Source organism: Danio rerio, chromosome 7, assembly GCF_052040795.2.
Source record: "Danio rerio strain M-AB ecotype USA chromosome 7, GRCz13ab, whole genome shotgun sequence".
Classification (NCBI taxonomy): Eukaryota; Metazoa; Chordata; class Actinopteri; order Cypriniformes; family Danionidae; genus Danio; species Danio rerio.
The window spans coordinates 3038966-3111054 of NC_141027.1; the positions used below are offsets into that span (position 1 = coordinate 3038966).

A 72089-nucleotide genomic window follows, 5' to 3' on the forward strand; every position below is an offset into this window, starting at 1 on the left:
CACCCCCCTCTCCAGCCACAGTCCTTCCTTCCCCTTCCCTTATAATGACTCCAGCAGGATTCCCGCCCACCCCATGGCTCTGACCCCCGCAGGGGTCTCCCCGAGTCTCTACTCCCGCAGGAGTATTCACAGCCCACGCCAACTCTGCTCGGGTTCCCGCAGGAACCTGTTTCACCCTTTGCTCCAAAGGAGCCCCTTTACCTTTTCTTTTTCTAATAACTATATCCAGCAGCCGGATATAGCGTTTCAAGCCTTTTGGGGAGTTTCTTCGAATACATGGCTGCTGTCCCGAGCTTCATGCATTTGGGGAGCTCTCGAGAACCACCTGATCTCATACTTCCCTCACATGCTCTATGGACCTGGCGGGAGCCCTGGGCTCAACTATCTCCGAGCTCAGGGTTCTCTCCCGGGACAGCATGCCAAACCTGCTTAGAGTTGTCAAGCAATATCTAAGTGTGAACTCTTGAAGTGAAGTTTTTTAACTAATTTCGAGAGGAGCACGTGATATAATTGATTGCAGCTGGCCACCTATCTACACTCATTAGTTAGCCAATCAGATCTATCCTAACTCACTATAATTAGCCTAGCTAGACATTACTCCCTTATCTTCGTTTTTCGAAGAAACCCCCCATCCACCCCCTTTCTCCTCTTTTTCTCCTTAACAAAAAAAAGGGGAGCTCTCGAGAACCACCTGATCTCGTACTCCCCTTACATGCTCTATGGACCTGGCGGGAGCCCTGGGCTCAACTATCTCCGAGCTCAGGGTTCTCTCCCGGGACAGCATGCCAAACCTGCTTACAGTTGTCAAGCAATATCTAAGTGTGAACTCTTGAAATTGTATTTTATGAACATCCCTTCCCACCCAAAGTCTAAACCCAACCATCACAGTAATGTTAAAACAGTCATTATACTGAGTATTATTTATAAATCACCCATTAATTTTATTTCATTAACGTCTACCCCCACCCCAAACTCTAAACCCAACTTTCACAGTAATGTAAAAGTATTATTGTTGTTCACTGTGAAAAAAAGGATGCTGTACTGATGTATTGATGTGAGTGTGGGAGTTGTGGGCGTAGCTATTATGACATGGGTGTGGCATATGGACTGTTGGCTGGATCGTATGTGGGATAAACGTGTTGCGGGCATGGTTAAGACGGAATGTGGGCGGAGTATACAAACTGTAGGCGTGGCCTGTGTCCGCGTGCAAGTCTCCAAAACCATATGGCATGTTGAGTTTTGTCGCCCGACACATCAACTCGCTCGACACTTCGAGGTGTTTGGAGAAATTGAGGAGGCAGTGGTTATCACTGACAGACAGACCGGCAGAAGATACAGCTTCTTAAGTCTGTCCACATCTGAAAAAAAAAAAAAAAAAATACTATAGTAATTTGCAGTACATACTAAAGTGTTTTGAACTATTCCATAGTAAAGTACCAGAATTAATTTGTTGTGGAAGTTTTATAGTTTCTATGGTGAATACACTACTAGCATATTAGCAGTAAACTAATTAACTAGCCTATAGTCATAAACAGACCGGGGGATATGTTAGTTTTAACCTTTTTTTATACTTTTCTCTCTATATCTTTAAGATATTTTAAGCCAGTGTTTTAAAAATCTGATTTGGACTATTTACTGGTGTCTGGCTGCTATTAATTGACATGAATATTATCTTAAACGTTACAGAAAATGCAGTTAAGATTCAAACAGGAGGAGTGAAATGTCACCCCAATAGTCTGGGTTAGTTGTAACAAACTCTAATATATTGAGGTAAAGTTATTTTTATATTCGCACATTAGTTCAGTGATAACTTGTGACATGCTCCCTATTGTAAGTATGGATCTGGAACTGGTTGTGTGTGTGTGGCATGACTGGGTGTTGTAGTCCATAACATGGCAGATATGTAGTTCAATGAGTGTGAATGTTTGTGTGTGAGTGTTTACCAGCAACATCTGGTGGTTGTTCGCTGGTGAACATGACAGAGCCCCCCCTCTAAGGAGTGGCTTCCAGACATTCCTGATACTGTTCAGGCGGGAGGTGAATCGGAGGCGGAACAGGAGGAGGGATGGAGGGCCAGGACCATGCAGCTGGGGCGTACCTGGGGCGTGGAGCTGCAGAAGACCCGGAGCGTGGAGCTGCGGAGGGCCTGGAGCATGGAGCTGCGGAGGGCCTATATTGTTTACCATGGTACTTTTTGTTTTTTAAATTAGCTTTACTGTCTTTATTGTCTGCTAGTGGAAATTTATCTTTGGCTTTAGCACACAACTACATCAGCGTTCACATCAGTGGTGGTTCTAGACCAGAGTGACTGGGGGGCCAGGCAGGGGCAACTTGTACTTTTAGGGGGCACATTTTAACATACATCACAAACTACTTAGTTATTCAAAGTAATTTTTTTCATGCATCACTCTGCAGTCTTCATAAACGAGCCAAATAAATGACTTGAACTCGAAATTATCTTCTATGCTAATTTACTTGACAAGTAATTTTGTATTGTAGTACGTTAACACATTTTTAACATCCAAGTACATCAAGGCACAGTTTTACACCTGTAAACTTTAACAGATCCAGTCGAAGTTTATTTTTTCCCTGCCATTAATTTAAAACAATGTTTGTAATGTAATGTGATTTGTATTTATATAGCGCATTTATTGTGTATGGCCATACACCCAAAGCGCTTTACAATCTTGAGGGGGGCTCTCTCCACACCACCAACAGTGTGCAGCATCCACTTGGATGATGCGACAGCAGCCACAGGAACACGGCCCCAGTGCGCTCACCACACACCAGCTATTGGTGGAGTGGAGAGACAGTTATAGAGCCAATTTGGTGATGGACGAGGATGATTGGGAGGCCATGATCGTAAAGGCAGATAGAGGGACTTTGGCCAGGAGAAGTGCCATGGCATTTTTAATGACCACAGAGAGTCAGGACCTCAGTGTAACGTCTCATCCGAAAGACGGCGCCCACTGACAATGTAGTGTCCCCTTCACTTTTACTGGGGCATTAGGACTCACACTGACCACAGGTTGAGCGCCCCCTGCTGGCCTCACTAACACCACTTCCAACAGCAACCTAGTGTTCCCTAGTGGTCTCCCATCCAGGTACTGACCAGGCTCAGCCCTGCTTAGCTTCAGTGAGTGACTGGTCTTGGGCTGCAGGGTGATGTGGCTGTGGTTTCCCAAGTCATCTTTAACAAACCAAGGAGATTTTCACAGTATTTCCTATAAAACAAAACTAATTCTTCTCGAGTCATAAGTCTTATTTCTTATAGTTTGTCTTGAATAAAAGCAGTTTTTAATTTTTTTAAAAACAATTTTAAGGTCCGTATGATTATTAGCCTCAAGAAATAGTTATATTTTTGATTGTCTCAAAGCAAACCAGTTATACAATAACTTTAGTTATTCTAACTTTCCTAGTTAACATGACCTAGTTAATTACTCTTTAATCTGAATACTTCATTTAATCTGAACTATCTTGCAAAATAACTAGTAAAATATTATGCACTCACTGTCACCATGAGAAAGACAAAAGTAGTTATTAGAAATTAGTTAAACTATCATGTTTAAGAATGTGTTGTAATAAATCATGTGTTGAAGACTCGTGTTTTATGTCACGACTGAAAACAAAAATGAATAAAGGCAAAACTAAACGAGTTGAATATGACACATGACTGAAAACTACATTTGATCAATATGTTACATCTGTTCTCCAGTACTTGCCGACTGTATATTCAAGACTGTATTTCCTAATGTAAAATGATGTACACTCAAAATCAGATTAATAACAGCCTATGCATAGCCGATGAAGTCTTATATTAAATGTTTTTAAATTGCTATTGGAAACAAAAGTCTAATATCATCAACAGTGGACATTTTGATAGTTTTTCACAACATGAACATGACTGAAGTTAAATTTTTCTATTACCTGTGTCAATTTGGCGTTAATTTCTGACAAATGTGGGTCACTGATGTAAAAAAAAAAAGTTAAGCAAAAGCAGAGACACCGTAAGCATGCGGGAGAGGTCTCAGTCATATCTCCAGTCTGCTACTTGATAGCTGATCTCGCATCCCTGTGACAAAAATATGCATCCAAATTTAGCGTGTGGCCAGAGGGGGGCCATGCTTGTTGACACAGGGGCACCTGCCCCCCACTTGAACCGCCAATGGTTTACATCACATATATCACACACAAAAAACCGGCAACAAAAATGCATTCAATATCATCACATAAATCACCTTTAAAACTCAATGAAACCCTATTCATACTTAAAACCCAGTATTTATTTGTGATTAACAATTTTAATTGGTTCTTAGACAGATTACATAGTAAAATCCAGAATACAACACTGAAAAGAACCAACATTTTACACTGTTAACAAACCCACCCTATGCTGCTCCCTAGTACGCCATTAAGGTCATTAAAATCCTGATTTGGCTAACAGAGATACAATAGACAAGACAATCAAAATGAGGTACAACAACATCAAAAGGGAAAAAAAGAACATATCAATAACATTCATTCATTTTCTTTTCAGCTTAGTCCCTTTATTAATCCGGTGTCGCCACAACGGAATTTAACCACCAACTTATCCAGTATGTTTTACACTGCGGATACCCTTCCAGCTGCAACCCATCACTGGGAAACAACCACACTCTCATTCACACTCATGCACTACGGACAATTTAAGCCAATGGTTCTCAAACTTTTAAGCCAGCGACCCCCAATGTAAGATCATCAACAACTCGTGACCCCCAACTACCAAAGCATATACAAACAATAAAAATAACTTATTTTAAGCTGTTTACAATATTTTAACTATATTTACTATACATTAAAGGACTCAAAATTTAAATTTTTGCATGGTAGCACAGGTGCTCCTAACTTGAAAAAATGTTGGCGCACCAGCCAAAATTTAGTCGCACCCACCAATTATGAGCACCGTTACTACAAGTGTTATACAAACATATTTATTGCATTTGAAATCAACACTAATCAAAACTAACAAGCAAAAAATATATATGCCTGCATGAGGAAAATATGTCTCAACGAAATCCCGTTATCACAAAAAAACATTTTATAACATAACTGAGTGACGAAAAGGTACACGGAGCGCTCACCGGCCCTGCACACACTGCTTGACATGAATAAATCTGTTATTGATATAACTGTGCTGTTCTCACGCGTGGTATCTGATATTGCACAGATGCTTTTGACATCTCATTATTTGCATACATCAGTTTAACAGCAACACCGGTCTTTTCATGAGCTGCAATATTAGTTTAATCTTAGTCAGTTTAAGCCCTTTTGTGATGGTGTACATGGTGTTAAATTGTACATATAGCTGCCACTTGCATGGCTGACAGCATCTGGCGATTAAATAAAGGATTAAACAGAACCTCTCGTGCTTAAAGAGCCCATATTATAGATGAAATAGGGTCATATCTTGGTTGTAAGGGTCTCCAACAACAGTCTAATATGCATGCAAGGTCAAAAAACAATTTCATGGTCTTATAATCTGCATTTATTTTTACCTAATTATCCCAGCGACTCCTGTATGAATCGTCCAGTGATTCATTTGTTCCCAAACCCCTCCTTAGCGCGAAGCTAATCTGCGCTGATTGGACCAATGACAGTCTGTTGCGATTGGTCGACTGCCTTCAGTCAGAGAGTGAAATGCCAAACAGCTAATCAGCAATATAAAAGTAATCACAGTTCATACACGCTCGATAGTGTAGGCGTGGATTTTAGCTGCCAGTGGGCAGTGGGTCAATGTAAATACAGACGATGGACTTGAAAATACAGACGACTGACTATTTTATTGAGCAAAAACTCCAAAAACAGTTGAGGAGATCTCCTAGCTTCTCACTCTGCTCTTTTCACAGACACACACACACATATTGCACACACACACACACACACACACACACACACACACACACACAAACACACACAAACACACACACCTCCGGACGACACCGCGCGCACACGCACACACAGACACACACACTACTCCTCGTCCACGGAGCTCCGTTAACAAAGCAGCACGCGTCACATTTTTAACGTGACTTTGCACGTGATAAGAGAATATAGCGAGTTAACCTGATACAGTACACTCGGTTACAAGTAACAAATCACAACTAAATACATTTGCAAGCTAGAGTAAACGAGGCAACTTTAATCGCACGTACTTACACTTGAGAAATGGAGGAAGAAAAATCCATCCTGATGTCCATCAGTGAGTCACTCTTTACTGATCCTTCCTTTAACAAACGCAGATGAAGTATTCTTTGTAGCATGTAGCTTCCAGAAGTTTCCAGTAGTTTCCAACTGCTTGGCTATAATGCTGAGGTTTCATCTTTGGGTAGAGACTCAATATATCCATCTGCAGTGTGACTTCAGTCGACCGGCATGTTTGTGTGTGTGTGTGTGTGTGTGTGTGTGTGTGTGTGTGTGTGTGTGTCTGGGTTTCTGCGTCAGAGGGCGGGGCTGCAGGTTTGAAATCTCCCGGGTTTGCGCGTGCACGTGAATAACTTGGTTTCGTTCGTACGTCATGGCGAAACACCTAATGAATCGGTATCAAGGCGACTCGTTTGAAGCACTATGAGTCGACTCTTTTATAGATGAATCAACAGTTTTAAACAATGTAAACTAACAGATTTAAGCCTTAGCTGGATACTTCACTTCACTTAGAGCTGTGTTACACACTACATGGAGGGGAGTTTTCAAAAACCCATAATATGGGCTCTTTAAAATGTGTAGATGTGGCAAACAGTTACCTGAAAATTCCGTCCCACAGACTTTACAGTGTATTCTTTAGTTATTTTCATAGCGGACTTGAAGCCAATGGAAGTCTTTTATCCACTCTTTGAAAAGTGTAGATGGTGGATTAACATTCAGCACATGATCTGTAATCAGATGTGCCATTATTTGTAGCTTTAGGTGGTTTTTTTAAAAAAACTGTCAGTGTTGTTTTCGTTCTCTCATCTTCAGCGCGTTACACTTTCACAGTTGTAGCTCAGGTCTCCCTGTCATCTGAATGCAGAAGGCACTGATTGAGTGAGTGACAGTTGATTTTAACCAATCCATTCGCGTTCATTTCTAGAGCAGTGGGCCAATAAGAAGAACGTGAAGGCGGACAAGCGTTGTGGTCTTTGTTTACTGCAGCAAGTTGACATGACAACTGTTTTTAACTGTTCCTGAGCGCTGCGTTTCAAGTGCAAAGATGCATAATGCCTGAATTTGTCCTAAATACTTGATGAATTTAGTCAAAGTAGACAGTTCCGATAACTCAGGCAAACTGTCCACAGTTTCCTTAACATTTTTAGGTTTGCGAATTATTGTAAATTCTATCTCTGCAGTTGCGGTTTTCTCATCCAGATGCATGCTGTATTGATAACTATCAAGTTATTTGCTGCAGTTATGATGTTCCATTCACTTTTTTTAAAAATGCTAACTTTAGTAATATCTTTTTAAAAATCTGAAAATATTAGCTTCACTTGTATTACTGAAAAATATATTATAATCAATGAAAATTACACAATTTTTAAATCACTGAGGCGACAGCACTACCTACTGCGCCACTGTGTTGCCTATCAATAACATATGACTTTTATATTGTCACAATCAGTATATTTCTCGTACATTCATTATTGTTTTATTCTTAAACAAATGAAGTACTTGGACCATTTCTTAAAAAAATAGGTTTAGCTTATCTATTTGCATGCAAGACATTTTTTCGAAAGCAGCTACCTAAAACCCAGTATTTTAAAGTGTAATGGCAGTCAGCACAAAGGACATTTGATAACCTTTCTTTGCTTGAGGTTGCCTTAAACGTCTTTAAATATTCAGTCTGAAATAGCATGTAAGTTTGACTTCAAAACAACATTAGCACTATTTAGTTGACTGTGAACAATGTTGTGCTTTGATAGTCATTGGCTGCTAATATAATTTCATTATTTAGAATGTGCAAAGAATATTTTTTTGAAATAATAATTAAAGAGAAAGTCTAAATATGTGAATATAAAACTAACTTTACCTTAAGTTGGTTTTATATTCACACATTCAGACTTTCTCCTTAACCACTTAAACTCTGCTGCTATTTGGGGATTTTCGCCTGGATTTTGAATACCCAAATTTAAAGCTTCCCAAATCCACATGCAGAGGTGTAAATGCAAAAAATTGGTATCATTTTAAAGAAAACCCTTTGAATTTTCATAAAACACTATTGAAAGGGTTTAAAATATCTGTATCTGTCGTCTGTGTTATAATAAACACCTAAAAAAAGAGGCGCTTTTTATATTTTTTTTATAAACTCAAATTTGAAAGGGTACCTTAATTAATTTTGGTGGTTCCTGCACATGTCTGTAATCATAGGAAAAAAGAAAAATGTCTCCACCATTATCTATGCAAAAGTTATTTCATTTCAACTGATGAGAGGTGCTGTACAAGCCACAGAGACCGATCCTTGTTTACTTTTTTCACTATTCTTTTGTTTGATCAAACATAATTCACTATGTTTGGAGCACATCAGACATATATATAATGTCAGGAAAAAATACTTTGCAACTTATAAATCATGAAATCATATTAGCAGCCAATGACTATCAAAGCACAACATTGTTTACAGTCAATTAAATAGTGCTAATGTTGTTTTGAAGTCAAACTTACATGCTATTTCAGACTGAATATTCAAAATAAACAATATAGGCACCGTGTCACAAGTTGTCACTGTTCAAAAATTAACTAATGTGTGAATATAAAACCAACTTTACCTTAATACTGAGATAAAGTTGGTTATATATTTGCACATTTGTCTAGTAACAGCTTCTGACAAGCTCCCTATATTGTTTACCATGGTACGTTGAATAATCAGTCTGAAATAGCAAGCAAGTATGACTTCAAAACAACATTAGGATAGGATAGAATAGGATATGATAAACTTTATTTGTCCCCAAGAGGAAATTTGTCTTTGGCAAAAGGGTGCTACATTATTGCACTAAGCAGACAATACAATAAATAAAACAAACAAAACAGTTAAGAACAAACAATTAGGAACATACATTGTGTACCGAATAACACTGTATATAAATTTAAAATATATAAAGCACAGAACATAGTCAGGTGCTAATGTAGTAATGTAATGCTATTAGCACTATTTAATTGACTGTGAATAATGCTGTACTATGATAGTCATTGGCTCCTTGTATAACTTCACGGTCTTGAATTTGCAAAGAATATTCTTGAGAAATAATTGTTAAAGAGAAAGTCTAAACGTGTGAATATAAAACTAACTGTACCTCAATGGTTAAAGTTGATGTTATATCTGCACATTCAGACTTTATCCTTAATAATATCCTGTAATTTCAGAAAAGTATACTTTGCAACTTTTCACAGTTTTTAAATAATATCTTCTGGAGAAAGTCTTGTTTTATTTCGGCTAGAATAAAAGCAGTTCATTAGCCCCCTAATAATATTAGCCCCCTTAAGCAATATTAGTTTTGGATTGTCTCCAGAACAAGCCACTGTTATACAATAACTTGCCTAATTACCCTAACTTTACCCTAATTACCCTAGTGAAGCCTTTAAATGTCACTTTAAGCTGAATAGAAGTGTATTGAAGAATATTTAGTCTGATATTATTTACTGTCATCATGACAAAGATAAAATAAATCAGTTATTAGAAATGAGTTATTAACACTATTATGATTAGAAATGTGTTGACAAAAAAAAATCTTCTCTTCGTTAAACAGAAATTGGGGTAAAAATATACGGTAGGGCTAATAATTCTGATGTTAACTGTTTATAAGAGCATGACTAAATCAGTTTGTCTTTATGTTTTTTTCTGGTGTTTAGGTGACGATGGCTGATCGGTCTTCAGCAGAAAGAGCCTGTAAGGATCCGAATCCTATAATAGTTGTCAGAAAAGCCAACGTAAACCTGCCATATTTAGGGGCGAAACCACGGATTCTGCAGCCAGGTAAATAATGCCAAAATAAGACAAATCCTTGAAAGTTTTTTATTGTAAGGGTGGCACAGAGGCTCAGTGGTTAGCACTGTTGCCTCACAGTAAGAAGGTCCCTGATCCGAGTCCTGGCTGTGCCAGTTTGCATGTACTCCCTGTGTTGGCGTGGGTTTCCTCTGGGTGCTCCGGTTTCCCCCACAGTTCCAACACATGCGCTATAGGGGAGTTGATCAACTTAATTGGTCGTAATGCTGATTCATGTTTGGAGTACATTATTCTCAATGTGGATTTTTAAATGGTAAATCCTTGAGAATTTACAGGGTGAATATAGTAGTACATGCAAATGTTTAACACCAGGATTATTTATGATATGCAATAGGGTATGATAGAATACCCTGTCAGTAAAGTCTAGTGTCTGTGAATGAACCGCTTACGGTATCTACTATAATGTTAATGCTGTTTTTGTGTATTTACATGAATATGGTCACTGTGTAAATACACAGTGGAGTTATGATCTTATTGCCACATTATATCATCATGATAACATGATATATGCCTTCAGTGATTTCCTGAAGATAAATACCAAAAAAATAACACAACTGGAATCACTACAGCAGCCGCCATCATCTGATCTCATATGAAGCAAGAGATGGTGATGACATATGATGACGTGTGCAGGTGCTGTAGTGCTGTACCAAATCTTAAGGGTCAATTTTGAAGCACTTCTGCTTCATTCTTGGTTGTAAGGGTACAAAAATAGAATTGGGATTGGGCCTTAGTTATTGTGCCAATTATGGTCATTGCATGGGATTTTCTTTTATAAAATTAAAATGAAATATAATATAAAAGGAGCTTGTCTTTTTTCTTCAGGATTTTCTTTTGGAGTTCCTCAGATACACCCTATGTTTCTTCAGCGGCCTTATGGGTGAATTTGACAGCTACTGATGGCTTCAGTGTTTAGTTTCCTTAATTTTTGTTTGCAATCTCTTATTTAAAATATATTATTTCAAATTTTTGTCATTTAATTTTTACCCTTTTCTTCTTTTAAAGGTGATGATTTTTTCTTTAATGGTTTCATGTGTCAGACTAAATATGTTTTAAGCTGTGTTTGTGTTTTAATATGTTAACAAAAACTAAATAAGTTTTTAAGTATTTTTGACTGGGGAAAAAGCAGAATTTATCTTTATCTTTTAATGGTTGATAGGCAGTTACTTCTGTCCTTCTAGGAAGATTGAGTGAACTCCTAATCCCTCAGTGGACTGAACTAAAAGGACAGCTGCAGTGCTAAAACACAGCGGCATTCAGAGCCTTCAGGAGATGACTGGTGTTTAGAGACACCGGAGATCAGCCCTCAGTTTCTGGAACTTGCAAAGTTGCTTAAATTAGACCTGATCTCTGGCAAGCCCCAAATGTTCAGGACAGGATAAAGGATAATATGTTGCCAACACAGCTTGCAAACTCTGGGGTATTCTTAACAATGACAAGCTCAGGGTTTGACTGCCTTTTAGCCCAAGTTCATATTTATATATGTTGTGTTAAATCTCATCTGGGCTGTGTTTCTGCACTAGTGCACTGAAGTAGGGCTTGGTTGGATCTCTAAAATATGTTTTGACATTCAGTTTTAGTAGTTATGGAAAGTTATTTAGACCACAGAACTTAAAAAAAAAGTTTTTTAATTGGCAGGTTTTTTTTCGCTACATCACCGTGCAGATTAAGAACAAGAGTATGAATTCCACGACAAAGAATTTGAGGAAAAATGTCAGAATTGCAGGTAGTGATGTAACGATTCACCTGACTCATGATTCAATACGATTCATGATATTAATCTCATCATCTAATCACAACAGATGTCACATTATAGTCGAACATCGTTTAACATAGTGAAAGATCATGTGCATTTTAGTTCAGTTGCATTTACATTGATTAAACTCTGATGTGATATGATGGGTTGACCAGTGCCTCAACCTCCACAAACTGATGGGTGTGAACTAAATGATCCTTTTACAATCTCAATGGGTACTAGCAAAACAACAGCTGCAACATCTGATAAGAAGGTCCTGCTGAGCCTCCCCTGCTGAAAAATCCAGCTTAAACCAGCCTAGGCTGGTTGGCTGGTTTTAGCTGGTTCGTCCAGGCTGGTTTTAGGGGGGTTTTGGCCACTTCCAGGCTGGTTTCCAGCCATTTCCAGCCTGGTCTTAGCTGGTCAGGCTGGGAGATGACCAGCTAAAACCAGCTTGACCAGCCTAGCCAAGCTGGGAGTCCAGCCAAAACCAGCTATATCCAGCTTAAACCAGGCTGGTCAAGCTGATTTTAGCTGGATTTGGCTGGTCATTTTCCAGCCTGACCAGCTAAGACCAGGCTGGAAATGGCTGGAAACCAGCCTGGAAATGGCCAAAACCAATCTAAAACCAGGCTGGTCAACCAGCTAAAACCAGCCAACCAGCCTAGGCTGGTTTAAGCTGGATTTTTCAGCAGTGTCGTAAACACAGATTGGTTTGTTTGATGCTAGTATAAAGTACTGTCTCACAGACAGTACTTTTGGTTAAGTTACTTGAAGACCGACGAGTTAACATCACTGCTGAGGAACTGCACTATTGATTGTCTTCAATAAAGTCTTCTCTCCGTAAGAACTTTGGTCAGCTTTCTTATTTTTTGGATTAGAGTAATCTAATACATTGGCGAGCCACCCAAGAACGGTTAAGCCAAATACAGCAAAATCCAACAATTTGGCGAAGCCTGCCAGGAGAGACTGCCCAGATAGCAGGCAATAATCGGGCCGAGCTCGGCTGCCCTCCAGCTCCGACTCAGCATCGGCGAGTGTTATCCGCGCACATGCGGTTGTGATGCACTGGCCCGATTACAGTCAACCATATCCGGCCCGAGTCTGTCTGTAAAGTCCGGCCCGCTTCTGGCAAGGACTCGGCTGATGGCAACCGATCAGGTTCTTATTTTATCTAGTAATCTGTTATCTCCACGTTTAATGATAATTTGAGAAAATATTCATGGTACGACAGCAGCCAAATAATAAGAATATTTAGTGTGGATGGTTGCAATGTTTAGACGCAAACAAAACAATATTATTTATAAATAGATTATACATGTCATCTAGAGAAAAACGATGTAAAATGCGCTTATTTTCGGGATAGCACGCTCCTGTGCTGACTGTTTTTTTTAAAGCAGAAGTTGGTTTCATAATAAACACATGCGTGAGTAAACTCCTGATCCAAACTCCAATCCAGACGGCGGCGGTAATGCTCCAAAAAGCTGGTTGTCAACCACCATGGCACGAAGATCACAAGAAGAAAAAGAAGTTTGGTTTTTCAAAATTTTCATGTGGATTCCGGTCAGAAAGGTAAGCTTTTTACTGCTTGTGTTCTGTATAATTAGCGAATTTAGAGCTTAAAACATTTCCACAGTGTTTTGTTGTAACAGCGTTTAGTAGTTTAAAACAGTTTGATACGAAATGTAACTTGCTTTAAGAAACACGACTGGAGCTAATGTATGCTAACGCTAACAGTTACAAACACGTCTGAAAGTTCCTTTTCCTTTTACACAATGTTAGATTGTAACGTGTGTAGTAACTGAAAACTATTTTAATTATTTTAAAGAAACATGAAACAAATTTCTGTGTATGCTAACTTTGCATTAAAGAAAGTTTCTGTAGATGAATCCATTTACACTAACATGGCAAAACATGTGTTTTTTTCCTGATTTAACATTATGAAGTACCGTGGGTGTTGAAAAAAAAATCATTGTACAGGCGTATACTTATCCAACAGTATTAATTCTGTGATTATGTGTAAATAAAAACTAATCGTTTTGGGTTAAAAAATATTATTGTTTAACTTGACTCAACTTGACTGTTTACTATTCTCTTTAAATTATCCAAGAGAAATATATTAGTATGCGCTTTAATTCATATGTGTTAGCCTATGTGAATCAATTATATCTTATGTTTATACTGTAATGTTCAGTTAATGTAAAACTGAAAACTTAAAGCAGATTTTAATGTTTTTTTTTTTTTTTGTTATTGACAGTGATAAATTCTGATTTAAATGAATGGGTAACAATATTTGTTGGTTAAGTCTCATTGTTCTTGTAACAAAAGGTTAGTGAGATCATTTTGCAGCACATGACGACCAAAGAAGTCAATGGCACACTCTTTTGAACGTGAATAGGCATGTTATAGTTGTGTGCCTAAAGTCAATTATAAGCTGTAAACTGCTGATACATTTTCAACATAGATTGAGCTTTTCAGACATTACATTACTAATTGCTTCACAAACAGCTGAAATGGTTTATTGTTATTGGCTATCATCATCAAACATTTTTCACAATGGTAGGTTAATCTTCATGGGTACAGAATAATGCATGTGCTTGGCCATCTTACAAATCTATGTCTCAGATTCATAAGGCTGTCACTCTGCATGAATCTCCGAATAAATCTTGTGCAACCTTCTGTGTACTGATTATTTACACTATAGGTATTATATGCATTAATTAACTTTGATAGTATTTCAGGATTTGAACTTTTCTTTACGGGAGGTTAACAACAATGTGATATTTCATTATAGATGCATATGAGGAAGCTCGACTCAAACATCCACACGCAACTGTGATTTCTGACTGGTAGACAGATGAGGATGATGATCGCCTGTCATACATCTAAAGACAGAACAGGTTTGTTTGCAATTATTTTAAACACATACTGTCAACATTATGTCATTGATCTATTACAACCTGCGAGTTTTGCCCTGGCACTATACTAAAGTGATGTTTTGTTTTGTAAATGTATCTGATCAAGGGACAGTAAAGACACAACTATACCATGATGAAGAAAAATTACTTGGAACAAAGAGGCTGGATAAAAGGCAGGTATGAAGATTTCAGAAATCAATGCAGCACCACAAGTACCATCAATGACTATGGCAGAAGTCTTAAGACCACCAACAAGATGCACAGATGCTGTACATTCCAGTACACCTATAAACATTTACAGTCCTTGTTCTAGTGCAGTTTGAGATCAAGACAGAACTTATTGCATCTTGTTATGTCTTTGTAAGAATTGAAGACATCACTAAATTTGTTAAGGTTTAATGCAGCTAGAAAGTAAAGATCAACTAGAGAATATCAGCAGTGTCTAACCCACTGCTGTATTTACACAAGTTGTATGAGAATAAGGTTGATTTATACTGATTCCTTATTTTTCTTTTTTAGCACGAGTGACTGAAGTTTTAAAATTATGCAACGTCATAAAGCAGCAACTGGGCCTGATTCTCACAAAACCAAAACAGACGTGATGAAATTCCAGATGTAAACACATTTGACCTTCCTTTGTCCAATTTGATTTGGAAAAGCTTGAAAATCAACTAAAGGAGCAGCCCGAACAAATGAAGAAGCTGGTAAGTTCAAGCTCTTGCTAATTTTAAAGTGTTTTAAGTTTATTTGTCTTATTTATTTGTTTGTTTGTTTGCTTCGTAGGGAACCTACTTTGAAATCATTGGTGTTTTTCATTAAGGAAGCAGTTTGGTGTATCCTGGAAAAAACTTTTGGCTAACTTCTTGGCTGAACATATGAACTGGTGTGGGGCAAACCAAAATGTGGCCTTTCGTGCACTCGTTTTTTTTTTTTGTACTTGTTTGCTACTAATTATTTATCTTTTAATCACAGATGCAGTGAGGACAAATGTCCATACCACACCACTGATAAAGAAGTGGAAAAATGCATTACAAGGTGGCTACAACTTCCTTCCTCTATCCCTGTCAGGAGCAAGGAAGAAGAACTCTATATGCATATATATAATTTAATAAATTAATAAATAATTTAATAAAGTAATCTTACTATAAAACCCTAATTAAGGTTACTAAATAATGACGAGTACGTTAACTAGAATTTTCTATTAAACTTAATTAATATTATTTTCATTACTTGATATATGACTTAATAGTATTAGTTACCACTGATTCTTTTAAGTGTAATTTCTTATATAATAGTTTGTATACTTATGTATTGTGGCTGTTTCCTTTTATAGATTGGTTGGATTTATGTGACTTATTTCACTTATTTAATTTATTTATTTTGTCTTGTGGTTTTGTGTTTCTGTGTTTTGTGTGTTATGGCAGTCATTACGTAAGCAATTTCCTGCGGGATCAATAAAGTTTTCTAAGTGTAAGTCTAAGTTGAATTTTAACAGTTAGTTTACATTATAATTTTTAGTTTTCTTATTTTAAGGCAATAATTATACTTAACTTAAGATTTCCTTGTAAGTTTATATTGCAAAAATAATGCAATCGGTTTCCAAACTTTTTTTTTAAGTAAACTGAACATGTTAGAATTTACAGTGTAGTTACTTTTAGGGAGTAACTTGTAGTATAGCTATCTACAATTATTAGAAGTTTAGTTTGACAGTAGCTGAATTAATTTTCCTGGTGTGTAACTTGTAGTATCAAACTGCTGTTTTAGCCACCCCAACAGCACAAAAGGCAAGCTCTAAGTGTCAAGTTTGTTCTACAAAAAACTGTAAAGGATATAATAATGAAAGACAACGACTTGCAGAGGATTTTAAAACAGCAGGAAGTATTCAGAAAAAAAGAGAGATGTCCTACTCAAACCTCTAAAAGTTACAGAACTAAAAAATTGGGATTAGAAATGAATGTCCACACTCCTTTCCAGCAGGTGGCAGGATATGATTTGTGTCTGTCCTATCTGAAATATTTTAGTTGTTTCAATGAGTCTTTGTAATGTATTCAATCATTTATTTTCCTTTGACTTAGTGCTTTATTTATCAGGTGTCGCCACAGTGGAATGAACCACCAAGTATTCCGGCATATGTTTTAAGCAGCTAAATACTGGGAAACACTAACACACCTTCTCATTCACTACAGCTAATTTAGTTTTATTCAATCCACCTATAGAGCATGTGTTTGGACTTTAAGGGAAACCAGAGTACCTGGAGGAAACCCATTTTTGAAGTTTGGCTGCATAATGGACGAATCACAGCGAATGTGCTTTTTGCATTAAGACGGGCATCTTTTTAATGGTTTACTAATGGCCGCAATTGTTTAGTGTGCTGCTTATGCCCCTGAGCGCCTCACGTTTTTGCTGTTGTGTGCTCTGTGCTTTCAGTTGGAAAGAAATTTAACCCTGATTGGAAAAAGTTGTGTGGCGTCTTTTTCATTCTTCCTGTCTTCAAAAAGGCAGTGAGGTGCACCATACGTTTATGGAACGGAAAAGTGCGCTCGATGTGATCGCCCCCTAAATGTGCAGCATATTTATTAACTCACGAGATGGTAACATGAAAGGGCGAAGCAGTGGCGCAGTAGGTAGTGCTGTCGCCTCACAGCAAGAAGGTTGCTGGGTCGCTGGTTCGAGCCTCGGCTCAGTTGGCGTTTCTGTGTGAAGTTTGCATGTTCTCCCTGAGTTCGCGTTGGTTTCCTCCGGGTGCTCCGGTTTCCCCCACAGTCCAAAGACATGCGGTACAGGTGAATTGGGTAGGCTAAATTGTTTGTAATGTATAAGTGTGTGTGGATGTTTTTCAGAGATGGGTTGCAGCTGGAAGGGCATCCGCTGCGTAAAAACTTGCTGGATAAGTTGGCGGTTCATTCTGCTGTGGCGACCCCGGATTAATAAAGGCACTAAGCCCACAAGATTGAATGAATGGTAACACGTGCAACCACACGTGCCTAAAGACATACTTTGCTAAAAAAGCTTATTGAAAGAAGAATATTGCTGGTCACAGTTTGACACAGAAGAGTTGATTCCAAACCAGTGCTGATCGCGTCAAACTTAACAAATAGGCTATTGATGATTTAGCGTAGGCTACAACCAAATAACCAATCTTTTTTTCCAATTGGAAAATTACAGTTTTTAATAGTTCCTATACATTCTATATTTTTAAATAGCCTAACCTACCAATCAAACAAACCCAAACATTTTCTTGATTTTTGCATAATGATATCTTTGCACCAAATTGAGGCTTTCACTTTATAGCTTAAAAAACATGTATGCAAATTATTGCAATTCCATATGTAAACAACAAATTTGTTATATGCTATTGTAGCCTATACTTTAATAAAAGTAAACATATGCACTTGTGCACATGACCCGCGAGTGAGACGGAGAGACGGAGAGCTCTAAGGTCAAACCAGATGCTCAAGACATACTTTAACCTTTAATGACTTTTAAAATGTTGACAGAAACTTGTGATTTAAGAATTAGAGCATTAATTAAATGCATATTGTTTGTGGACAATGAATTTGAGGTAGCCTGATATTTTTATTTGATGGAAAAACAAAAAACAAACATGACTAGACAAACAACATATGCCGGTTCTTGAAAGGATTCAGTCAGTGTTTTCGTTTGTAATCTAAATTTTGACATTTAAGTGAAAATATCTAGGGCAGGCCTATTTATTTTATTATTTTTATTTAGTTTATTCTGTTTTTCTATGCTGTTGGAAACACTGCAGGTGCGTGAAGATGTTCTGGTCTTATGTATGCTTTTGTTTGCATGTTAAAATATTTTTAAATACAATATTTAGTGTGTCAGACACAAAATAGACATGTCAACTATTATTTGTTTAATTAAATAATAATTTATTATCAATCTGACCAGTTAACCGGTGATATTTGGTTAACGAGCTGCGGTTGTCGGTTGGCAAAATTGACTGAAATGAGCATCCTTAGTAAGAGGTGCAGTTATAACTTAAGCTAATTAAAATATTTGAGATCAAAATTATGTCAGATTAGTGTCATTGTAATTAAAGAGCATGGCATTAAAGTAATATTTCGTTTTAGTGTCTGTTAATTTGATTTAACATGCAGGTTCTCAGATGTCGTTCAGCATGTATCACACTCTTGCAAACAGTGGGCCAGCGCTGTTTTTTAAACAAATGGCAATTGTGGATATGTGAGAAGCAACATATCACAACTCCCATATCAGCTGGACTGTACTGACTAAAAATAAAATAAACTTTTTTTTTTTTTAAATAAAGCATTCAAAACCCACAATGTTACTAATTCAAATCATCTTTAGTTGTTGCAGTACATCAAAGATTAGAGATAGGCTGTTTCTCAATTCTTGTGGAGACCAGTCTTGCCAAGTTATCTCGGATAAATGAAATCGGAAGACCGTGAGAACACTGAATGCATGCTCTGAGAAATGAGATGCAGCTTTCTTCCTGACGGTCATGTCATCTTCATGTATTTTTAATTTAAACATTACAGCATTCATACAGCAACTTCTCTCCATTTCAACATATATAACATGCACAAAAACTTTACGGATATACGTTGCACAATACAAATACTGTAACACAGCTTTTAATACTATTTTGAGCAACTAAACACCCTTAGTATGTTTATGTCTCTATTAAATTTTTCATTGTAAATGTTTACTTTCATTGTCTCATTTAGAGAAACTCCTGAGAAAAATAAGTTATATCTCTGAACTTTAATAATACATTGTAAGGGTCCATCTATTAGTTCTATGACGGAACAGCATGGGTGAAGGTTAAAATGTGTGAGCCTTTTTAGCACATGTAAAAAAAATATTTTTGTTAATTTATTTTCATCTGTTTCCAGCTCCAAATTTTAATCTGACTCTGATTTATAATAATTTAAATTTAGATTCATCAAATTCGAGCTGATTACCTTATAGGTTGTGATTTGATCTAATTTAGATCTATTAACCAAATAAATCTCTATTCCCAATTAAGGGTTCATCGTTCAGAGTCGATTAGAGTCAGTATACTGGCCAGTTTCATCTGCTCACGGACACATCCTTGCCAGTTTTGATTCTTAGAAGATAAGCTAATTTCCTTTAAGTAACTTAAGTATTTTTTTATTTTTTTTTTGCTGTTTGGAACAACTTAACACTCATTTGGGGGATGGTGGGTATCTAGCACGACAAAGTCAGTTGGTGGGGTCACCAGCGGCACCGTTTACGAATCTAGGGGAATCTAAGTGCGCTCAACGGGGGCGTTGATTAGACCCAGGGGAGAGCCCACCAAGCCATGCCCGAAGAGAGACCACCTTTCTCGGCGTGTCCCACGCCTGGAGGTGCGTGCGTGACGCTGGGTTTCGCTGACCTGCCGTCGTGGTTTCGGAGAATGCTTGAAAAAGGGGACTTTGCAAATTTGGCTTTAGTGATTGAACGAACCAGGGCTCTAAGGGGGGGCCTGTTGCCCCAGGAGGTGCGCTCGAACCCAGGCAAGCCAGGTGCGCGCTATGGCCCTAGTCCAGCCAAAGACCCAGGCCCCAAAGGCATCAAACGCAGCCCCAGGAGGTGCGCTCGAACCCGGGCAAGCCAGGTGCGCGCTACTGCCCTGGTCCAGCCAAAGACCCAGGCCCCAAAGGCATCCAACGCAGCCCCAGGAGGTGCGCTCGAACCCAGGCAAGCCAGGTGCGCGCTATGGCCCTGGTCCAGCCAAAGACCCAGGCCCCAAAGGCATCAAACGCATCCCCAGGAGGTACGCTCGAACCCGGGCAAGCCAGGTGCGCGCTACTGCCCTGGTCCAGCCAAAGACCCAGGCCCCATAGGCATCCAACGAAGCCCCAGGAGGTGCGCTCGAACCCAGGCAAGCCAGGTGCATGCTACTGCCCTGGTCCAGCCAAAGACCCAGGGCCCAAAGGCATCAAACGCCGCCCCAGGAGGTGCGCTCAAACCCGGGCAAGCCAGGTGCGCGCTATGGCCCTGGTCCAGCCAAAGACCCAGGGCCCAAAGGCATCAAACGCCGCCCCAGGAGGTGCGCTCAAACCCGGGCAAGCCAGGTGCGCGCTATGGCCCTAGTCCAGCCAAAGACCCAGGCCCCAAAGGCATCAAACACAGCCCCAGGAGGTGCGCTCGAACCCGGGCAAGCCAGGTGCGCGCTACTGCCCTGGTCCAGCCAAAGATCCAGGCCCCCAAGGCATCCAACGCAGCCCCAGGAGGTGCGCTCGAACCCAGGCAAGCCAGGTGCGCGATATGGCCCTGGTCCAGCCAAAGACCCAGGCCCCAAAGGCATCAAACGCATCCCCAGGAGGTACGCTCGAACCCGGGCAAGCCAGGTGCGCGCTACTGCCCTGGTCCAGCCAAAGATCAGGCCCCATAGGTATCCAACGAAGCCCCAGGAGGTGCGCTCGAACCCAGGCAAGCCAGGTGCATGCTACTGCCCTGGTCCAGCCAAAGACCCAGGGCCCAAAGGCATCAAACGCCGCCCCAGGAGGTGCGCTCAAACCCGGGCAAGCCAGGTGCGCGCTATGGCCCTGGTCCAGCCAAAGACCCAGGCCCCAAAGGCATCACCAGTGGCACGGCACAGTTCAATGCAAATGCATGGATGAGCTCACCGGGGGCATTGATTAGACCCAGGGGAGAGCCCACCAAGCCATGCCCGAAGAGAGACCACCTTTCTCGGCATGTCCCGTGCCTGGAGGTGCGAGCGTGACTTAGGGTTTCGCTGACCTGCTGTCGGGGTTTTGGTGAAGGCGAAGAAAAAGGGACTTAGTGCAATTTTGGGTTTAGCGGTTGAAGGAACCAGTGGTATAAGAGCAGGCCTGTTGCCCCAGGAGGTGCGACCAACCCGGGCAAGGCCGGTGGGCTGAACCCCATGGGAGTCAGGGCCCCATGGCTGAGCTGTCAAGCTGCGAGAGCGCGTCCGTTTCCCCGGAAGTTGCCGTGCGCGCGCCCCGGAAAGGCAGGAGGACGCAGCTGAGCTGTCAACCCGCCAAGGCGTCCGTTTCCCCGCAGGCCACCGCGCACACATCCCAGAGAGGCAGGGGCCCCATGGCTGAGCTGTCAAGTCGTGAGAGGGCGTCAGTTTCCCCGCAGGTCATGGGCAGGGGGCAGGGTCCGTCTCCCCACGGTGAACACGGGATTTCATTATCCCCTGAGGCTAGAACTACGTGCGGCTGGTGCCCCATATGGGTGAGGACCCAGATGGCCTGTCTGGCTTTAAGCTTGTCTGCCGCTCAGAACGCCAGCCCGCCCCCCTGGACTCCGTTTCCCCCCCGCCAATACTCGGCCCACGCCCCTCGTCCTGCGAGGGCTGGGGGATGCTCGGTGGGTTCGTTCAAGTCACCTGGCGTGGTGAATCGAGTCCTCAGGGGCAGCGTAGAGCCACCCCCAAACCACCCCCCCCCCCCCACCGAGTGTGCGCGTTTGCATCCCGTCCGTCCGTCCGCAACGCCGCCCACCCCCCGGGTTTATCCTCGCTTGCTCCCGGCTGACCCCCACCCCACCTACCCTGCTCCCATTCGCGGGGGAGAGGAGCAGACGGACGTGGCTGGCTGAACCAAGAGCTGTTGGTGACCCAGAGAGGAAATAAAACCGTTGGTGGTCTAATTTGTCTAACCTCACTGCCTTCATTAGATAGCCTGTAGTCCAGCACAAACAATAGGCAACAGTGGCGCTTTTATGGCTTTCTGACTGGTTACCTAACCTCCATCTCGGAGCACCGCTGTGGAGTCTTCCAGAATCTGACAATCCAGGAGGTTGAAGAGGCCCCCAGAAGCCCGGATGAGTCTGCTTATGTCATTAACGTGAGTATGGCGCAAATAAGGTGGGGGTCACTAGTAGCATGCTCTCACTCACTTCTTCTCTCTGCTTGTTCTCTGATGCCAGATCACCACGCATAAGACAAACAGAGCCTTTGGGGCAGCGCAGTTGTCTCTAAACAGGGAGGAATACAGCTGGTTCCACAGGTTCTTGACGCTGCGGGCTGGTCTCCCCGGAGGGAGCCAGGCTACCTATTTCTTTTTCACTTCCAGAGCCAATCCTTGTCGGACCCTGAACAAATACTTTCAGTCTGCATGGATCAGTATGGGCCTTCCAGGCAAACTGACCTTTACTGACGTACGGACTGCCATCGCGACCCATGTGAGTATGCATGAGACGCCCCTGTAACTACCACCGGCGGCTTCGATCCTAAACAAGCTTCTGCCTGTCTGTCTCTCTCCAACGCAGGCAAAGAATGCACACTCTTCAGAGGATCGCCGCAAGTTGGCGCAATTCATGTGCCATGATACTTCAACCTCAGATAAGTTCTACGCACTTCACCTCGGACCTCTCCAAGCACGTGAGCGCCGCAGACTATTTGAAAGGGCCCTGGTCGAGGAGGAGGAGGATAAGGAGGCAGCGGGCACAGAAAGCCCTGTCTCTTTTCCAGGAGGGAACCAGCAGAAGGACGCTGCCATGGCAGCCTGCCAAGGGGAAAAACCAGGGGGCTTGCCCACTCGAACCAACAGAAGACTCTGAATCGTCCTGAATAAATATTGTACAACTTAACGGTCATATGGTGTTCAGTGTCTTTATTATTCCTCTATCTGTGTGGTAAAAGTAGCTTCAGTAGGGACAAATGAGCCCTGTCTTCTTAGTTCAAAGCTGGATGCCTGCTGCGTCCAGGTTCTGCCTTGGCTACGTTCCAATTGGGACAAATTATCCCTGTCTTGTGTGTTAAAAGTGTCACGCGGGATGCCCTCGTCTAGGTTCAGCCTTGGCTACGGGCCAGTTGGGACAAATTATCCCTGTCTTGTGTGTTTAATGTGTCTCGCGGGACGCCCGCGTCCAGTTTCAGCCTTGGTTGATAGCTCATAGGGAGAAATCCTCCCTTTTGCAGCACAAGGAGGTGCTGGGCTGGATGACTCTGTCCAGGTCTGCAACTGCTTTGAATGGCCAGATGGCCTATGGTCCAATTCTGGGTATTAGCAAGCTTCTCCCGGGACAGCTCGGTCCTTTGAGCTGCATGAAGAGGTCAGGACAGGGCTGCTGGGGAGTGGAGGTTTATGGAGAAAGTTTCATTTAGTCACTAGATTATATCATACTAAGCCAGTGATAGTCAGAAATCAAAAGTTCTCTAATGCTGTGCCTATGCTCCATCTATTGAGCCTGAATGTATGACTAATCCTGGTCAAACGTCAGCCTAAACAATCTAAAAGATTTAAATGATTTCAGGAGATATTAGAGTTAAACAAGACTTTTACATTTATTTGTCAGGCAAAGATTTTCCATTTCAATTCACATAATTAAACAAAATAAGCCATTCAAGATTGTACAACATCAATTATTCAAACATACATTTAAGAGTTAGAGATTAATACCTGACTGTGTAGAAGTACATTGCAGTATATAAATCCTGATGCAGAGCTCAGAGACTCACAAACTGCAATGGGGTATCCTGACTACAGAATCCCACAGACACTTCTGCACGCTTTGCCTAAATACTCAAATTATCATAAATTCAAGACAATAAAAGCTTCACCAAAACTCTTGCCTGGTCATGAGTTGATGTGAAGACCATTTTCCCTGGAGTGGAGCATCTGGCAAAGATCTTATCAAAGTCAAAATCCAAATTAACTGAAATAAGGGAAATTGTAAAATTACAGTGAAATAAAGACCGTTTTACCAATCACACAGAGACATTTAAAATGACACCAAACATGAATATAAAGCCACAAGATACACCATATATTACAAACTTGCTCTGGTGGAGAAGGTAAAGTCCAGGGCAAAGAGGGGGGCTCAGCATGCATAAGCGAGACAACCTGAACAACTGGTTTGGTAAATTGAACCATTTTTTTCTTTGATCTGATTTATTCCCCACTAAAGAACATTTTTTCAAGTCCAGCTTTCAGGTAACTCAGAGCGTCTTTATTGGCTTCTTCAGCTGCTGCGATTCTCCTCATCTCCTCCAGCTCTTGAACCCATTCTTCTTTCCCAGCCTCCCTCACTCTGGGAACAAAGAAGTCCAGATGCTGGAGGGTGAAGGCAGAGTCTGGTTTTAGAGCAATCTCAGACAGATGCTTGATGGTCTGGTATGCATGAGACAGAAGATTTGACTTTTGGTCCTCAATGTCCTTCAAATCTTGATCAAGATCATCCATTATAACTGAAAACTTATCAAAATCTTCTTGGGCTTTTTCCTTTTCCTCTTTAAAACTGTCAAAATCTATTATCATGCTTGAGTTTCTGATTATGTATTTCTTATTTTCTTTGACATGTTTGCTGTGGTGGCATTTTCTTGTGCACACTGTGCAGAAACCATTTTTCATGACTTCACATTGGCTGGGATTAGAAACCCACCAGCATTCAAACTCATGACAGTTTTCCTCACAGACGGTGCAAGTTGTCGCCTTTCTGTTCTTCCAAGACTTGCTTTCAATGGGCACCTTCAATTTGACTGTCCTTTTGACTTTAATGCTGAAATTTGTGCGCATTTCAATCTTTTTCTTGTTCTGTTTTATTGCCTCCTGAATTTGAATTTTTTCAGACCTCTTAGACTCTTTCTCTTGGACTCTCAGTTGTAAGTTGCTGATGGATGCTTCAAAATAAATGCGGTTGATCAGGACATCTAAAGTCAACTCTAAACTACATCTGTTCTTGTCTTTCAAAGAATCAAGGAATTCTTTCATCTCATCCATGCTGTTTTCCCAGGCCTCTTTTTGAGTACGAATGTAGCGTTTCTCATTATGTCGAGCTTCAGCCTGACGATTGTTGAACAAGAAATGAACAGGCTGACCACTATTGTCTCTTCTGCAGGGGATTTTAGCTTTATTAATGGCACCGAGGACATTTTTGGGAGGAAGACCATCAGAGTGTGTGATTAAAAACACGATGTTGTTCACAATGTCTTTCCCAAACAGAGACAGAATTGAGCTGATAATGTAGTGTTGTCTGTCTGAGAGACGATTCTTGGCCGCTTGAATCACAAAACACACAGCATCGACTTCTCGAACTCCATCGTTGTTCTGAAACAGAGCAGATAAATTCTCCGCAACTTCCAGATCTTTCTCCAGTCCTCTAGTGTCTCCGTAACCTGGAGTATCAATGATGGTGAGAGAAATGGCACTCTCTACAGGAAAGACCTCATACATGGTGATTTCAGAGGTTTGGGATTCTGACTGATCTCTGACTTCTTCTTCAGTGATTTCATACCACGTTTCTTCCTCAAATGTCACTCCCAGCAAGTAGTTGACCATGGTGTTGATGATGGTGGTCTTACCAGCGCCAGTCTCTCCCACCAGCAGGATGATCTTGCTTTGCCTAGTGACATCTTTTTTTTCAAAAGTCCATTTTCGGACTTTCCCATTTTCATCAAGTATTTTTCTTTCTGTGTGTAGACGGAAGAGCTTTGGAGGACCTTGCTGAATCAATGTTAGTCTGCGTGGTGAAGGGCGGGGCTCTCTGTAAAATAAGGAGAAACATTTTTCAGAATATTATTTATAGCAATAATTATTACATTTATCATAAAAAATACAGCCGCTTTATGTTGCATTTTAACATAAAAAATAATTATCAACAGACACTTAGGCAGCATCCGAAAACGACGTCTTACTTTCAAGTAAAACACAACAAAAAGTAACACTCCTAAAAGAGTAATGAAAAAAAATTATCAGGATAACCAGATTAATCTTTTTGCAATATTCTGAAGTGTGGGTAGGGTAGAAATGTCTACTAAATAGCATTCTAATCATTTCTGTCTAAATAATATTATTAAATTCATAGTGGCCACATGCAGCAATAAAACAAGTTTTACAAACAAATTTTTTGGCCTCTCATCCACAATCAGCAATAGTCCAATCAGATTAATTCAAGCTTAGAATAAATAGATGTATTTCGCCTTCTGACTTATGTTAATTTTGGAAGACCGTATACTAGGAAGATACCGAGCCATTAAAAGCAATATCTACTCATCACCAGAATGCCAACCAATGGAGACTACACAACACCACCAGCATGAGCTCTGCTCTTCCAGACATGGCAACAGTGCCACTGCCAGGAATTGGACAAGTAGCTGAGGCTCCAGTGAGAGGCTGCAGGCCCATGTGCATTACCACAGCTCAACGCCGTCAGAATTCAACATCTCCAACAACCTCAAGCCATCGACTACCTTCACCTGCATAACGCCCAGCCCCCCTCCACACTTCTATCACCCATAATCCCATTAACCCCCTCATACATCAACACAGTTTCTTCAGCCTACTACCAGCTCCAACTCTAATGTTTATCCCGTACCCGCCCACTTTTCTCCCTCTAGCATCACCTCTTTTTTCCCTCTTCCTCCCTTTACCAAGCACTCACTTCCAGCACTGATCCAGCCCAACATTCCACTGTTTCTACACAAATTTCTACCGCACGCCCCCCTTTCACCCTTTCACCCTGTCCACTGCCACACCCCACCCCTCCCGTTTCTCTGGAACCACCCCCAGTCTCAAATGCAATCAAAAACCTCATATTATCAGGTGCTGACATTGACCTCACCACACTCCTTTCACCAATCACACCCCCTACGGCAGAACGACAGGTCGATTTCGGAGAATTCACTCCCACCCTTTAAATCATCCACCACCATTCAAACTCAAACTCTCTCACTAGCAGAATTGTATGTAGCTTTTTCTAGAAAAAAATACCAAATGGGTAACTCATCTAGCAGAGCAAAGGAAAGTGCTTGCATCTCCGTGTTAGGGTGAAAGGTGCAGCAAGCGTATTTCCACTCCTAGCCAGGTTTATTAATTTTTCCACCTAGAGATTATACAATCTTGCAAATGTATTAGGTGTCTCACAGCCCATGGCTCTACAGATGTCTGCTAGAGAGGCACTAGCCCCTTTCACACATACAGACCTTTCCGGAAAATTGCCGGCAATTTTGCGGAAAGGTTGTATGTGTGAACAGGTCCTTTTTGAAAATACCGGTAAATTCGTTCTGGCTATTTTCCGGAAAGAGAAGTTGTAACATTACCGGCAATTTGCCGGAATGCTGCGCTGTGTGAATGCAGAAGGAAGATTGCCGTAATAAGCGCGTGCACGTCTAGAACGTGCTGACGTGAGACGTCTGCTTCAGCCAATCACAACAGTCAGACGCATTTACGTCCGCGCGGTTTGTAAAGATAAAAGCCTTTGAATATTTTTCCAGACACATTTAGCTGCTAGAAGTTAGTCAGATCACGTTTATATGTTCTTCTTAATGCCAACTGTGTAAATAATCATCGATGAGATGCTTATGATAAGCCGTTGTTTGTTTACCTTCAAGCTTTGCGTGTGCCTGTGATACAGCCTGTGAGCGCCAGCACACGCACATATTATGAACATCTCGACATGAGAAAGTGATCCTGCGAAAGTTGTTCACAATATTGATCATCCACAGAGTTTGTAATTTAGTCAAATGTTTACAAATACAAGCGCAGCCGTTTAAAGCTCATTTGTGGTCAGAATTTACCGGTATTTTGGAATGGATGTGTGAATGCTCTTTTCCGGAATATTTCCGTAACGTCCTCGCCTGTGTGAACAGCGCTTTTTTCAATTCAATTCAATTCAATTCAATTCAGCTTTATTTGTATAGCGCTTTTACAATGTAGATTGTGTCAAAGCAGCTTCACATAAATGGTCATAGTAACTGGAACCGTGCGGTTCAGTAACTGGAACAGTGTGGTTCAGGTTTTAGTGTTTAAGTTCAGTTCAGTTCAGTTTAGCTCAGTTCAGTGTGATTTAATCATTACCGATAATGTCGTTCCGGAAATTTTCCAGATATTTACCGGTATCACTGTGTGAAAGGGGCTACTGTGTGCTAACACCCAAGAGGAGGCGAAACTCCTTGTACAGTGTGCTTTTACTCTTGGGGGGCACAGCTCACCCTGGCATTGATAAGCGAGGGTGATGGCATCTACTATGCCCAGCATGCCACCATCTATCGCGTTATGATGAGTGGAGATGGCAGTAACTTAAACTTTTAGTGTGAAGGGGACAGCCTTCACTCCAGTTCATCATAAAGAAAGGAAAGCACAACCCTGATCTGGCAAGTCCGAGGGTCTTCTCTGTGAGATGTACACCATTCGTCAAACAGACTCCACTTTAGAGTGTAGGAATGCCTCATAGAGGGTGTTTAAGCCTGAGTGATGGTGTTAACCATCGTTAAGTGCTCCGCCCCCCCGTCTAAGGACCACACGTAGAGGCTCTGGGTGTGGGTGCCAGATGGTGCCCTGTCCCTAAGAAATGAGCTATTTTAGGGTAAATTTACTCTTTATTGAAACTGCTGTTTTATGACAACCCAGTGAAATGCCCAGCAATGGGAGAATAGACCTAGCTCAACTGCCACCGCTCGCATTGTCCGTAGTGTATGTGTGTGAATGAGTGTGTATGGATGTTTCACAGTGATGGGTTGTGTCTGAAAGGGCATCCGCTGTGTAAAACATTTGCTGGACAAGTTGGCTTTTCATTCCGCTGTGGCGACCCCTGATTGATAAATGGACTAAGCCAAAAAGAAAATGAATGAATGTATACTGCATATTGGGTTCATGCTTGTGTTTGATTAGTTCACCCAGAATGCAGTGTTTCATTGATGTCAAACTTTAGATCAATTTTTTTTTTTTTTTGCTGAAAAATGCCTCTCTAGATTATTTTACTCTATTATTCACATACACTGTTGAATCGGATGATGAATAATGTGAAATAAACCTGAGATTAAATACTGGATGAGATGGGTGAATAAATGCCATAGTCAAAACACTGTCAACATCACAATCACTTTTTTCTCTGATTGATTTGTTACTAGTGAGTTTTTTTTTTACAACAGCCACAGAAACAAAAGTATATTATAAAGGCAAGGGTCAGGAGTCCAACAAACACTGATATCTACAATAGTGACTAGACCAAACATTAATGCTTAAATCGGCTAATGTTTTTTTTTTGTAGATCAGTTTAATCATCCTCTGCTGAGACCTTTAATGAGAGATTTGATGTACTTTTCAGTTGTTTTGTGGCTGCATGTTGTAGCTGCTGTGTTTTATTGTTGCCTGTGTGCCAGTAGGAACTGCAGTAAATCACAATTAGATTGACAGTTACTATGGACAGATGAACTTAAAGTTATAAAGATTTCAAAAAGCTAATTATAAGATAAATCATACATTTTCAAAAAGCAAATATTACAAATGAAGTACATCAACTTACGTTACACTCATGCTCATCGCTGGAATGAATGTCCTCACAACAAATCTTTAGTCTCTCTCTCCAGCCTGCTTACAGCAAAACAGTGAAATCATGATACATGGGAAATAACTGTATCTTGCCTTTTATTATAAATGCCTTTAAGCATTATTAAAGATGCATTTTTGGGATGTTTGCACATGATCACAAACAGTTGCACATTAGTTTTTTTTAATTTTATTTTTTATAATAGCCATGTTAATAAAGGCTTTTACATTTTTTTCACTTATTTTATAAGTGCCTTAGATTGATTATTGTTTTGCATGCTGAAAGACAACTCATACATTAATGTAAACGTATAAATAAATAATAAAAGTCCCCCATCCACCAGTGTTTTAAATAATCAGTTGTTGAAAATGTTCATAAATTGTACTGCTTTGCAGGAAATGTGTTTTGTCTGCGCTGAAACTAAAACATTGACCGATCACAAATTATTGTTCAGCATGTTTTTTTTTTTTTGTTTTTTTGTTTTTTGTGCTTTTTATTTGTTTGTTTGGTCAAATTGACAAACTGGAAAAGAGTAATAGTGTTTATGATTTATTTAAGGATTCATTCACAGCTAAATCAGTAACAATATTTTAACCTCTTCCTAAATGTCAAATTAAACACATGAGTTTCCTACAGACTTTTCTGAAAAGCATGAATTCAAATGTTAAATTTAATGTACTATTAGATCACTACTTTACTACTGCAAGTTATAAAATGTGTCAAAGCAAATAAAATTCGTAGTCTTGTAGAATTTTAAAACCTACAATGAGTACATATTGTAAGTTTTAAAATGCATGATTAATTTAATATATAATGCATATTTGAGCATGTCAGAGTGCTTAAAAGAGCAAAGTCATAACAAAAAGGCTCTTCGAAGCCAAACTATTTTATAAAATCAGTGCCAAACTTTTTAAGAGTAAATAGTTTTCACCTGCTCATAACATAAAGAGAAGAAAATGCAGATGTTTTTCTTACCTTCACAGAGAAAACAGGACTGTGAATAATCCAGAAGTGCAGAGGTACTGATTGTGTTTACTAATAGTAAATCTGCTTAAATTTGTCAAATAATAACTGCACTTGAAGATGCTTCTACAAGTATGAAACCATGTTCATGCTTAGTGATTTTAACCCCGGAAATGTTGAGGAATTTTATTAGTATTTTATGAACTCAACCTTTGCTCTCAGTGTATGAATTCTGAGAATTGTTTGATAGATAAGATTAAACAAATTTGCTCGGTCTTTACTGGTTCTGATATAACTTTTATTCAGTTTATTTAGAAAACTTGTTCTAAAATAATTTCAGTGTTCTTCATATTTAATAATTGGCAACAGGACAATCTTTCCCTGATCTGCAGGTACAGCTGCAAACACCTTTTTCTAAGCCTAAGCTCTACCCAAGCTAATTGAACTACAGGATCATAAACAGAATCATAAAGGAAAAATAGAAATGTGCAAAGAACCAAAGGTTCATTCTGGAAGATATTCAACAGATTTATAAGAGCTTTGAATCATTTCACTTTTATAGAGAGTCCAAAGTTAACCTAGCAACAATCCAGATGTACAGTAAGAGAAAGGGGTTATGAAATCTGAAACATAAAACATACTGACAGTCATACAAATGAGTAAAGTGAAAAGAGTAAATAAGGCTAAATACAGCTGCCAAAGAAGATAGTAGATGTACTGTATCATTTTACAGTACAATCATGGGAAGTTTAGATAATCTTCTGGAAGAGACAGACAAAGTTGGTTATGGGCATAATGAGGGGGAAACCGGAGCACCCGGAAAAAATCCACGCTAACACGAGAAAAACATGCAAACTCCACACCAACTAATCCAGCCGGGACTTTAACCAGTGACCTTCTTGCGCTGAGGTGATTGTGCTACCCACTGTGCCACTGTGCTGCCTTTTTTATTATAGGAGTATGTTCTGTTTTATGTAAACTTTATGACTTTTGGCAATACGTTTATAACATTTGTCATGCCAATAAAGCAATTATTGAATTGAATTGAATTAAGAGAGAGAGGGTTATGGAAATGGAACTTTTCACTTGTGGACTTACTTTTGATTCTACTGTCATTACCTTTATTCTTTTTTATATATTACCATTAATCTATTTTTATTTTTATTAATCTATATTTATTTAATTTAAATATGTGTTTTCTCTGTGTATTATATTTCATATTCATATTTGTTTGCAATACTGCCCTTTTTGTCTTGTTTGTAGACAGCAACTCTGCACTGCTTCGGCAATTCAAATGTACCGTTATTTGTCATGTCAATAAAGCACCTAAAATGTCAAATGTGAAATGAGGGCGTACTCACACTGTGCTATCCGAACCGTGCCCAGGCCCGTTTCCTGGATCACTTGAGAAGTGTGAGCGCTCTGAAATGGGCTCAGGCACGGTTCACTTGGCTGGTCCTGGCCCGGTTGGAAGAGTTGTGCCAAAGCGTGAAGTGTGAAACTAAGCGCACCTGAGCCCGAAACTAAAGATGAGACGAGACTTTTGCTGGGCTATTTCATATGGATTTATTAATCATTCTTACTGTTCACTGAACGCAAGCTGTCGTGGATTATTAAAGACGCAAACCCCTCACTGCACAACAGCTGCACCTTCAGCAAACCTCCTAACTCCTGACTACTACAAGCTGAGAAAACGTCAGATGAATATGCCACTGCAATTAACGTTATTGCTGAATAGATCTAATATTTACACATTTGCTTGAGGAAGTATTGATGGGGGTAGTTACATTACTATTACTATTTTCCATAACATCTATGCCCTTCCATAACATCAGCTTACGTTAAAGCTAACAGATAGCACTATAGCTATTTATTGATTAGCAATGTTATGCCATATCTTTCAACATTCAATGTTAAAAATATGGGACAACAAATAGCTTTAAATAATAGAATACATGGCAAACATTAGAAAATATTGACAATAAAATAAAAGGTTTAACCTATTAAAATAAATGGCCTATACAGAATTTAAATAAAGCTATAAAATCTACTTCACTTTTTATTGTATTTGCTTATTGATTAAAGTTACTATAGTTATTTAGTGAAGAGCAGCTAGTTAATCTTTTTACCTTTTTGGTCGATATCAGAGGTGTTAAAGTAAGAATGCAAAGATCTATAATGAAGCATTTGACTACTTTAGTAACTGTTTGTGCACATTTAAGAGAAAATTTGTTGTGTTTAAAGTAAAAAACGCAGGACGAAGCAAAAAAAAAAAAGAAGCACTCTTCCGATGGTTCCTTAGAAAGAGCTCTGTTCTACACGAGCTCTCCTGGCTAAACGCTTATTGCGAGGGCTTAAACAGAGCAGTTGTCGTAATGTCGAGCAAAAAAAAAAAAAAGACAGCTGTGAAACACAACCAGCTTTGTCTTTGTGTAGGAAACACACTTTAGATCTTTTTAGGGTAAGAGGTTTTTGAGTTATTGCCATCTATCACTGAATGTGTCCGGTCTAGGGATGGGAAGATTAACCGATATGTATCGATACGCGGTCATGCGCGTGCACGATGCGAGTGCATCGGTTGAGCAGCAGAGGATGAATGAAATTTTGGAAGCAAATCGAGATGCATCGGTTTTTGCGAGATGCATCGATTTTTCCGAGATACAGCTTATATTTTTAATATAGAATGTATTTTTTATTTATTAACAAGTGTTGTCAACCTGTTTTTGGCGCATAATTTAATCGACCTACATAAAGTAAGCCTTAGCAACGGATTTGCGGATGTGCACACTTACACTACAACTATCAGGTGTGCGGATGAAGCTAGTGGAGCGCCCTCAGAAAGCGCGAGAAGCAAAACAAACATTTTATTCCCCACTGAGTTTTAAATCTAAAGTATGGCAAGCAACATTATGGATTTAAGAATGGACGACATGACAGGACAGATGCAATTTTATTTTTATTCAAAATGTGCCGCGCGTCTGTAAAATACGCGGGCAGTACGACTAATCTGATATCTCACTTGAAGCGGCGCCACGGTGATGTTGTGAAAGCATCTTCCAGTGTTTCTGCATCCCCGGCTTTCGCACTGCTTCAACCAGCTCCAAAAGTGGTGAGAAAAGCATTGCAAGTTTTTTTTTCCATGCGCAACAGTTCTGCTCGCTCTACGCCAATAACGAATGCTATTGCATTGTTCATCTGCAAAGATATTCAGCCTAGTGTCACGGAGAACGTTCGAGGTTACAGAAGTAACCCTTCGTTCCCCGAGGAGGGGAACGGAAGTGCCATGAATGGGAGGATTCGGATCAGAAGCCGCTTATCTGGAGAGTATTGAACGGGCCAATGAATGAAATTAATTGGCAGCGTAAGCTTGCGCAGGTGTGCGACATCTGCAATTATCTCAGCATATAAGCACACCTGAAGCCAGCAGACGCCATCCTTTTAAGCTGAAGAGACTTTCAAACAGCTAAGGGACAGTCATTATGGCGACGGAATATGGCACTTCCGTTCCCCTCCTCGGGGAACGAAGGGTTACTTCTGTAACCTCGAACGTTCCCCTTCGGTTGGGGAACTTCAGTGCCATGAATGGGAGAATATGGAAAGCGCCATAATGACTGCACCTTACCAACACCCCCGATGAGAAGATAGTCAAGCAAGCGTGACGCACCCACATCATGGGGGGCGCGGTCCTCCAACGTGTCCCTGGCCCTAATTTATCCTACTTCAACAGAAGTTTTACGGATTTAGATATATTTTTTGGGAAGTCGTGAGCATCTAGATAATTCTAGGAAATACGACAGTACGTTGGGAAGCGTGCAATCCCGATAGGGAGGACGCTGCGGAGGCCATCCGTTACCCAAGGGGGGGATAGATGGCAGAATTTACCTATGGACTAGCCCTAAAAAAGGGGGAGTACGCATAGCAAAAGAGTGGTTAGCGGAGAGGGAAGACACGGGTCCGCCCAGGGGGGGGACTTAACCGTGGCGGAATAAGCATATGGGATCGCCTAGTGGGGATCACGCATAGCAGGCACCTATACCCAAAACGCGGGCTGACCAGCGGGCAGACCTACAACGTAGTGGGCCAGCAAGTGACTCCTCCGCTGAGTCAGTGCTGGGGGCCACGGAGGAATCTGCAGGGCTCACCTGACGGGGAACTTTACTGACAGATAAAAAAGGCGCACGTACCTCCGTGTTTAGGGAGAATGGCGCCGCAAGCGTGTTTCAACACCCTACCGAGTTGTCTCCTCAATCACCAAAGGGTTACCTAATACCCTTGAGGAAACCGGCTCCACTCGCAGATTGTAAAACCTTGCAAATGTGTTGGGTGTCGCCCAGCCCGCAGCTCTACAGATGTCTGTTAGAGAGGCGCCGCGTGCACGCGCCCAAGAGGATGCAACGCTCCGAGTGGAGTGTGCACGTACTCCCGGGGGACACGGCTGACCTCGACTCGAATAAGCGAGTGAAATGGCATCCACAATCCAGTGGGATAATCTTTGTTTCGATACGGCACTTCCCTGCTGCCGACCGCCATAACAGACAAAGAGCTGCTCAGATGATCTAAAATTCTGAGTACGGTCCACATAAATGCGCAGAGCGCGAACTGGACAAAGTAAAGAAAGGGCTGGGTCTGCCTCCTCCGGGGGCAGCGCTTGCAGGTTCACTACCTGATCTCTAAAGGGGGTGGTAGGAACCTTGGGCACATAACCGGGGCGGGGTCTCAGGATAACGTGAGAGTAATCCGGCCCGAATTCCAGGCACGAGTCACTGACCGAAAATGCCTCCAGGTCCCCGACCCTCTTGATGGAGGCCAACGCAACCAGCAGAGCTGTCTTCAGGGACAGAAATCTTAGAGATACTGATTCGAGTGGCTCAAAGGGATCGGATCGCAGACTCGTGAGAACGAGGGCGAGATCCCAAGAGGGCATGAGAGGGGGGCGAGATGGATTAATTCGCCTAGCACCCCTAAGGAACTGGATGACCAGGTTATGCTTTCCCACGGTGCCGCCAGCTACCGCGCTATGATAAGCGGAGATGGCGGCCACGTAAACCTTGAGAGTGGAGGGCGACAGCCTGCTGTCCAACTTCTCTTGAAGGAAAGAGAGCACAACACTAATCTGGCAATTTCGGGGGTCTTCTCTGCGAGAGACGCACCATTCAGTGAATAGACTCCACTTCAGGGCGTAGGCGCGCCTCGTGGAGGGGGCTCTAGCCTGAGTGATGGTATTAACCACCGCAGTCGGTAGGTTACCTAAGTCTTCCTCGCGTCTAGGGACCACACGTGGAGGTTCCAAAGATAGGGGCGAGGGTGCCAGATGGTGCCCTGTCCCTGAGAGAGTAGGTCCTCTCTCAAAGGGATCCGCCAGGGGAGGGCCGTCGCGAGGAGTGAGAGCTCTGATATCCAGGTCCGGTTGGGCCAAAGGGGCGCAACTAGCAGAACCTGTTCCTCGTCCTCCCTGACCTTGCACAGAAACTGCGCGAGCAGGCTCACTGGGGGAAACGCATACTTGCGCATGCCCCGAGGCCAGCTGTGGGCCAGTGCATCCGTGCCGAGAGAGCCCTCGGTCAGGGAAAAAAACAACTGGCAGTGAGCGTTCTCGGGGGAAGCAAACAGATCGATCTGGGCCTCCCCGAATCGCGCCCATATCAGCTGAACAGACTCGGGGTGGAGTCTCCATTCTCCAGGGCGTAACAGCTGTCGTGAGAGCGCATCGGCTGCACGATTGAGCGTGCCTGGGACGTGAATGGCGCGCAGCGATTTCAGCCGCGGGTGACTCCAGAGGAGCAGACGGCGGGCGAGCTGAGACATGCGGCGAGAGCGCATACCCCCCATGCGGTTGATATACGCCGCCGCCGCCGTACTGTCCGTCCTGACCAGCACGTGTTGCCGCTCCAGCACCGGTAAAAAGCGGTGGAGAGCGAGGAACACTGCCAACAGCTCTAGGCGACTGATATGCCAATGCAGCTGGGCACCCTTTCAGAGGCCCGCAGCCGCATGCCCGCGACACACGGCCCCCCAACCCGTGTTGGAAACGTTTGTTGAAACAACAACATGGCTGGACGCCTGTCCTAGAGGCACACCGGCCTGTAGGAACGAGGGGTCGTTCCAAGGGCTGAGGGCGCGGCGACACAGCGCAGTAACCGAGACCCGGTGTGTGCCCGCGTGCCATGCGCGTCTGGGGACCCGATCGTGAAGCCAGTGCTGAAGTGGTCTCATATGGAGCAACCCGAGCGGCGTGACGGCGGCTGCGGATGCCATATGCCCCAGGAGCCTCTGAAAGAACTTCAGTGGGACCACTAGTTTGCTGTCGAGCTCCCTCAGACAGTTCAGCAACAGGCGAGCGCGTTCCTCGGAGAGGTGCGCTACCATGGTGATCGAGTCCAGCTCCATCCCGAGAAAAGAAATCCTCTGCACGGGGGCGAGTTTGCTCTTTTCTCGGTTGACCTGAAGCCCCAGTAGGCGGAGATGCCGAAGCACCTTGTCCCTGTGCATAATCAATTGCTCCCGCGAGTGGGCTAAAATCAGCCAGTCGTCGAGATAACTGAGTATGCGAATGCCCGCGAGCCGAAGGGGCGCTAGGGCACCCTCCGCGAGTTTGGTGAAGACCCGCGGAGACAGAGAGAGCCCGAAGGGGAGGACCTTGTACTGCCACGCTCGACCCTCGAACGCAAACCGCAGAAATTGGCGGTGGCGTGGAAGAATGGAGACATGGAAATACGCGTCCTTCAGGTCTATGGCTGCAAACCAATCCCGAGGACGAACGCATTGGAGAATGCGCCTCTGCGTAAGCATTCTGAACGGCAGCTTGTGCAGACAGCGGTTCAAAACGCGCAGATCTAGGATTGGCCGTGACCCACCGCTCTTTTTGGGTACGATGAAGTATGGGCTGTAAAACCCACTCTCCATCTCGGCTGGAGGAACCGGCTCGATTGCACCCTTCGCCAGGAGGGCAGCAATCTCCTCTCGCAAGACAGGGGCGGACAGGGGGTTGACCCTGGAGAAATACACGCCCGTAAACTTGGGGGGCCGTTTCGCGAACTGAATCGCGTAACCGAGTCTGATTGTGCGTATGAGCCACCGCGAGGGGCTGGCCCGCGCTAACCAGGCAGGCAGAGCCCTCGCTAATGGAGTCATCGCTACAATCGCTGACGTACCAGCGGTGGGGCAGCGCGGAGTGGGTGTGCTGATCCGGGAAGCACGAGGGTCCCGCGGAAGAGCTGGAGGAGAGCGATTCGCTCTGGCTCCGCACCCTGACTCCGGAGAGGGGGCTGGAGGGCTGAGGGAAGGGAGACCGTCCCCCCAGCGCTCGTGAGCCACTGGCGAAGCACGTAGAGTCTGCGAGCCGGAAGGCAGCGCGTCCCGGACTGGCAGAACTCTTGCAGTCACATCCGGGGAAGGGAAAAGTGCTCTTTTACTGATGTTTTGGTGGCACTGAAAAGTACCGTTGTTATCGGGGCCCCGCCCTCCAGCGGGGAAAGAGCAAGTTTCCTCTTCTCCGGATGGCCTGTCTCAGGGACGCTTCGCGGTCCGTTTACCGGACTTAACGGCGCCCTGGGCAGGAGGGGCTGCCTGCTTTCGAGGTGAACGCCGCGCCCGCTTGGCCGGAGGCGCAGGCGGGGGCGGGGTAGCACTCGTTGGCGGGCGCCCTCGGCGAGGAACAGCGGAGGTGGATGGCTCGGCGGGCGGAGCGGGCTTACGGCCACGCCGATAGATGACATTGCCCATCGCATCCGACTGCTCTTTCACCGCCTTGAATTCCTGGGTGAATTCACCGACGGTGTCGCCGAACAGGCCAGCCTGGGATATGGGCGAGTCAAGAAAGCGAACTTTGTCAACGTCGCGCATATCGGCCAGGTTTAGCCAGAGGTGGCGTTCCTGAACCACAAGTGTGGACATCGTCCTCCCCAGCGCACACGCGGCGGACTTAGTAGTCCGAAGAGCATAGTCGGTCGCGGTGCGCAGCTCATGTAATAAGCTTGGGTTGGACCCGCCCTCGTGCAGCTCGGCCAGCGCCTGCGCTTGGTAGCGCTGGTAGGTGGCCATCGCGTGCAAAGCAGAAGCAGCCTGGCCCGCAGCCTTATAAGCTCTGGCTCCGAGGGAGGCAGACAACCTACAGGCTTTGGACGGGAGGCGGGGCAAACCCCGCCACGTAGAGGCGCCGCGCGGACAAAGATTGACCGCGATAGCGCGCTCCACTGACGGGATCGCCTCATACCCCCTGGCAGCTCCGCCGTCAAGGGCGGTGAGGGCGGAGGCACTCGCAGCACGGGCAGAGAAAGGTGCCCTCCAGGACTGCGTGAGCCTACTGTGCACTTCCGGGAAGAAGGGGACGAGAGGCTTCGAAGGCTTCGCCTTCTGGTCCTCTACGTAGCACCCATCTAGTCGGTCCGGCCGCGGAGCTGGGGGATAAACCATCTCCAACCCCACGGCCGAAGCAGCCCGGGAAAGCACGGCTAACATGTCCGCTTCAGGATCCGATTTGACAGCGCTCACCTGCCCGGAGGGGGCGAGCGGGTCCGGATCTTCGTCGGACAGTGAAAGCCCACCCTCCGATGCCGCGGAGGACATCTGATCTCCGGTGTCAGCGAGTGTGAGAGCTACCATCTGGTTAGACGGATCACTCTCACCACCCGAAGCTTGGATGGAGCGCCGTGAGGAGCGAGTGGTCCGCGAGCCCGTGGGCGGCGGATTAGCCCCCGCTGAAACCCTCAGATCTGCCCGACCGCCCGCTGCTTTTTTAGAACAGGAGGCAACTGGGGTGGCTCGCTCTCTTGCGAAAGTTAGCCGCGATCTTAGCTGTGCAACGGTCATGGCATCGCAATGACGACATGAACCGCCCGCGAGCACCGCATTAACATGCTGGACCCCCAAACATGCAATGCAGTGATCGTGTCCATCATCCGGAGACAGGAAACCCCCGCATCCAGAAACGCACAGTCGGAGCGCCATCCTGAAAAGGACGTGCTGCACGACTGTGTTGCTCTTTTAGGAAAGTTGCAACTATACGCACCGCTCTGGAGGACCGGACCCAAAGAACCGCAGGCAAGGGAGTAACCCAGCTCGACCGTCTGCCACCGCGAAGACCCACTCTGGACCGGGAGACACACTCGTTCGCTCTGAAGTGCTGATTAGCAAGAGGAACCCTCATCGACTCACTCAGAAAGGATCTGAAGCGAAAAGGATGGCGTCTGCTGGCTTCAGGTGTGCTTATATGCTGAGATAATTGCAGATGTCGCACACCTGCGCAAGCTTACGCTGCCAATTAATTTCATTCATTGGCCCGTTCAATACTCTCCAGATAAGCGGCTTCTGATCCGAATCCTCCCATTCATGGCACTGAAGTTCCCCAACCGAAGGGGAACGAAGGTTTTAAACACCTCCTCCTGTTAATTTTTATTTAATTATAATAATAATAATATTAACAATAATAATGATAAAAATAATTGGGTGTCACGGTGGCACAGTGGGTAGTTTGACAACCTCACAGCAAGAAGATTGCTGGTTTGTTATATTTTTATTAGCCTGTTGTTTACAGTGACAGTGATGTTTCAAAGCAGCATAACACTGCTAGTTCACCACCTTAAGTTTTGAATAATCAGTGGCAAAATATATCTTTGTAAAACTTGTTTTCATAGTTGAAAAGTTAAATCACAATTCTTGTTGTGCAATGCTAAATTTATTTATGTTGAAAGAGTGCAAATATATACATATTTTTTTTATATATATTGCACTTATACATTCTGTTTATCTTGAAAATACTTAAATAATATGTGCTATAGGTTGTAAAATGGCCCTCTACTGTAAACTGACACTCTGGCTCTGAGAGAAAAGCCAGTTTGTAAAAAAAAAGTCTTGGTTTTGCTTGGTTTATAAATAATCAAACTCATTCAATGGCACAGCATCCTCTTTCACATCATCTCATAAACTTGATCTAATTAGTTAGTGCTGAAATATCGCATCGTATCGTGATATGGGTGTGAATCGTATCGTGTTGCATCGCAATATGTCACAAATGTATCGCGAATATATCGGATCGTATTCTTTGTATCGAGATGCGTATCGGATCGGCATTATAGCTTAGATGCCCAACCCTAGTCCGGTCTATCAAAAACAAAACCAACTTAACCGCGCTCATTTCTGGTGCCCCCCTGGATATACAGCGCCCTTAGCATTTGCCTATATTGCCTATGCCACGGGCCGGCACTGCTAGGAACTAATGTAGTTTTGTTGGATTATAAGTAAAACAAAATGAGTATTGCAATAAATCGTTTTTATTTTTTTCTCCTTAACCTCTTACTGTTCCTATTCCCTATAGAATAAAAAAAATAAGTCAAGCCCTGAGAACTGAACCAACCCGAAAACCGTGTTAAAAAACCGAGGTATGTACTGAACTGTGGGCTAACTGTATTGTTGCATCCCTAGTACATAGTGTGAGTACACGCTGAAAGAGAGACATTTTCATGTTTTATGGGGATTTCTCACAGACATAATGCTGTTTATACTGTACACAGTACATTGACTGTATTCTGTATGCTCCTTCGAACAACCCAAACCCTCACATTCATTTTCCAAATGGGTCTCAAACAAATGTCGCAATGGGGTTAAAAATGACTTTTGTTGCTGTGCATGTGGAGGTGACGATGCCAATGCACTCTTTTCTATACACACTAGGGGCCCTATCATACACCCGGCGCAGTGTGGCGCAAGGCGTGACGCAATAGTCTTTTGGTAGTTTCAGCTTGGCGCAAGAGTGGTTTTGAGGCGTTGCGCTATGCTGTTTAAATAGCAAATGCATTAGCGCTTATTTGTGCACACATAGGCGTTCTGCTCTAAAAAGGAAGGTGTTTTGAGGCGGACCGCTGGCGCGTTGCTATTTTGAGAAACTATAATAGATTTTTTATTAGACAAAAATTAACCCGGTCTAAACTCCGGCGCAGAGTTGCGCCTCGCTTACACACTGCTTAATACACACAAGAGAGCAATAGGCAAATATCTTTACATATGAAAAAAAAATGTAAATATTAAGGATATATGTAGGATATAATAAGAATAGATATAGGATATAAATATAAAGGATTAAAATATTACAAAACATATTATTTTCTAGCCTACATAAATATGAAAAATCACTGCTTTTATGCCTTCTTCATCTCGGGAGGCTTTTTCAGTTTGTTCATTACTATTTGCTTTTGTATAATGTTATTATTATTAGCAGTATTATTTATTATATCCATATTTATATTTGTTTTATTAAAAACAAGCTTAGATTTGCCCACCTGTCAGGTTTTAGACCATATGGGGCACAGCATGTGTTTTAGGATATAACTCAGGTTTTTGCAAGTGGTGCTCGCTGCAGAGCCATTTGAGGAGAGCTGAGCTCCAGCGAGGGGGAGCTTAAGCTTCAGCTCCACCTTTTTTGCACTTCTTCTACGAGTGATGTCACTGGGGGTAGGGTTAGGGGTGGGGTTGGTGTACGCATTAAAACAGCTTACAGGAGGCAGAACGAGAGCCCATGCTCCCCCTCTCGGTTTTTGAGCTCATTTTGTTATTATTGTTCATTTATTGGTTTGCTGGAAATTAGAACTGAATTTAGAAACAGTTTTGAAATGAATATTTGCGCTTAACAAACGCAATTAATTATTTATAGGCTAATTGATGATGTCTGTGCGTAAAGGTTTCCCTATCCAAGAGCGAAAGTGAAAGTAGATCCATTATCTCTCATTCTCACGCAGTAGATGCTCTGTTTAACTGTTTTCTGTTAAAAAACTGTCAACTGTTAACTGTTTGCTTGAGAAATGCTCATTTTTTCCACTTAGACTTACTTTACGTCTTGTAAATAGCGAATGTGCTCTTGGCTCTTGACTCTTAAAGGTAATGGGAGATGAGACTCTGATTGGTTTATTCTCAAAACACACCTATAACTCATTAAGAAAATAAACTCAAAACTTTAAGACCATGCGCCTTGGCGCAAAGCAGATTTCCCGTCCTTAAATGAGCAAAAACGCGTCCTGACACGCCCTGAAAGTGTTTGCGCCCTGCGTTTTGCGCTCTGCGCATGGACCGTCAAAATAGAGCCCTAGGTCTTAATGAATAACCTGATTACATGAAACATAATTTAACTTAACATAAATCCAAATTAGTTTAGCAATTAACACTGTATAAACAATACGGGGCGTCGCGGTGGCTCAGTGGGTAGCACTATCACCTCACAGCAAGAAGGTCGCTGGTTAGAGCCCCAGCTGGGTCAGTTGGTGTTTCTGTGTAGAGTTTGCATGTTCTCTCCGTGTTGGCGTGGGTTTCCTCCAGGTGCACCATTTTCCCCCACAGTCCAAACACGTGGTGTAGGTGAATTAATTAAGCTAAATTGGCCTGAGTGTATGTGTGTGAATGCAAGTGTAGTGGTGTTTCCCAGTGTTGGGTTGCAGCTGGAAGGGCATCCGTTTTGTAAAACATATGCTGGATAGGTTGGTTCATTGCACTGTGGTGACCCCAGATCAATACAGAGAGTAAGCCGAAGATAAAATGACTGAATAAACACTACATAAACATTAATTGTTTATACATTTATTAATTTAGCAGATTTTAATCTAAAGTAAAAACAGTTAAATAAAAAATAAAATAACATAACTTCAATGTGTTCCCTTTAATTGTGTCTATAAATGTGTGACAAACTCCTAAACTCCACTGAAGAGCAAAATACACTGTCATGGAAGTAAGCCAGAGACAAAAATAAATAAATAAATAAATAGCAAAATGTTCAGAAACATTTTTGTTAATGTCCAGATTTGAGAGAAAAACTGGTAACTCTTTACAATAACAGTACATGAATAATGATGTACTGTTTTGTAAACTTATTATGAATTATTGATGAGTTAAGGCGCGCACTAATCATTAACTAACTTTAACTTCAACATGATTCACATGAGTTCATGTGTGAATTAAGGTAGCCGCCATTCACACATGAACTCATGTGAATTACGTTGTAGTTAAAGGCAATTCATAATTAGTGCGTACCTTAACTCATCATTACTTCATAATAAACTAATTTTTAGTTTACATATTAATACATCATAATTGTAAGAATCAGCTCTTTGGTTTAAATCATGTTTAAACTTTGGGGATTCGAATCAAAGATTCGAACATGATTCACATAGAATTATTTAAAGCTTACACTTAACTTAAGTATTTGTCCAGCAAATAGAACGTTTAGGTGTAAAGCAATTCTGTATTATATTATTACGTGGCCAACAATAACAATATAAAAACAGTATCTAATTATTTAATGAGCAAGGTAGCAGTATCTGAAGCTGAGGCATTAACTTATAAAGCACACAACACACCAACACTGATCTTAAAACGAAACAAAAGTTTATTACTACTCTATAACACAAAGTACTAATCTACATAAAACAAACAAATGTCCATACATACACACACGCACAAGCAGTTTGAGGAGAGTTTTGACTGAGTGGATTTAACTTCTAGCCTTTGCTAAGTTCTTAGCATTGTAACCTGAGAGAAACCATAAAAGCAGAGAATTTTGCTATTCTTTACTACTTAAACATAATTCACACCAGTGTCAGCAATGGATAGAAACCTTGTTTGTGCTACTTGCGTTCTGATGTAATTTTTGGTTTCATCGACTGGTCCAAAGGGAAATCCCGGCGAAGCTGATTGGTCAGCGTAGCAACTTCAGTGACGTGATGGAATTCCCTTGTTGGTGAAGAGGGGTTTCCTTAGTCGGTTACTAGGGATACAGATGTTGGACGAGGCGGCGTTCGAAGTCCTTCCTGGGTTCCTGTAGTTATGATGAGTTTCAGAGTTTGGATGTTTTGACCCGATGGCTCGTTGTTGCACAAGCAGATCGGGGGTCGAGCCGGCAGCAAGTGAAGGTCGCGGTCTGCTCCGTGATGTAACGAGGCTTCCGGCGAGGCGATGTAACGGCCACAGCACGAGAAGAGCGACGTCCGGGCAGCGACGGCGGTGACGACTGGCAAAGATGACCGGCAAAAGACGACGATGAAATTCCTTTGTTCAAAGTTTTATAGGCTTTGGTAGAGGCTGGGTCTACACAATGCTTGTCCAATCAGATAAGGTGCGGGGTGGAGTCACACCCCAATTCTGCCCTCTAGGAGGCCGGGTTGACACCTGGTGTGGGTGCTGCTTTGATAGCATAGTGGTTAAAATAAAGTCTTATAACATCAACACTTTTCATAGTATGGTTTCTTCATATAAACCAATGCATTTGAAATGTTCCTAGCTTTCAATCAATACCAAACATGAAATATTACACAAACATTCTGTAGATTTCATTTGTCACTGAGGGCTATTACTCAATAACTATCCATTAACAGTTTTGTTAAACACATGGAACATGTACACACAAAAACCTACAGAAACATAAAGCAAACATACATTACTCAAATAAACACAGTTTTACTGTATGTCCATTAAACTTTGGAAGTGTTTCTGATCGCTTCTGTGTCTGCCTGAGAATGTGTATTCCTTGCAGACGCCAAAGGGCACGCGAACCAAAAGGTACTTCTCAAAAACCGGTTTGGTGGGTTTTTGATTGTAGAGCCTCTTATTGTTTTAGGGTGTAGAGTTAATTAACACGCAACTGTGATGTTGACTGGATAGTCGTCCTGTGGATTGCCTTTTGCTGGGTGCCTGTGGATTGCTTTGAAAATGAAACCAAAGCTCAGACATGTAGGCACCAACCAATCTTTTAAGGATAACATGGTCTGTGGCTTGTTCGGTTCTATAACGATCCGTTGACTCCCCACATAATTCATGTACTGTTATTGTAAAGTGTTACCGAAAAACTGAACATACACAAAGACAGGAACGAGAAACAACAATATACTGATAACTAGCAGTGAACCACTGACTGAATATATACCCAGCAAAACAGGCAGCAGCAGGAGCACACCAAATAAGTCAGCTGCTCTGTGCGTACACTGCCAGAGCTAAAGGCAGACACACCCACCCTCACACACACGACATGACTCACATCATACAGAAAAAATACACAGACCCACAACTGACGGATCTCCCGAGAAGAGTTTTAAATGTTTAAAGCGTGTAATCTGCTTGTAGTTTTGCAGACTTGATCTAAAATTTAGGTATATGCGTGGATGGTTAAGTGTGTGTCATGTACACGTCTTTTTCACAGCAATTCCTGTCTAACCCGCTCTGGAGAAGGACAAAGGGATGGAATGAGGAGGAGGAATATATCGAGTTACTGAAAGTGAGTTGTCAGCTTGTTTTAAATAGGTTGGAGCTCGTTGTCTTTCATTTGGAGATCCGCAAATGCTTAAAAACTGAAACAAATCGTCTGTTTCTGTTCATGCTAAGTTTGATGTAATGTCTGCTGATTTGCTGTAAAACTCATAGTTTCTCTATTTCAGTGCATGCATTGTATGGTTTGTAGGACTTCAAGTTTCATCACATCGTTCATTAAGACTTAAAACTATCAAGACGCTCGATCGAGACTAAAAGGTGGGTTCATGTACTAATGAAACTTACATCTGAACAGTTTGCAGTAAGTGAAACAGTACTAATGTACTAATGAAACTTACATATGTACAGTTTGCAGTAAGTGAAACAGTACTAATGTACTAATGAAACTTACATCTGAACAGTTTGCAGTAAGTGAAACAGTACTAATGTACTAATGAAACTTACATATGTACAGTTTGCAGTAAGTGAAACAGTACTAATGTACTAATGAAACTTACATCTGAACAGTTTGCAGTAAGTGAAACAGTACTAATGTACTAATGAAACTTACATCTGAACAGTTTGCAGTAAGTGAAACTGTGCTAATGTACTAATGAAACTTACATATGTACAGTTTGCAGTAAGTGAAACTGTACTAATGTACTAATGAAACTTACATATGTACAGTTTGCAGTAAGTGAAACTGTACTAATGTACTAATGAAACTTACATATGTACAGTTTGCAGTAAGTGAAACTGTGCTAATGTACTAATGAAACTTACATATGTACAGTTTGCAGTAAGTGAAACAGTACTAATGTACTAATGAAACTTACATCTGTACAGTTTGCAGTAAGTGAAGTTGTACTAAAGTACTAATGAAACTTATATCTGAACAGTTTGCAGTAAGTGAAACTGAAACCAGACTCAATAAATAAACACATTTACTACATTTCAAATTTACATTGTTTTAGTCTGCACTGTAAAATGCTGGGCTCTACACAACCCCTTCATCTCATCTCAACACAAATTAAAGTTAACTTAAAGGTGTTTACAATTTTAAGTTGATTGAATAAAAAAACAATTAAGCTGTCCGTTAAATATCTCAAGAACTGTTTTTCAGCTCATTTAAAATAATTAGCTTGAATAAGCAGCAACAATATATTGATTGTAATGTGTTTGTTGTTTTGATGTGATTTATTATAGTGTGTCGTATCACTGTATCTGCTTAATACTGAACACTGATCGGTTTATAAGATTTTGCCAAAAGCTAAACCCTTACCAATCCTACAAACAAAATTAAACATGACAATTTATGCACAAAATTAATGGAAGTAAAAAAAAAGTATTTGAAGTAGAAAAATGCAGATTATTAGAATTTCATTTGACGCTCACAGTTGCTGATGGCCAATTAATGTTAGAATCTGGTATTGTCTCAGCTATTATTGACACGTCTCCACTGAGCTGTTTGACTGGTCTGCTGAGGCAGAAACCTATCAATAATAGCATTTCTTTTTATCTTAGTATGTCAGAGCATTATTACATTGTGTGTTGATCAATCGGTTTATTGGGCAGCATTCAATTATTAAGAAGGAAAGAATTTACAAAGAAAATATAAATAAATAAATAAATAAATATAGCAGAAAATGTACAGTATTTTCAAAATTAATCTTGACTAACAAACTCTTTATTTAATAATTGATTTTATAATTTTAATTAATTTTTATAATATGAAAGGGAAATATCAAAGCTGTTTGTGGTCATAAACACTGTTCGTTAAGACCATTTATCATTCAATATTACTTTTTTAACATTAATATATATATATATATATATATATAAATATCTTCCATTCATACGCACGCGAATGCGTCAGACCGGAAACGTGGGGTCGTGCATCAAATTTCGCAGGTTGCTGCGGTGCAAAGTTCAAGCTTGGTGAACTCTGACCTGCAAAATTGCATCACTTGACTGCGTAAGAACAATTAAGGATCAAAACACATCCTCTCCGGACAGAAATTTAAAACATGGAGCAATCGCTCGCTTTTTTGAATGTCTAATAAGCTTTTTAATTAAAGTTTAATCCCGCCCCTTTTCGCAGTGCGGCACAACAGAATATCACATGCTCAAACTCTAATGTGACCGCAGCTTTACTATTGTTTTTTTTTCTTTTGGCTTTTCATGCTATACAAATATTGTGATTAACACAATCACTTATAGCAGCCAAAATAAAAACTGCATGATTAAGTTGCGGTCACACTGGACTTTTCTCCCTATAGACTTCCATTCATATGCACACGAATGCATCAGAGCGGAAATGCAAGCTTGTGCCACAAGTTTTGCCGTTCACTATGTTGCAAGTTTTAAGCTTGGTGAACTCTCACCTGCGAAATCGCATCACTTGACTGAGTGAGATTAATCGAGGATCAAAACATGACCTCCTTGGACAGGAATTTAAAATATAGACTAATCACTCACTTTTTAAAATGTCTAATCATTTTGTTTAATCCCATCTCTTTTCACAGCTCTGTACGACAGAAGTTCACAAAAACTAACTCTAGTGTGACTGCGGCAGTAATCGATTTTAAATCGAAATTGCAATTTGAAGAGTTGCAAAAGCTGCGATTATTTCAATTACTATTATGGTGAGGGAGATGAGAGTGAGTAATTAAAACGATCCAATTAACATTATTTAAAAAGCAGACAACTGTCCCAGCAGAATCAACAAGCCCCTATTTCACTGCGATGGAGACGAAATAGTGTAAACTCCAAAAAAAAACTGTAAACTCCATCTCTACTCCTCTCTCTCTCACTATGTGTGTGTGTGTGTGGACCTTTGAACTGCTTGTCTCTTGGCTTTTACAGCGATACTTGTGGACACACACACACACACACAAGCGTGTAACTCTGCAACACATTTTTCTCCACTGCATATATCATGGCTCAGCTGTGATAACCGCACATTATTATGCCAATATACTATAACAGCGGCCGTTTATCTGTATCTGTGACACTCATCTGTAAATAATACCAAAGCAATGCTGACCGTTGGAGCCAATCACAGACCTTTCTGTTGAGTGCGGGAACACAATGACATCTAATGTGTTTAAAAGCTTGCTTGACAATGCTAAGAAAGCAAGTGGGATAACATTTATTATATCATATTAATATTGTATACTACTAACCCAAAAAACACACCTACTTTACAGACAAGTACACCAATAAGTGTACAAATTGAGCGCATCGGTGGTTCAGTCAGGCAACAATGTGAGAGTTCAGGTGTGGGAAAACTGAGGGCTCAAATGCATGAATAAAGATGGGTTTATTATTATTAAAAATAAAAGAAAAAGAAAACAAAAACTACCCTGAAGGGGAAAACATTAACTAAACAAACTTAAACGGGCTGGCAGAAAAGGACAGGAGAAAGCAAGACCAGGGGCCTCATGTATCAACGCTGCGTACGCACAAAAACTTTGCGTTCGCCAGGTTTCACGCTCAGAATCGCTCACGTTTGGATTTACTAACAATGAACTGAACGTGGGAATGTGCGCAGGTTCACGGCAGCTTTCTGGCAGGCGTACGCACATTTTTTGTGCGTGTCTGTTTTATTTCCATTGGCGACTCCTAGAGGCAGTTGTGTTAAATTCTTCTCTACAAAGTGTCTGAGCCTTGCAATGGCAGCTGTATGAGACGGGTTAATCTAGCAGGTATATAAGGTTCCCCTTCGGTTGGGGAACTTCAGTGCCATGAATGGGAGGATTCGGATCAGAAGCCGCTTATCTGGAGAGTATTGAACGGGCCAATGAATGAAATTAATTGGCAGCGTAAGCTTGCGCAGGTGTGCGACATCTGCAATTATCTCAGCATATAAGCACACCTGAAGCCAGCAGACGCCATCCTTTTCGCTTCAGATCCTTTCTGAGTGAGTCGATGAGGGTTCCTCTTGCTGATCAGCACTTCAGAGCGAACGAGTGTGTCTCCCGGTCCAGAGTGGGTCTTCGCGGTGGCAGACGGTCGAGCTGGGTTACTCCCTTGCCTGCGGTTCTTTGGGTCCGGTCCTCCAGAGCGGTGCGTATAGTTGCAACTTTCCTAAAAGAGCAACACAGTCGTGCAGCACGTCCTTTTCAGGATGGCGCTCCGACTGTGCGTTTCTGGATGCGGGGGTTTCCTGTCTCCGGATGATGGACACGATCACTGCATTGCATGTTTGGGGGTCCAGCATGTTAATGCGGTGCTCGCGGGCGGTTCATGTCGTCATTGCGATGCCATGACCGTTGCACAGCTAAGATCGCGGCTAACTTTCGCAAGAGAGCGAGCCACCCCAGTTGCCTCCTGCTCTAAAAAAGCAGCGGGCGCTCGGGCAGATCTGAGGGTTTCAGCGGGAGCTAATCCGCCGCCCACGGGCTCGCGGACCTCTCGCTCCTCACGGCGCTCCATCCAAGCTTCGGGTGGTGAGAGTGATCCGTCTAACCAGATGGTAGCTCTCACACTCGCTGACACCGGAGATCAGATGTCCTCCGCGGCATCGGAGGGTGGGCTTTCACTGTCCGACGAAGATCCGGACCCGCTCGCCCCCTCCGGGCAGGTGAGCGCTGTCAAATCGGATCCTGAAGCGGACATGTTAGCCGTGCTTTCCCGGGCTGCTTCGGCCGTGGGGTTGGAGATGGTTTATCCCCCAGCTCCGCGGCCGGACCGACTAGATGGGTGCTACGTAGAGGACCAGAAGGCGAAGCCTTCGAAGCCTCTCGTCCCCTTCTTCCCGGAAGTGCACAGTAGGCTCACGCAGTCCTGGAGGGCACCTTTCTCTGCCCGTGCTGCGAGTGCCTCCGCCCTCACCGCCCTTGACGGCGGAGCTGCCAGGGGGTATGAGGCGATCCCGTCAGTGGAGCGCGCTATCGCGGTCAATCTTTGTCCGCGCGGCGCCTCTACGTGGCGGGGTTTGCCCCGCCTCCCGTCCAAAGCCTGTAGGTTGTCTGCCTCCCTCGGAGCCAGAGCTTATAAGGCTGCGGGCCAGGCTGCTTCTGCTTTGCATGCGATGGCCACCTACCAGCGCTACCAAGCGCAGGCGCTGGCCGAGCTGCACGAGGGCGGGTCCAACCCAAGCTTATTACATGAGCTGCGCACCGCGACCGACTATGCTCTTCGGACTACTAAGTCCGCCGCGTGTGCGCTGGGGAGGACGATGTCCACACTTGTGGTTCAGGAACGCCACCTCTGGCTAAACCTGGCCGATATGCGCGACGTTGACAAAGTTCGCTTTCTTGACTCGCCCATATCCCAGGCTGGCCTGTTCGGCGACACCGTCGGTGAATTCACCCAGGAATTCAAGGCGGTGAAAGAGCAGTCGGATGCGATGGGCAATGTCATCTATCGGCGTGGCCGTAAGCCCGCTCCGCCCGCCGAGCCATCCACCTCCGCTGTTCCTCGCCGAGGGCGCCCGCCAACGAGTGCTGCCCCGCCCCCGCCTGCGCCTCCGGCCAAGCGGGCGCGGCGTTCACCTCGAAAGCAGGCAGCCCCTCCTGCCCAGGGCGCCGTTAAGTCCGGTAAACGGACCGCGAAGCGTCCCTGAGACAGGCCATCCGGAGAAGAGGAAACTTGCTCTTTCCCCGCTGGAGGGCGGGGCCCCGATAACAACGGTACTTTTCAGTGCCACCAAAACATCAGTAAAAGAGCACTTTTTCCCTTCCCCGGATGTGACTGCACGAGTTCTGCCAGTCCGGGACGCGCTGCCTTCCGGCTCGCAGACTCTACGTGCTTCGCCAGTGGCTCACGAGCGCTGGGGGGACGGTCTCCCTTTCCTCAGCCCTCCAGCCCCCTCTCCGGAGTCAGGGTGCGGAGCCAGAGCGAATCGCTCTCCTCCAGCTCTTCCGCGGGACCCTCGTGCTTCCCGGATCAGCACACCCACTCCGCGCTGCCCCACCGCTGGTACGTCAGCGATTGTAGCGATGACTCCATTAGCGAGGGCTCTGCCTGCCTGGTTAGCGCGGGCCAGCCCCTCGCGGTGGCTCATACGCACAATCAGACTCGGTTACGCGATTCAGTTCGCGAAACGGCCCCCCAAGTTTACGGGCGTGTATTTCTCCAGGGTCAACCCCCTGTCCGCCCCTGTCTTGCGAGAGGAGATTGCTGCCCTCCTGGCGAAGGGTGCAATCGAGCCGGTTCCTCCAGCCGAGATGGAGAGTGGGTTTTACAGCCCATACTTCATCGTACCCAAAAAGAGCGGTGGGTCACGGCCAATCCTAGATCTGCGCGTTTTGAACCGCTGTCTGCACAAGCTGCCGTTCAGAATGCTCACGCAGAGGCGCATTCTCCAATGCGTTCGTCCTCGGGATTGGTTTGCAGCCATAGACCTGAAGGACGCGTATTTCCATGTCTCCATTCTTCCACGCCACCGCCAATTTCTGCGGTTTGCGTTCGAGGGTCGAGCGTGGCAGTACAAGGTCCTCCCCTTCGGGCTCTCTCTGTCTCCGCGGGTCTTCACCAAACTCGCGGAGGGTGCCCTAGCGCCCCTTCGGCTCGCGGGCATTCGCATACTCAATTATCTCGACGACTGGCTGATTTTAGCCCACTCGCGGGAGCAATTGATTATGCACAGGGACAAGGTGCTTCGGCATCTCCGCCTACTGGGGCTTCAGGTCAACCGAGAAAAGAGCAAACTCGCCCCCGTGCAGAGGATTTCTTTTCTCGGGATGGAGCTGGACTCGATCACCATGGTAGCGCACCTCTCCGAGGAACGCGCTCGCCTGTTGCTGAACTGTCTGAGGGAGCTCGACAGCAAACTAGTGGTCCCACTGAAGTTCTTTCAGAGGCTCCTGGGGCATATGGCATCCGCAGCCGCCGTCACGCCGCTCGGGTTGCTCCATATGAGACCACTTCAGCACTGGCTTCACGATCGGGTCCCCAGACGCGCATGGCACGCGGGCACACACCGGGTCTCGGTTACTGCGCTGTGTCGCCGCGCCCTCAGCCCTTGGAACGACCCCTCGTTCCTACAGGCCGGTGTGCCTCTAGGACAGGCGTCCAGCCATGTTGTTGTTTCAACAGACGCTTCCAACACGGGTTGGGGGGCCGTGTGTCGCGGGCATGCGGCTGCGGGCCTTTGGAAGGGTGCCCAGCTGCATTGGCATATCAATCGCCTAGAGCTGTTGGCAGTGTTCCTCGCTCTCCACCGCTTTTTACCGGTGCTGGAGCGGCAACACGTGCTGGTCAGGACGGACAGTATGGCGGCGGCGGCGTATATCAACCGCATGGGGGGTATGCGCTCTCGCCGCATGTCTCAGCTCGCCCGCCGTCTGCTCCTCTGGAGTCACCCGCGGCTGAAATCGCTGCGCGCCATTCACGTCCCAGGCACGCTCAATCGTGCAGCCGATGCGCTCTCACGACAGCTGTTACGCCCTGGAGAATGGAGACTCCACCCCGAGTCTGTTCAGCTGATATGGGCGCGATTCGGGGAGGCCCAGATCGATCTGTTTGCTTCCCCCGAGAACGCTCACTGCCAGTTGTTTTTTTCCCTGACCGAGGGCTCTCTCGGCACGGATGCACTGGCCCACAGCTGGCCTCGGGGCATGCGCAAGTATGCGTTTCCCCCAGTGAGCCTGCTCGCGCAGTTTCTGTGCAAGGTCAGGGAGGACGAGGAACAGGTTCTGCTAGTTGCGCCCCTTTGGCCCAACCGGACCTGGATATCAGAGCTCTCACTCCTCGCGACGGCCCTCCCCTGGCGGATCCCTTTGAGAGAGGACCTACTCTCTCAGGGACAGGGCACCATCTGGCACCCTCGCCCCGATCTTTGGAACCTCCACGTGTGGTCCCTAGACGCGAGGAAGACTTAGGTAACCTACCGACTGCGGTGGTTAATACCATCACTCAGGCTAGAGCCCCCTCCACGAGGCGCGCCTACGCCCTGAAGTGGAGTCTATTCACTGAATGGTGCGTCTCTCGCAGAGAAGACCCCCGAAATTGCCAGATTAGTGTTGTGCTCTCTTTCCTTCAAGAGAAGTTGGACAGCAGGCTGTCGCCCTCCACTCTCAAGGTTTACGTGGCCGCCATCTCCGCTTATCATAGCGCGGTAGCTGGCGGCACCGTGGGAAAGCATAACCTGGTCATCCAGTTCCTTAGGGGTGCTAGGCGAATTAATCCATCTCGCCCCCCTCTCATGCCCTCTTGGGATCTCGCCCTCGTTCTCACGAGTCTGCGATCCGATCCCGTTGAGCCACTCGAATCAGTATCTCTAAGATTTCTGTCCCTGAAGACAGCTCTGCTGGTTGCGTTGGCCTCCATCAAGAGGGTCGGGGACCTGGAGGCATTTTCGGTCAGTGACTCGTGCCTGGAATTCGGGCCGGATTACTCTCACGTCATCCTGAGACCCCGCCCCGGTTATGTGCCCAAGGTTCCTACCACCCCCTTTAGAGATCAGGTAGTGAACCTGCAAGCGCTGCCCCCGGAGGAGGCAGACCCAGCCCTTTCTTTAATTTGTCCAGTTCGCGCTCTGCGCATTTATGTGGACCGTACTCAGAATTTTAGATCATCTGAGCAGCTCTTTGTCTGTTATGGCGGTCGGCAGCAGGGAAGTGTCGTATCAAAACAAAGATTATCCCACTGGATTGTGGATGCCATTTCACTCGCTTATTCGAGTCGAGGTCAGCCGTGTCCCCCGGGAGTTCGTGCACACTCCACTCGGAGCGTTGCATCCTCTCGAGCGCGCGCACGCGGCGCCTCTCTAACAGACATCTGTAGAGCTGCGGGCTGGGCGACACCCAACACATTTGCAAGGTTTTACAATCTGCGAGTGCAGCCGGTTTCCTCAAGGGTATTAGGTAACCCTTTGGTGATTGAGGAGACAACTCGGTAGGGTGTTGAAACACGCTTGCGGCGCCATTCTCCCTAACACGGAGGTACGTGCGCCTTTTTTATCTGTCAGTAAAGTTCCCCGTCAGGTGAGCCCTGCAGATTCCTCCGTGGCCCCCAGCACTGACTCAGCGGAGGAGTCACTTGCTGGCCCACTACGTTGTAGGTCTGCCCGCTGGTCAGCCCGCGTTTTGGGTATAGGTGCCTGCTATGCGTGATCCCCACTAGGCGATCCCATATGCTTATTCCGCCACGGTTAAGTCCCCCCCCTGGGTGGACCCGTGTCTTCCCTCTCCGCTAACCACTCTTTTGCTATGCGTACTCCCCCTTTTTAGGGCTAGTCCATAGGTAAATTCTGCCATCTATCCCCCCCTTGGGTAACGGATGGCCTCCGCAGCGTCCTCCCTATCGGGATTGCACGCTTCCCAACGTACTGTCGTATTCCTAGAATTATCTAGATGCTCACGACTTCCCAAAAAATATATCTAAATCCGTAAAACTTCTGTTGAAGTAGGATAAATTAGGGCCAGGGACACGTTGGAGGACCGCGCCCCCCATGATGTGGGTGCGTCACGCTTGCTTGACTATCTCCTCATCGGGGGTGTTGGTAAGGTGCAGTCATTATGGCGCTTTCCATATTCTCCCATTCATGGCACTGAAGTTCCCCAACCGAAGGGGAACGTTCGAGGTTACAGAAGTAACCCTTCGTTCCCCGAGGAGGGGAACGGAAGTGCCATATTCCGTCGCCATAATGACTGTCCCTTAGCTGTTTGAAAGTCTCTTCAGCTTAAAAGGATGGCGTCTGCTGGCTTCAGGTGTGCTTATATGCTGAGATAATTGCAGATGTCGCACACCTGCGCAAGCTTACGCTGCCAATTAATTTCATTCATTGGCCCGTTCAATACTCTCCAGATAAGCGGCTTCTGATCCGAATCCTCCCATTCATGGCACTTCCGTTCCCCTCCTCGGGGAACGAAGGGTTACTTCTGTAACCTCGAACGTTTCCATACCATACAGTTGACCAGCTAAACATTAAAGCGCAATTTGCAGCGGTCGCCTGTTTTCCCAATGTAATCTGAGCTATCTACTGCACGCACATTGCTATATAGACACTATCTGAAGATGAATTTGCATGCGTGAATCAGAAACATTTCCATTCAATAAATGTGCAAATAAAATATGATGCACAAACTTATTAATGATTCCTACTTGTCTTTCTCGTGATAAATAGTGGGCAAAATCTGATATGTAGCGGGGAAAAAAAGAAGAAAGAATTCATCAGACGCTGGATTTGAGCCGAGTTTATGCTAGAACGTGTCAATACATGATCACATGCTTCTTATGAGGTGCGCCACTGAGACTGCTAAGAGTACTGCAACACTTTACAGATATAAACCACACTATTTCTTTTTTAAATGCACTCAGTGCGATGTTCAGACCCAACTGTGTTAACCGTACCAGCTAAACTCTCCCGCTCTATTTTTTTCTTTTGTTGTTAATTCCGGAGAACAAACTTGCAAATAACACCGCTTTTCTCCGGTCTACCTCCGAAAGCAGCACCTCCAATTCACATTCTGTTCAAAGTTTCTCTTTTTGTTTGATTTTGCCATTGCTTTTTCGTTGGGTTTTTCCATTAGCATAGTCATTAGCATATTCATACGGGGGAGGAGGCAGGGAGGGGTTTTGCGCTCGTGCATGTTGCGCTCAGTTTCACGTTCATTCGGATGTACAAAAGAATATGCGTGAGATTCGGTGTACGCAGTGTTTCATACATCTGAATTTTTTTCTGCGTACGCACATTTACAGCTTTGTGCGTACGCAATGTTTTAGTAAGATTTCCACGCAAGTCTTCGTACATGAGGCCCCTGATCATCAGGACAGGATAACGATGAACTGGCACATTACAACAGATATGAGGAAGCTATAAACAAGAACAAATCAAGAGACAAACTGGTGAACAGAACAAACTAATAATGGGAAAACAAGATGGATGAAACAAGACAATAGACAGGAGAAAGAGGCAAACACAAAACCATGAACATGCCCACGTGCTACACACAATGGTGACATACTGTATTTAATGGATGAGTTAAAATGTCCTCCTATAAATTATATAATTCATTTCTTAAGTTACATTATTAAATATTCAAGTTAAACAAATAATTAATTTCTCTAATATATCCAGCCAGGTTTTAGTGAACTTGCAAGATGGTCAAAAACACTTCTGCATCTTCCTCTCTTTTTAAACTCATAAACAATCAGTTCAGGAGATCAGCCACTTTAACGAGTACCGAGTCATAATATGAAATTTATTTATTGGCCATATTAGTATTTTTCTTAGTTGGATGACAACATAATTGTTTTAAATAAATATCACTGATAAATTCTAAATACATTAGGAAAATGCACCAGAAGTCAGTGGTTACAGGTTTCAAACATTGTTCAAAATAAATATTTTCTTAAGTGTTTAACAGAATTTAAAAAAAAATGGTTTGGAACAAGCCCAGGGCAAGTAAATGATAGCAGAACTTTAATTTTTTTGCACTTTCTGCATTAAAAAACATCAAATCATCACAAATTTTGTTTACATTAAGTAAATAATCATTGTTCATGTACATCAGTTCAGGTTAATTTAACAATTGTCACAGATTGCAATAATGTATGTTGTGTGAAATATAAAAACAGATAATATATCCATTAGTGTTTTTTTTCTTAATCACAGCAACAAGTTCATCATTCAATTTCCATCTGAGCAAAAGCAAAAGAGTCTCCAGCAGCAATGGAGTAAGTTGATGTTCATATGCATTTACTCTCTGTATATGTACTTTTTTTATTAACAAAGTGACAAAACATTGTTATTATTTGTTGATCATATCATTTTACCACAACATTCAGGTTCCAGTTCACTAAATAAATCAACATGAACTAAACTAGATAAAATGACTTTCAAATGTTTTTTACTGCATTTAATCATCTTAGTTGCTAATTTCAACCTTTACTATTATGCAATCAAAATTTGAGTTCACTTGTTTTCTTTGTATCCCCACTCCCATATCTATTTATTCATATATATATATATATATATATATTTTTTACTTCTAAATTGGCATTTATCTACTTATTAGTAAATTACTTTCATATATTTGTTATCATTTTTTATGATCCACTTTTGTAGTCGATATGGACTACTACCCATGTCACAATTTCTTTAAAGTAGATTTTAAATGATTGCATTTTTAAAAGCACATCCTGGTAATTGTGAATAAACATGCCACAAAAATTCAGTCGAATCAGATTAACTCATTTCAACTTACATTAAACTCACTTAAACCATCTCAAGATGTATTTAGTTTCATAAAGTATGTTTAACTAAGTAACAAATATATTTATACACTATTAATTATTTTTAATGTTATTATTATTACTTTTACACTATTGTTATTATTTGTTTTCTTCTAGATCTGAATTTATTCATCTCAAGGAGAAATTTCTTTCTCTTTATAATCGTGATTTTGCTGAACTGGAGCGGTCCACAAAGAAACTGCGCAGAATCATGAGTACGTTTGAAGAAGACTTCAGAAGTGCTACTGAAGGCCTTAGACTTGAAGCAATGGCATTAATAGCTGTAGGAGCCACTGTGATTGCTGGAATTGCTTTAGCTCCATTTACTCTGGGGGCATCTGTTGCTCTCTCAGTAGCAGCACTAGCTGTGGCTGCAGCTGGTGCAGTCAGAGGTGCAGTGTTCAATGTGAAAAAAATACTGCAGCAAAAAAATATAAGAAAAAATATGGATGCAGAATTGAAGAAATTTGAGCTAACCATAACTCCAATAACTGATGTGCTAGAGAACCTTAATCATTGTACTGTGGAAATATCGAGGAAGTTTGCTAAATCAGAGAATGACTTTGGCTTATTGGGTAAATTGTGTTTCTCTGGCATTGAAGTAGTTCGCATTGCACCGGCAAGGGACATTAGTAAAGTGGCTGCGAAAGTGTCGAAGACTGTGCGACTGACTACAGCTCTTACAGGAATTTTTGAAGGGACTGGACTTCTATTTGACCTCCTTACATTTCTTGAATATGACAAGGCATTCGATGACATGAACAGACCTACCTTTATTCGTGGCCTAATAGATGAGACTGAAATGAAGTCAAAAGCTGGAGAATTCATTGTTAAAATGAGGAGAGTCATTACTGATTTAGAAACCATCATTGAAGAAATCAGAAAGACAAAAGAGAAACTGTCAAAACTAAAAATCCATCGACTGCAAATTTCTTGGCCGATTCTGATAATACTGCTACTGCTGCTGCAGTTGTTACAAATAATAATATAATGATAAAAAATAAATCATGATTAAAAAGAAACAGGAGTTTCCTCCAAATTGGATTAACATGTGATTTTCCATTGAATTATCTCATTTCACAAATGTCCAAAGATAAACATATTTGCTTATCATATTTTATTATATTCTAAATTTCTGTCTGGTTCTCGAATCTGATTGGCTGATAGCCATGCTATATTCCCCTAATAACAGCACTTGTAGAGCCTCCTCACCCTTGTGTATTACTCCGCCCACATGGAGTCACAGCAAATCAATAAACTCACTAGAGCAGGGGTCACCAACCCTGTTCCTGGAGAGCTACCTTCCTGCACATTTCAGTTGCAACCCTGATCAAACACACCTGTTTGTAATTATCAAGTGCTGCTTTAGGTACTATTAATTGTTTCAGGTGTGTTTGATCAGGGTTGGGACTGAATTCTGCAAGAAGGTACAGATGTTATTACTTCAATGTGTTCCTTTTGCCGCCATTCATACCGTGGCGACGGCGGTAATTGGTGCACTAGCAGCTTTTGACCGCTGGGTGGCACTTTAACCACAGATATTCAGCTTTGCCTTTTCACAATACTAAACAGATGGTTCTGTATGAGTACCTTATGTGAGGTGATGTGTTCAATTAAATTATCATTTTGATTTAGTTTTCTTAGTAATAAACATGATCTTACACTTTACTGTATGTTTTAGAAAAGATACATGGTGAGAATAGTATAGCCCTAGGCTGCAAAAAGCAAATATAAGAATTAAGTTCTTTAGCCTTTATTCAATTCAATTCAGCTTTATTTGTATTGCGCTTTTACAATGTAGATTGTGTCAAAGCAGCTTCACATAAAAGTTCAGTTCAGTTTAGCTCAGTTCAGTGTGGTTTAAATCATTACTGAGAGTCCAAACACTGAAGAGCAAATTCATCAATGCGTATCTCTATAGATCCTGAACCATGCAAGCCAGTGGCGACAGCGGAGAGGGGAAAAAAAACTTCACTGATAGGAATGTGAAGAAAAAAAAAGTGCCCTTTAGTACCCTATTAAATTGTGTTGGGGTGAAAATAATGTTTCGATTTCTTTGACCATCATGGCGATGTTATTAAAATCTTAATGTGCGCATATGAAAAACAGCAAAATAATATTAAGAATATCGTGCCGGTGGAGCACATCACCTGATTGTGAACTTGTGATCACCTGAACTTACTTTATCAGTAGGCTATTTATTATTTATTACAGGCTATGTTACAAATATTTGACCAACTGCCACCTAATGTAAACACTCTCATGTTTGAATAAAGTAATTAAATAAATGGGCATATCTGCACGCAAAGTGAGCCGCATAATATTTATCGACTGTTTATTTTCACACACAAGTAGAAAAAGAAATAAATTTGCTTGTTTTAAAAAAGCATTCAAGAGTTCACAGTTAGCTGATGATTGATAATAAAGCTAGTTTGGCGTGCTGTCCCGGGAGAGAGCCCTGAGCTTAAAAGATCCTCGAGCCCTGGGCTCCCTCCCGTTGCAAGGCGAGAGGGGAGTTTGAGCTCAGGTAGATCTCGATGACTCCCCAAAGAAGCCTTTTGCGCATGAGACAGCAGCCGCGTATCGAAGAAAACCCCCCAAGAGGCATAAGACAATGCTATATCCGGCTGCTGGATATAACTTTGTGGAAGGAGATAGAGGAGAGATGCTCTTGCTAGAGCAGAGTTTTGAAAGCGACTTCGGGGGAGTCTAGGCAGTGGCGTAGGAGGGGCTGGGAGTGACTCCTGGGGGAGTCGAGATTCTGGGGGGCTCTTGCGGGAGAATGGGGGGGGTGAAGACTTTAGCAAGAGGTGGCCGTGGCATGATTCCTGCGGGAATCGAAGCTCGTTTTAGTCACTCCTGCGGGAGTTAGAGCTGGGGAATGATGGCCTATGGAAAAGAGAGAGAAAGTAGCAGAGGAACTCAATGCTAGAAGAAAGATAGTATTGCGACTGAACTGGTCGCTAAAGAGAAAAGAAGCGGAGGAACTCGTGCTGAAAAGATAAGCAGGGGTGGGAGGGGGAGAGATGGGAAACGGAAAAGGGGATCAGAAAAAGGGGGGACGGAGAGCGGAATTACTCAACGCTGAAAGTAGAAAAAGAAGAGGCTATTAAATGCCGGAAGGGAGATAGAAAGAGGGGCTGAAGATCTTGAGGCCGGAAAAGGTAAAGGGGGGAGGGGGGGAACTAGTGGGCGGAGGGGGCACTGAGACCCCTGCGGGGGTCGAAGCTCGGGGCGATCCCTGTGGGGATCAGAGCCGTGGGGAAGGGGGGGGGGGCAGGGTCTAGCAAGAGATGGGAGGAAGGAGGGGGCGGTAAGGGCTCTTGCTACCGAGTGGCTGCTAAGGGTTGGGCTGGGTATGGGCTTGGCAGGACCCCTGCGGGGGTAGAGGTTGAGAGTAACTCCAGAGAGTTGGAGCAGAGGATGGTAGGGAATGAGGGGGAAGCGGAGTATAGCTCGAGAGAGGAGAATATGAAAGGTAGCTAAGAGGCTACTCAGAGGGAAAATAGGAGGAAATGGCAGAGTCGTGCTCGTGCCCTTGAGCTCCGGTGGTTGGGTGTCAGCTGGAGAAGATCAGATTGAGATGGTAGTGGTTGAGGCGGATGTATGATTTGAAGGCTTTGAAAGACCAGCATCGGGGGATCTGAATCTGTCGTTGGGAGAACCCATGGTGGGCTGCTGTGGTAGCTGCCCCAGTTCTGAATGAGTTGCTGGAGAATGGTTCTGGGGGGAATCCTGAGGCGGAGTACTTCTTTTAGGTGTTTTTGAAACCAAAAAACGTGTTACTGGACGGTTAGCGTCATCAGTAAAGAGGGGGGCGAGAAAGTTGGGCTCTTGGGTTCTCCTAAATGTAAAGGCTAAAAAGGGGTTGGAAAACGCAATGAGTCAAAATGTAAATGTAGTGCCCCCTCCGGATCTGGTCTGTTTTGCTTTGCTTGACAAAGAATGAAAGAGTTTCTTTGTTCGTCAAAGTCAGATCAGATATGGTGGGATGGATGGAGGGGTTAAAGTTGGATGTTATGGTTAGTTCAGAACATCTTAGGAGGCCAAAAAGCCAGGGTGTACATAGCGTTGAGGGTGCGGGCTGTGTGTGTGGAAAGGTATCAGTAGCGTAGTGTGATAAAGCCGGTGGCTTTGGGCAATATCATTTCTGGATATTGTGGGACTGGTGTTGGATGGGAATCGGCCTCTGGAGCCAGTCGCCAAAATTTCTGGAAAAAGAAAAGAGACAGAGTCAGCCATTGAATTTTTTTTTTTTTTTTTGAGATACATGATACATGACCTGATACATGTTCAGCAACTATACAAAACTGTTTATTGGCTGTAGTCCAAGTTTAGCGCCTTAATGGCATGAGAACGCCCCTTAATGAAGCATTGGACAGCCGCTTCAGTGTCGCAGTGTACAGGGATGCTAGATGCAGCCCATTCGACACCCCGCAAGATAGCGGCGGCGATGATGGGATATAGCTCAAAAGGGGATGATTGTTGGTTCTCAGGATTGAGCATTTGGGGGGGGGGCATAGTGAAGTGAACCCGCGCCCTTGGTAATATCCCCCGAAACCAAATGAAGGGGCTCAACAAAGAAATTAGATCAAATATTGTGGGGTGGATTGAGAGATTGAAATTTGAGGTTAGTTCAGAACATCTCAAAAATCAAAAGGCTAGTGTGAACATGTCAGGTTTGGCTGTGTGAGTGGAATGTATCCTTAATAAAGAGTGTGAATGTATTTGGAATGGGTGTGGAGTGTAATAGGTTGGATAGGGGTCAGCTTCTGGAGCCGGCAGTCGTGATCTCTAAAATTAAAAAACAAACAGAATTAGAAATCAAATCTTTACAACATAATACATGTATGGCAGGCATGAAATTGTTTTAGCTGATATCCATGCGAGGCATCTTAAAAAGGGCATGGGCGACTGTAAATGGAAGCGCCTTATATGCATGGCCCGATAGCTTCGTTGACACGTTGTGTAAGGATGGTAGGGGTGGGCATTAGTCCCCTCACGGCATGGCAGATGGATGGAGAGCTGAGGATATGGGTTGTGGCTTGTCTGGTAGTCCTGGAAAACTGTTACCTCTTGAAGACTGAGCAGGTGAAGTGATAGCGAAGTGGAGTTTAAACTTCTATTTATAACAGTCAAGTGGGAATTTGTTTCTTTACCGGTTTATTTATTTATTTTTCCACATCCAACTGACTTGCTATATAATCTTGTATATCAACACATGAGTCACTGGCGTATTACAATTGGACTTCTGTGCTTGATGGCATAATGTTTTCCAATAACTGGCTAATATTTACTGGTTGGGTAATAATCTTTTTTTTTTTTTTAGAAGTTAAATGGCTATTGAATTTTTTAAAAATTATTATTATTATTATTATTATCATTAATTAATTAATTTATATATTTAATTAATTAATTAATTAATATTATTATTTTTATTTTATTTATTATTATTTTTTTTAATATGTCAATTGCCAACATCAAACTTTATAAGACTTAAAAGCGATGTCATCACTTAGTAAAACTGTAAATGGAATGTTAGTAATGGCTTTACTTTAATCTATTAATAACATTTTGTTGTAATCTTAACTTTACTTAATTCACAAGCTTGTATGGCAAAATTCATTCATAAGGTCTTAGCAAGAGAGTCGAGAGAAAGGGCGGGACCATCTCCAGTTATTCAGAGCTCATTGGATGGTGACGCTTCTCCTTACAGCTATTGGCTTAGGAGTTTCAGTCAGGCCATGCAAAAGGTGCAAAAAGCCCAGCGGCCATTTTGTTTTGATTTTATAGTGAGTTAAGGATCGTCTGATAGGATAATCAGTCGTTAGCTAAAGTTGGATCAGCTGTGAACAATCATAAGCACGTGATCCTCTCGAAATTTGTTTATAAATAAACTTAACTTATTTTGCAGATATTACACAATATGAATACGTGTAATAGTTTATTTAATTCAGGACAAACTGGGTGACAATGATATGCAACAAAGATGAATGTATATGCTTGCATTAAAAAAATACTGTGAGCACTAGCTTGACAAAAAAAAAAAAAAAAGAATGAATTGTGAGAAAATTTAATGATTAGCTAGTTTTATTGTAAATGTTAAAAACAGTTTACAGTGTAGATACTTTAGGGGACAATGAGAGTGAAGGGGTCACACACTGGATGCACCACGCATATGACAGTTAGAAATATCACACACCAGTTACGCACATTTGAATGTTATTTAATATGAAACTATGCAGATGGCACGCTGTAGCGCAGCAGAACAATTAACCTTAGTAGTGGCTAAGCACCACAGACAGTGGCCGACTTGCAGCTGGTGTGCATACCCTGATAGAAATCTCTGTTTATAATTCTAAAATGTGTGGTGCAATGTATGCGATGTGTGACCTCCTTATGAGTGCAAACAATAACTGATAAATGTCACCATCATGGCCAAGTAAAATATGAGGCCAAAAAACTGGTACATTTTACATTTTACATATTAATGCAGATCATTTATATGTATACAGGGAGAGAATTGTAAACCAATTTTTATTTTTAGAATTTACTAATTTCATACACACACACACACACACACACACACACACACATTTATATATATATATATATATTTTTTTTTTTTTTTTTTTTATTTATTTTTTTTTTTTTTTATAGAGCAGAACACTTTAACCCTGCTCCTGAATCCCTGCTATTCAGCAGAGCTCAACTGTAAATCAAACACACTAATGCTTTTCAGGATCATATAAAATACACAAGCAGAAGTGTTAAAAACACTTCTACACTTCCTTCATACTGGACTCTAGGGGGCGAGCTTGCACAAACACCTACACAAGGGTAGAAGAGTCATCTGTGACTCTTATGCTTTAATAATAACAATAATATATAATAATAATAATAATAATAATAATAATAATAATAATAATAGTTCCTTACATTTAAATAGCACTTTTTCTGGGCACTCAAAGGCTACATTCACACTGCAAGGTTTAGTGCTCTAATCGGATTTTTTCTCAGATCTGAGTTTTTTGCATGGCTGTTCACATTGCTCTTATAAATGTGGCCTATATCAGATTTGCAGTGTGGACAGATCATGGTCCTAAACTGACCCGCATGTGCAAAAGTACATTACGTACATCACAACGTGTCTAATTATGCACACAATGTATACTGTATGAAGTAAGCATGTTGTCAGATCATGCTTATATGAATATTACCCTTTTCACAGACAACCGTGGAGTATTTCATGAACTGCAAATGATTGTTCTGCTACTACTAATGTGTATTTCAGCATTTGAAACCTAAAATAAATCTCTTGTGATTGAAAACACTGATCATTTATGATTTATCAGTGGCGTAGCACAAAATGACCCACGAAGTGTTTCTAAACACAGGCCTGTGATCATTAAAGACACAGTGATACAGCAAGTCACATCTTACAAATACCTGGGGTTTTATATGGACAGTGTTTTTTGTTGGAGAACACACATTGAGAGTTTATGCACACAACTACAACAGAGGCTTTATTTTTTAAGAAGGCTGAGATTGTATGGGGTGGGTAGCCATATCTTGCTTGTTTTTTACCGAGCTATGTTTGAGAGTCTTATTCGCTATGGAATCACAGTCTGGTTTGGAAACCTGTCTGTTCAGCTGAAAAATAAATTGGTTCATATGCAAAAAACAGCCATGAAAATTATAGGGATAAAACAATATGAGCCCATCCAGACTCTATACGAACAGGCGGCTATAAAAAGAGCAATACGTATTAGCACTGATTCTAAACATCCCCTTTTCAGTGAATATCAGCGGTTACCATCAGGAAAAAGACTGAGAATGCCAATGTGTAAAACTAATAGACTGAAGCTTTCGTTTGTTCCTACCTCCATAAAACTGTTGAACTCTACCAATAACACTGCTCCTGCAGTACGCTAACACTTGACTGGGTTCTGTGTTTTATTTATTTATATTTATATACGGTCTTATTCTGTAAACAATGTATGTTCTTAACTGTTTGTTCTTAATTGTTTTGTTTTATTCATTTTTACTGTCTGTTTAGACAATGTTGTAGCACCTTTTATGCCCAAGACAAATTTCCTCTCGGGGACAAATAAAGTTAAACCTAAACCTAAACCTAAACCTAAATGCGGAGGCCCCCCTGGGGGGGTACGTCATACATCAATTTGCATATCACTGATGTCATCACGTTCTACCGTTTCTGTTTGTTTAACAGCCTATGATTAATAAGGGGGTATTTATAATTGCACTACACTTTATATAAGCATGTTTATTTAACTAAATGTATTGCTGTTTGAATACAGTATGTCATTATAGATATGTAGTGAATGTGCAGTAATCTCTCATATGTAATAAACTCAGACAAGTTCAGAAACTGTCACTAAAATATCTTTGATTGTGAACAAGAAAAGAATAAACGGTCCAATTAAATTGTTAAAATAAAGTAGAAGTAGATCGGTTTGACTGTACAAGGGAAATACCTTCACACTGCCTGTGCTAAATCATTTGTTGTTGGCATGCAGAGGGGTGATCTGCTCTCGGGCTGCAGGTGGGAGAGGCTGCTGTACGAGGACTGACTGGGCCGCCTGTCAGTGCTGTGAGGCGGGGGAGGGGCCGGCAGCATCACACGCAGCTCGTTGAGAAGAGTAGGGACGGTACAGTATGGACAAATAACAGACTAAAAAAAAATCTCCAATAACAAACACACAAAAAAGTTGCTAGATTTGTCGCTAGGGGGGTCTGAAAAGTGAAAAAAATCGCTAAGTTGGCAACATTGGCAGCAAGCAATCAGAATCAAGTAATCCACCGCTTGAGAGGTGTTCAGAGATCACAGACCTGTGAACTTTGGTTCCGACCACAGTTGTTCCCAAGAGTTTGATTATTGCGGTTGCCGGATTATCAATTATTGAAAATCGCGACGACGCGGGGCCCCCTAATCACGCGGGGCCCCCCCACGGTGCGTGCCCTGTGGGCCCGTCCGCTACGCCACTGTGATTTATGACAACTACGGTGCGTGGCACGCTGACCACCGATGTAGTAAACTCATCATGGGTTAATGAGCAGCCGCAGATTGAACTTTGACGGCGGAGTTGGTTTATCTCTCTTTGCAAAGTTATTTAATTTTACTTCGTTGTGAACAACAGACACGTGCAGAAGGGCGGTTTGGGTGCTCGAGCACCTGCCCTTTTTTTCTCTCGGAGAGAAAGTTCTTCCATCTGTGCACACAGATCCCCTATGAGCAACACCCACAACGCTCTTCGGCTTTGCGATCAATCTGTGCCTCAATCATTAACCAGATTAGTAAACAAGCACCAGTTATGCCTTAAAAATCTTTTTCAACATGAACAACCAACTTTCTGTGGTAAAATTGTTGTTTTGTGTGCCATTCTACTGTGCTGCTGAGGAGTAGAGGATGTTAGCAGAACCGAATGATGATGCATGTCACTCAAAGATTACGTAAAAGTCACATGAAATCCGACATAAACGTTCACACTGCGGTCACATTGCACAACGTCAGATCCATATCTGATTTAAGACTACATATGAAAGTGGCACAGATCTGATCTGAAAATATCAGATTCCATGCAGTTTGGGCTGTTCACACTGTCATCACCTGAGTCACATGAGGGGGAAAACATCAGATTCGGGCCACATTTGCCTGCAGTGTGAATGTAGCCAAAGTGTTTTACACATAGAGGGGAATCTCCTCATCCACTCCAAGTGTGCAGCATCCTCCTGGATGATGCGACGGCAGCCATTTTGCGCCAGACCACACACCAAACACCAGCTGATTGGTGGAGAGGAGACGAATGAAAGTGGAGTGATGAAGTCAATTATGATATTGGGAGGGTTGGGAGGCCATGATGGACAGAGGCCAATGGGCAGATTTGTCCAGGATTCTGGGGTTAAACCCCTACTCTTTTTCAAACAAAAAACATAGAAATAGATGAATTGCTCAAATATGAACAAAATAGAATTTAATTGTAACAATATCTGGATTATTTCTGTTCTTCATTCCATTCTGTGTATTTAATAAACAAACTTTTACATTTGGCATAACAACATGCTCCATGTTTTATCCACGTGTGCTCTTTTGCATGTGAAAGCAGCAAGGGGTGGATTGTGTGCAGCTAATCAAAGGTAATAAAGTAAACAGAAAATAATAAACAGAAAATTTTGCTTTCCCAAATATTAAATAAAATGAAAAAAATTGTGTTTGAGTTGAGTAACTATTTAAAAGCAGACTTTCTAAGCTTTCAGCAGACTCCTGTTTGTGTAAGAAGTGTTAGCTGAGTTAAAGTTAATTTTTGGATTAATTATGTTGGCTTGAGAAAGCCAACATGTAGTATTGGTATGCTATGCAAACATATAATTATTCCTTTTTCTTCTCCTAGGGCTTTAGGGCCTACTCACACTATGCTATCCGAACCGTGCCCAGGCCCATTTCCCGGATCATTTGAGAAGTGTGCATGCGCTGAATCGGGTTCAGGTACGGTTCACTTGGCCAGCACTGGCCCAACTGGAAAAGGTGTGCCTGAGCGCGGTTCACTTGGGCTTTGGCGCGGTACACTTGTGTGTGAGTGCAAAACACGGCAAAGCCCGAAACTGAAAGCGAGACTTGACTTTTAAGGGACTGTTTTATATGGATTTATTAATCATTCTTACTGTTCAGTGAACGCAAACTGCCGTAGCTTATTAAAGACACAAACCCCTCACTGCACGACATGCGCGCCTTCAGCTAACCTCCTAATTCCTGCATCACGAGGACTTTATGATTGTTTTTGAGCGTCAAAAGTGGCTGATCTGTTCTGCGAAACATTTGACTGCTTGTCATTGCATCCCGAACGATATAACTGAAGAAATCTCCACTGTGTTGAGCAAGCTGCGCTTCTGACCAGCTCATCATCAATGACGTAAGCGTGCCCAGGCCCAAATGTAATGTGAGTGCGGGCCGACAAGCATGCTTTGGCCCGGTTCAAGCAACTGTACATAGTGAGAGTACGCCCTTAATGTAATGACCAACAAATTTCTGTCAGACCTTTAGACTAGTCTGACTCGAGTTGCTCTTTTTTCCAACTGATCGAACTTTCGGTATTCCAAAAACTGTGCCGGAAAGCTCTGAAAAATCCTATTGACTTAACTTTACACAATAATTACGAAAGACAAATTCTTAAAAACATGTGGTTTTTAACAATTGAAGAGGCTGTCAGCTGAGTAAAATTATATATTAAACTGGGATGTAAATTTTACCCCTGGGGTGCAATAGCACCCCAAATGTGCCAATCGACTTACAATGACAAGTTATATTTAAAATGTAGAGACTTAAAATACCATTGACTTAACATTGGACCAAACTCCCCACCACCAGCTCTTCACCAACACTAACACCCCGCTGTGGAGACACTAGATGAATAAAGGGACTAAGTTAAAAATTATAATATATATATATATATATATATATATATATATATATATATATATAGAAAGGAAAACATTGTAATTTGCATTGTTTTTCAACAGTTTCATTGATAAACAAACAAAAAATTTATTAAAAAATATTTAGTTTTGTGTTTATTTGTTTATTTTATAAATAAATTTGCTGTTTATCATAAGTTTTAAGTGAAAAATTATTATAAATTATAAGTTTGCTGGCTCCTGCCTCTTATTTCCTTAAATTAAAAAAATTCAGATTAATTTAATTCATGTAAATAAAAACAGGCAATAAAATTTGATTGTAATCTCATTATAAAAGCATATAAAACAATGCACCAGCATTCACCATGGACCAGCACTTAATGCATATACAATGTAGAAATGATTGAGCAACAACACAATTAAACAGTTTCATGTTTATAGATGCACACGTTTGTTTAATCAATCATCAATTACCCCTATATTAATTTATTAATTCTAGTACTTTATAAGCAGATTTTACTGAAGTGTATTACTGTTTAAATTAATGTTGAAGCAGATTACAGTATTAGAGAATACCACCTGCATTCTCACTGTAGGCAGCCTCCTTTCCACTATTTTATTTGTTGACTTGACTGTGTTTGTTTATTTCCCATTGATGATGATTTAGCCAGTCCAGCTTTTAGGTAACTCAGAGCGTCTTTATTGGCTTCTTCAGCCACTGCGATTCTTCTCATCTCCTCCAGTTCTCGAACCCAGTCTGCCTTCCCAGCTTCCCTGACTCTGGAAATGAAGAAGTCCAGATGCTGGAGGGTGAAGGCGGAGTCTGGTTTTAGTGCGAACTGAGACAGATGCTTGATGGTCTTGTAAGCATTAAACAGTAGAATTAATTTTTGGTCATCAATGTCCCGTAGATCTTTGTCAAGATTATCCATTATAACTGAAAATCTCTTTGTCTGGTCTTGGACTTTTTTAAATTCCTTTGTAAATTCATCAAACTCTAAGACATAGTTTGAAGTGCTGATTACATATTTCTTGTTCTCTTTGACGTGTTTGCTGTAGTGGCACTTCCCTGTGCACACTGTGCAGTAGTCGTTTCTCATGACTTCACATTTTTTGGGACTGGAAACCCACCAGCAGTCAAACTCATGGCAGTTCTCCTCACAGACCGTGCAGGTCGTCGCCTTTCTGTTCTTCCATGATGCATTCTCAATGGGCACCTTTGTTTTGACTGTCTTTTTGACTTTAATGGGGAAGTTTCTACATTGTTCAATCTTGTCCTTGTTTAGTTTCATTGCCTCCTGAATCTGAAGTTTCTCAGACTTTTTCAGCTCTTTCTCCTGGATTCTCAGCTGCAAGTTGCAAATAGATGCTTCTAACTGAATGCGGTCAATCAGGACATATGAAGTCAACTCTAAACTTCTTCTGTTCTTTTCATCCAGAGACCGAAGAAATAGTTTTATACCATCCATACTGTCTTCCCAGGCATCTCTTTGAGCACGAATGTAACGTTCTTTAGTTTGACGAGCATCACCTTGACGATTGTTGAACAGGAAATGAACAGGTTCACCATTTCTTTCTCGTCTGCAGGGGATTTTAGCTTTATTAATGGCACCGAGGACATTTTTAGGATGCATACCATCAGAGTGTGTGATTAAAAACACAATGTTGTTCACAATGTCTTTCCCAAACAGAGACAGAATTGAGCTGATAATGTAGTGTTGTCTGTCTGAGAGACGATTCTTAGATGCTTGAATCACAAAACACACAGAATCAATTTCTCGAACTCCATCACTGCTTTGAAACAGAGCAGATAAATTCTCTGCAACTTCCAGATCTTTCTCCAGTCCTCTAGTGTCTCCGTAACCTGGAGTATCAATGATGGTGAGAGAAATGGCACTCTCTACAGGAAAGACCTCATACATGGTGATTTCAGAGGTTTGGGACTCTGACTGATCTCTGACTTCTTCTTCAGTGATTTCATACCACGTTTCTTCCTCAAATGTCACTCCCAGCAAGTAGTTGACCATGGTGTTGATGATGGTGGTCTTACCAGCGCCAGTCTCTCCCACCAGCAGGATGATCTTGCTTTGCCTAGTGACATCTTTTTTTTCAAAAGTCCATTTTCGGACTTTCCCATTTTCATCAAGTATTTTTCTTTCTGTGTGTAGACGGAAGAGCTTTGGAGGACCTTGCTGAATCAATGTTAGTCTGCGTGGTGAAGGGCGGGGCTCTCTGTAAAATAAGGAGAAACATTTTTCAGAATATTATTTATAGCCATAATTATTACATTTATCATAAAAAATACAGCCGCTTTATGTTGCATTTTAACATAAAAAATAATTATCAACAGACACTTAGGCAGCATCCGAAAACGACGTCTTACTTT

General features: G+C 42.6%; 2 protein-coding genes and 4 long non-coding RNA genes across 9 annotated transcripts in view; 3 read left to right on the forward strand and 3 right to left on the reverse strand.

Moving 5' to 3' along the window:
* Nucleotides 1–212: 212 nt before the first annotated feature.
* Nucleotides 213–4046, reverse strand: LOC141375256 (uncharacterized). Its single transcript, XR_015495394.1, has 3 exons — nucleotides 3928–4046; nucleotides 1944–2159; nucleotides 213–1358 (listed from the first exon to the last, which is right to left on the reverse strand). It is a non-coding gene; the product is annotated as an uncharacterized LOC141375256 (long non-coding RNA).
* A 9205-nt stretch (nucleotides 4047–13251) lies between these two features.
* LOC147842919 (uncharacterized) lies at nucleotides 13252–14875 on the forward strand. The gene is made up of 3 exons (XR_015495336.1): nucleotides 13252–13316; nucleotides 14539–14644; nucleotides 14769–14875. It is a non-coding gene; the product is annotated as an uncharacterized LOC147842919 (long non-coding RNA).
* Nucleotides 14876–19378: 4503 nt separating this feature from the next.
* On the forward strand, nucleotides 19379–23230 carry LOC147842920 (uncharacterized). The gene is made up of 2 exons (XR_015495366.1): nucleotides 19379–20181; nucleotides 20918–23230. It is a non-coding gene; the product is annotated as an uncharacterized LOC147842920 (long non-coding RNA).
* Nucleotides 23231–23902: 672 nt separating this feature from the next.
* LOC137487208 (uncharacterized) lies at nucleotides 23903–31026 on the reverse strand. 2 transcript variants are annotated; one of them, XM_087260358.1, is made up of 3 exons: nucleotides 30878–31026; nucleotides 29879–29943; nucleotides 23903–26119 (listed from the first exon to the last, which is right to left on the reverse strand). In XM_087260358.1, the coding sequence occupies exons 2-3, from the start codon at nucleotides 29893–29895 to the stop codon at nucleotides 24529–24531; spliced, it is 1608 nt and encodes a 535-aa protein (XP_087116484.1). In that variant the 5' UTR covers nucleotides 29896–29943; nucleotides 30878–31026; the 3' UTR covers nucleotides 23903–24528. The 2 variants fall into 2 exon arrangements, with proteins under 2 accessions (XP_087116484.1, XP_087116485.1); XM_087260359.1 differs by having other exon boundaries at nucleotides 29879–29946; nucleotides 30878–31010.
* Nucleotides 31027–45875: 14849 nt separating this feature from the next.
* LOC147842921 (uncharacterized) lies at nucleotides 45876–57712 on the forward strand. 3 transcript variants are annotated; one of them, XR_015495258.1, is made up of 3 exons: nucleotides 45876–46112; nucleotides 46273–46363; nucleotides 57651–57712. It is a non-coding gene; the product is annotated as an uncharacterized LOC147842921 (long non-coding RNA). The 3 variants fall into 3 exon arrangements; XR_015495259.1 differs by having other exon boundaries at nucleotides 46296–46363; XR_015495260.1 differs by lacking the exon at nucleotides 57651–57712 and adding an exon at nucleotides 46984–47689 and having other exon boundaries at nucleotides 46273–46611.
* A 12134-nt stretch (nucleotides 57713–69846) lies between these two features.
* The window catches only part of si:ch211-285c6.4, a 9048-nt gene continuing 6805 nt past the window's right edge, over nucleotides 69847–72089 (reverse strand). The window contains exon 3 of the mRNA XM_087260355.1: nucleotides 69847–71935. Coding sequence (XP_087116481.1) covers nucleotides 70315–71935 — 1621 coding nt within the window. The 3' untranslated portion in view covers nucleotides 69847–70314. The remainder of the gene's footprint in view (nucleotides 71936–72089) is intronic.